The sequence below is a fragment of the Triticum urartu genome, chromosome 3A (assembly GCF_056163025.1).
Source record: "Triticum urartu cultivar PI428250 chromosome 3A, HENAU_Tu73, whole genome shotgun sequence".
Classification (NCBI taxonomy): domain Eukaryota; kingdom Viridiplantae; phylum Streptophyta; class Magnoliopsida; order Poales; family Poaceae; genus Triticum; species Triticum urartu.
In genome coordinates this window covers 12,896,255-12,957,202 of record NC_141875.1, presented here as the reverse complement: position 1 = coordinate 12,957,202, position 60,948 = coordinate 12,896,255, and the positions used below count along the sequence as shown (strand labels likewise).

Below are 60,948 nucleotides of genomic sequence, written 5' to 3'. Positions count from 1 at the left end.
GTGCTTCAACCTCTACCATTGCTATCGTGTCATCAAGGACGAAGAGAAGTTCAAGGCACAATATGCCGCGCTCAAGGCACGTGGGGGGAAGGGCGCCGTGAAGGATGTTGGGGAGGGCGAGCCGACACGGCCGCGGGGGAAGACCAACTCCAAGAAGGAGGACAAGCGAGATGCGGCCACCAACGTCTTGATCGCAAGCGTGGACGGCATGATGAATAAGAAGGACTCAAGGGAGGAGGAGCGCCGGCGTTTCAAAGAAGAGCAAATGAGCACTTTCATGGAGATCCAAAGAAGGAGGCTTGACCTTGACGCTGAGAAGCAAGCCAAGATGTTCGAGCTCGAGGCCGACATGCAAGCGAAGATGCTAGAGATTGAGGCCGCCAACGCCAAGACAAAGGCGAAAGAAGTGGCTCTTGCAAGCATGATGGCCGGGGTGAAGATCATGAAGGTGGATCTCAATGCCTTGTCGTCAAGGAAAAGGTCGTGGTTCGAGAAGATGCAGGCCGACATGCTCAAGTTCCAGGACGACTGATCTATGGCATCGAGGGCCATTTTTTTGTATGCCGGCAGGTGTGCGGGCATGACCACGGGAGCGGCGGTGGCGTGGTCGAACTCCAAGTCCCACCATTTTTTGCGTGCTGGCATGTGTGCCGGCCGGCTGGCGAGCGAGTGCGCCAGCAGGAACTGTGGTATTTTCTGATGCCGGCATTGTATGCCGGTGCTGGCATGGTGCCGACATGAGACATGGCCGCTGGCATGATCGGCCGCGGGTCTTTTTTAATTCAAAAGTTGAATGCGGACATGAAATGGATCGGCACGTTGGGCGCATTGCCGACCCAAATGCAAAACTGGGCGGACGCCGGGCGCGCGGCCGACCCAAACGGACAAATGCGTCGTCTGTTTGGGTCGTTCCATTGGAGTTGCTCTCAAAAGTGTTGACTTCTAGTACGTATTTGAGTCTGCTCATCAGCTTGACCTCCAGGAAGATGGTAGCTATTGCATATCACATTATGTATCCACGGGTCAGTCATCCATTTTTACCCTACGAGTAAGCTAAACGTCAGGGAGAAGGCGACGTCTGAAGCTCAAGTCGCCCAGAAGGTATCCAAGATTAAGCATATCTCCAATGAGTTCTCCAGTTCTCAGTCAGGCTGTCAAGTGGCAATCTGGCAACTTACAAAACTACCCTGTGTAAACAGCACCTACCAAATACTCATTGCCCATGATTTTTTTTTATTCTTTTGCAATGAAAATAGGGTGTTTTATTCCAAGTTCACGGAATTACAATCCTCAGCAACAAGTCCACAAATAAAAAGAGGGGATTGGTACTTTAGTTGATGTATTGCTTGCCCATGATTGGTCAATTTTGACTAGCAAAATGAAATAATGTTTTGCAACCATCCAAATAAGTTAGACTGAAAAATTATTACTGCTATAAGTGACACAACTGCCACATCGGACTAGCAGGCTCCCCTCCCGCGCCGCTCCCGCGCGGCGACCGGGAGGGCAAACCCCAGCGCCGCCAAGCGAGCTCTCCCTTCCCTTGCCCTCTCCTCGCCGCCGCCGGGCTGCGCCGCCGGGCAAAGCCCGGTCGGCGGCGGCGGCGGGGCATCTCCTCCCCACGTGCGGTGTCGGCAGGCGCGGGCGTCTGCATCGAGCGGTGGCGGCGCGCTGGCGGCGGGGCGTGACGGCGCGATGGTGGGCGGCGCGGGGGCGAGCGGCGCGGCCTGCTGCTCCCGCTGGCGCCTGGCCGAGGCGTGGAGGCTGCGCGCGGCCGCCGGGCTGGCTCGGTCTGGCTCGGCCAGATCTGGCCACCTAGGCTACGCGGGCACCGCCGGGGCTGCCGTCGGCGGGTGGTCCAGTGCTGGTACGCTGGGGCGGCGGCCCCAGGCTGAGGCGGATTCGCTCTCTTCTCCCCGGAGCAGAGGCGCGTCGTGGTGGCTGGTCGGGAGTTGCGGCGGATGTGCGGCGGCGTCCCGGCGGAGGCGCTGATGTCCCTGGCCGTGAGGGCGGCGGGGATGTGGCGGGTGGAGGCAGGCGCTGGTCTCCCTCGACCAGGGGCTGCGGTGGACGCGCCTACTAGGCGGCGTGGTGGTCTGCGGATGGTGGCACGGCGGCATTCGGTTCCCCTCTCCACGGTGATGGCCCAAGGTGGCAGCTTTGCCTCCCACTTCCAGTCTGCTGAGCTCCGGAGATGATGGGCGTGGCCAAGGAGAAATCCGGCGCGGCTACGACTGCGGGCAACGGCAACGCTCGTGGGCGCCGTCTCCTCCCTGGAGGCGTTGTCATGGCCATGCCCATCCGCTCTACTGACACCGGAGGAAACTCTAGGCTCGATTCACCGGGCCAGGCAGCGGCGGCGTATCGGCGCCGTCCCCTTCTTGGAGACGCTGCCTAGGTGCTTGGGGTGTCGTCCGGGGACGCGGCTGGTGGGTTGCCTCGCTCGCCTCGGCGGTGTGGCTTGGGGTGCAGGGCTGTCATGTGCGGGATGTTGCTGTGGACATGAGCATCCGAGGCGCTATGTACTCCATCATCGACGCCTTATCGGCGACGTCTTCTTCGAGTCAGACTAGCTCCTGCTGTCCACTGGCCGATCTTCTAGGCACCATCGATGGAGAGTGCGTTGATCTAGTTTGGTTAGGTGTTTTGTCGTGCTATGAGGTGTTTGATACCGGGGGACGCGACCTGTGTGCTCTGTGTCCGTACTTTTCGCCATTGTTTGGCTTGAGTTTGGGCAAGGGTGTTAGTTGCTGATGTTGTCATGGTGGTCGTGGGGGTTAACCTCTCGGGGTGGCACATTGCCGAAAGGCGTTGTATCAGCCGTCTAGGCTCTTCTTTTATGAATATATGATACGCATGCTTGTGCGCATTCGAGAAAAAAAAACTTTTCTGGTTTTGAATTTTTAAAAATTGACATGATTGGTTTTGGACACAGGCCAAACATGCCCTAGCGGCCTACACAAACGCATACGTACTGCTAACATGCCATTTAAATCCAAAACATACACAACATCATCAAGAAGAGGAGCAGAGTGGTCATTGGAGCCTCCTGGTTGTTGTCCTAGCATGGGCTGGTGCTGCTGGTGCTGGTGCCCTGCCCGCGACAGCAGTGGAGGCAGGAGGAGGAGGCTGGAGCTGATCAATGCGGACGCTGATGGCAAGCACGTCGCCGGACATCAACAAGTGCGGCACCGCCAAGAACATCCCCTGGCCGGGCACCGGCAGGCCGGCGGACAGGGGGCTGCTGCTCACGGCCGAAGCCATCATGATCATCTCGTCCTTGTCGCCGCGCGGGTGCTCCACCGAGAGCTTGCACCAGAAGTGGGGCGCCGCGGGCAGCGCGACGGCGCCGTCGGGCCTGACGCAGAGCAGCGACACCGCGGTGGCCGCCACGCCCAGGTCGGCCAGGGAGACGAGGAAGACGCTCCGGTCCTCCTGCCCGACCACCACGTGCCAGCGCTGCGCCAGCGGCAGGCTGAGCGCCCAGGGCCGGCCGTAGCGCACCTGGATGATGGGCCGGGAGTGCTCGGCGGAGCAGTGGTCGAGGAGCGCCGCCGGGGGGCCGAGGAAGGCGCAGCCGGGCTGCGGGCAGGAGCAGGGCATCCACGGGCACGCGCGCTTGTGCTCCGCGGCGCCGTGGTACACGAGGAACCGGTCGCAGCCGAAGTCCCGGTACGCGCACGGCACCTTGGTGCCGCCCACCACGGCGTCCAGCTCGGGGCAGTGCGTGTCGGCGCGGCCGCAGGCCTCGCCGTGCGCGCCGCGGCAGTAGCCGCACACCACGTGCCCGGCCTCGCACTGCGATCGGCAACGGCAAGATTGTTCATGTCTTGTAGTAATAATCTGGAAACAAATCTATATATGCATGCCATGGCGTACCTTGAACACGCTGGGCTTGAGGGGGAGGAAGCAGGCCTGGCAGTGGAGCAGCGCCATGTCCATCCTCACGTCGATCTGCGGCGGCGCGGGCGCGGGCGCCGCCCCCACCAGGGCCTCCGCCGCAGCCGCCGCTCCCGGGCTGCCGCCATGGGACGTCAGCTCCCCCTCCTCCCACTCCTCCTCCTCCGCCTCCTGCCGCGGCTCCTGCTTCACCACGGGCACCAGGGCCTGGTGCCGCGCCTTCTTGCCGCCGTGCTCGCCGTTGCACGCCGGCATCAAGGGCAAACACCTCTTGTCCTGCCCGGCCATGTCTCCCTCGATCCAACTAACTACCCCCTGCGACCGAGCTCACGCCCCCAACAAGATCCCACCGGTTTGCACGGACGGGCACGCAGTGGAGTACAGTGGAACGGCTTCCGCTACGAGAGACTGCACCGTGCCTCTGCTGCCCGTCTTGGTAGTACTATACTTATACAGTACTCCCTCCTTCCCAAAATATACGAAGCTGCTCGACGTGTGCACGATATGTAAATCCAGCGTCATGTGTTCTTTCACTCATACGCATGTACGGCCTGATTTAACCATCGTCCGTGAATCGTCCTGATTTTATCGTGTGCATAGCATGACTCCAAAATATAAGGCGCCGATTAAGATATGACCGTCGAGCATACGACGTCCGATCAAACGGCAATAAACGGGTTCTATAACGGAAGGGGAGCTGTGATAACCCCTAAGTTTAGCTAGTCATCAATCGCTTAGCTGGACGAAACGCGGCACAACCCACGTGTTGCTACTCCCTCCGTCCGGGTTTGTAAGACGAACGCGGAGCGAATTCGTGTACAATTTGAAAATCGAATGTCGTAGTCGATTTTATTACCTACCCCCATCCGCCACATTTCTAGTTTTGACGCCCGTTCCCATCTCTGGAGGGAAGTAAATGATTCTTTGCGCGTGAGCCAGCCATTACACGGGGTTCGTCGGCAAGAAATCACTTGTTGTGGGGCAGACTTGTGTATACTTTTGAAATGTAATGCCACGGTCGATTCGACGCACCATTTTTTTCTTTGATTTCCACCCCCTTCCTAACTTTAGGGGGGAGTTAATGACTCTTTGGCACGTGAGCCGTTACTCTTGATTCAATTGGCAAGAAATGGCTCGTCGCAGAGCAAACTCATGTATAGTTTGAAAATCAAATGCCGTGGTCGATAGATTGACCTAGCACGAAGCACCACGTTTTTTTCTTCTGGTTTCAGCCCCCTTCCTATGTTTAGAGGAAAGTTAATCACTCTTTGGCGCGTGAGCCGTTACTCTTGATTCAATTGGCAAGAAATTACTCGTCGTTGAGCGAACTCGTGTATAATTCAAAATTCTATTGTCGACGTCGATTTTTGTCCTACCACGACACTTCATGTTTTTTCTCAATTTCAATCTCCTTCCCAACTTTAGTGGAAAGTCAATGACTCTTTGCGAGTGAGTCATTACTTGTGATTCAGTCGGTCTGAAATTACACATTGTGTCGTATATAGATTCTAGATAAAAACGTGTTGATATGCACAACGCGCTAATCCTATCAACACCACAGGTATAAAACCCAACGGTGAAATGGTAGAAAATGGATCATGTGGTGGCAAGGCACGCTTCAGAACATTCAACTAGTAATTTTTCGTTGATGATGTGCCCAACATGACAATTTGCCCATTTTAATTACTTCAATGTATTTTAAGTTTCCAAGCAGAATATTGTCAGCAAAACGAAACTCCTATTGCGTTTTTTTTCCGCAATTTTTGAAACTTTCTCTTTCGTACTAACCAGATCAAATTACAATTTTGAAATATAGATAATTTAAAGTTTGTATTTGCAAGGTGATCGCTAAGGTAGGCTAATTTATAGCGTACCACGTGCCCCCCGTTCCCTCTGCACATATTCACGATGCTCGATGTTGTGTAGCACGTCCCGAAATAGGCAAGGGTGGGCTTGGTTCTTGGTTTTCTCTTTGCTTTAAAATGTTGGCTAGTGACCCTTGAAATTGGTGGAAAGCTTGTATTCTTGGAGTTGAAATCGTCTCAACAATTTGAACCTGTTTTTTTTCGTGATCTCCCTTTTTACTATGAGGGAGTAGTTGAGAAACCTGTAACATCCAACCTTTTGTTGGGGGGGGGGGGGGGGGGGGGCGATGGTAAACCTGAAATAATAAAACTTTCGCATTGCACATCAACGATCGCCAAATTAAATTTTAAGTGTGTGCTAACCGGCGGTCACCCGCCAGTTAAGAAGCTGGCGGGCACTTCCCAACAAAGGTGAACTTTCAATGCGTTGATTTGATTTCCCCCCTCTTTTAGCAACTTTTGAAATTTGAAGAGTGAACTTTCTGAAAACTTATTGAAGGTTTCAACCTGAAACTTGTACAATCTCAAACTCAGGAGATGCGCCCAGAGACGGCGTCACCAGAGTTGACCTCGCGACAAGAGATAAAGGCCGAAAGAGAGAAGGGAGGGTGCATGCAGCGTGAGCCACTGAGCCCCTTGTCCGGGTCCGGTGCTGCGTGCAGCAGCGGCTACGTAGGCGTACAGCCCGTGTAGCAAAATTAAGATGGGCGCATGCACGTACCGCATGCTCGGCCAGAAGATCGTCGAAACACACGTAAGTGAATTAGTGGCTGTAGACGAATGAAGATCGTGGGAACATCAATTTGGAGGGTCACCTTTAAGCATTGTTTTCGTGCGGCAAATACCGCACCTCATGAGCTAGCTAAGTTTAGTTTTTGTAATAAAGTGTCAGATAGTTGGACTGACGAACCACCTGCATGTATCGTCAACAGCCTTGTGAATTCCCCTCAAAAAAAAAACAGCCTTGTGAACGATGTAATTTTGATCTGAGTAAATGAAGCTAGCCATGATGGTTTTTCCTAAAAAAAAAGATCGTGGGAACATCAAATATCCGCTCATGCATGCCTCCGGCTCCGGTGTATATCTGGTACGGAACTACGATTTTCATGGCACCACCCTCCGATCGATGGCTCCAGCCCACACAACACATGTGCTCGAGGGATGCCATTTTGTGTCCTACTTAAATCGTACAAAAATCATCGTATGTGTAGCAGCCCTCGGTGAAAAAAAATCCAATGCTCTGGGCGGAAAAATAAGAAAACCAGTGCTTCAAAATGCCTTAAAAGTAGGTTTTTATCATTGACTTTGCTTTTCTCGCCAAGAACATTACAACTGTTTTTTATTCATGAAATCCGCACGTACACAGAACATCAAACAATGTTTGTTACCAATAAAAGAATCTAATTTTTTTTATTACTCCATCTGATCCATTGTACTAAAATCAACAACAATTAACATGGTTCTATCCTCAATGCAAAAAAAAAACATGGTTCGATCCAGATTAATTGTCTTGTACTCCCTCCGTCCCAAAATTCTTGTCTTAGATTTGTCTTGATACGGATGTATCTAATACTAAAACATGACTTGATACATCCGTATTTAGACAAATCTAAGACAAGAATTTTGGGACGGAGGGAGTAGTACTAAATCAAGAACAATTAATATGGATTGAAGAGAGTACTTTTCTTTTCTTTCGATTTTACAATTCACTGAGGCTCATTTGAGCTCGAGCGACTCCCATGTCCACAACACTCGAGTCGTATCCCTGACTTGGATATAGTAATATAGGCTATTGTCATATGCATAACACTAATCTAAGCTAATCCCTAGTAGTCTCGAGAGTCGTATCATCAGTTGAATAAATAACGGACCTGTCCCGCGATAAAAGAGTTTAGTGTAAGGGCCGTTTTTGACTGTGTGGTGCATATGCTTCTGGATGAACAATGAATATTATAAAAATACTAAATAAATTTTTTAAAAATCAGATTTTTTTTGGATGTTCATGTTAGTCTAACGAGGGTGCTGGAGAATTTTCATGCGAAACAGAATAGCAGTGCTTTGTCGGTGAAAAAACAAAAATAAGTGTAACATTTGATTTGATTTTTTCACGGATCAAAATGCTTAAGTTTTTCCACTAAAAAATTGCAGGTATCATCTGGTGTGACAATGAACAAATCTACCCCCTCCGTAAAGGAATATAAGAGCGTTCAGATCACGCTCTTATATTTCTTTACAGAGAAAGTAGTTTTTTTTATGACTACTCTTGCATTGTCACAACCGAAGCGACCAGCCACCGCCCACTAGTGTTGCCATTCCCATGGAGATGGAGCAGCAGAGCGACACGCGTGGAACAGGAGTCGCCAAAGCCAAAAAGCTTTGCAGCTACCGCTAGAAAGAAATCAAGAAAGAGGGATGCAAAGTTTGAAAAGACAGAGAAGAGAAGAGAGATTATGCAGACTACAGTGCCTCATCCGGACCCCATCCTTCACGTGCATACTACACGGCTACACCCCACCCGTGCCTTGCTCATTTCATTTCAGGGGAAAAGAGTTGGAGGTAGTTTAATACTACCTCTGTTCCATAATGCTGTTTATATATTTTTTTAAAAATAAATTGTATAAATGTTCATTAAGGTTAAAGAGGAAACTATTTATATCTAGAGTAGGAATGCCGTCGCAGATATGAAAAATGTATACCGTGCTGCAGAGTCCCGCTCACATGAAGGCCTCCGCCTCCTCTGTGACGCAGGTCTCCCCGAGCTCACACATGGAGGCACGCCACGGCGTCGTGGCCGTGATCTCATGCCCTTCCGCAGGGGACGCGTGCTCTGTTGCTTGCAACCACCCTCCGCGCACGCATTCACCGGCACCGTCGGGCGCTCTTGCCCCAGACCCTCTCGTCCAGGCAGCGCCATTGGTGGCCGCAGGCAAAGGCATGGTGGGTAGGGTCGATGGAGGACGTTAGATCGCCGATCAGGAGGCTCCTTTTTTTTACATCGTGTGCTTGGTGGCATGAAACTTTATTTATCATTGTAAATATATATTTTTGCGAGGGTACACAATGTGTTTTATTCATCTATTTTTTTTATTAAATTAGTTTGGATTGCTTACCAGTTACCACATCTGTCACGTCACATTCTGGTGGTTCACGCAACCACCAAGCGGTGTATCTCTTTGCTCTACCATAATCCTCGTAAATATTTGAGTATCAGTTTTGCGCAACTAATGAAGCGGTTTATGTACTAGCAAACCATAGTTTTTTGCAATATAAGAACTCTTCTACTTTTTTTTGAGGGAATAAGAATTCTTCTACTTGGTTAGACGAGCCCCCCTGATTTTGTTATCAGTGTGCTCACGAACGACGATGTAACCCTATTTGAATTTCAATAAATCTAGCTATGATGGCCTTTCCTAAAAATAAAAATAAAAAATACCAAAGACCCCGTATACACCTCTCTCGCACAAACTTTGCTTGTCACTATTGACCAGGCAAAGGTTGTGGGGATTTGGACAAGACAAAACTGTCGCTAGGTTCATGTTGCTGGATAAAAACAATTTAAAATTCTTTGGAAAAACTTGAAAGAATCAAATTTTCATGTGTACATGTACGAATAATGCGAACAATTTACCGACCGTGAATGTTTGATGAACAAATAACTGATTTGTGGTTTTGTAATGAAAAACCTGACTTGATTTTGTATCACCAACCACATGTTGGATGACTAACGGCCCAATTTGTAAGATCAAATCCCACATTGTCAATTTGCTAAAGCAACAACAAATAAAAGGGAGATCATTAAAATGTATAGGCCTCGGCTCTTTGAACAACAGTCAAAAGTAAAAAACAAGAAAGAAAAGCATCCAAGGGGATGCACGGCCTCAAATTATTGTCCTGCTTCTTTCCGTTTTCGGGTGCTCTGCTGACTCGCAGTGGCAGCCATGGCCCCTCCAGTTTCTCTCCCTTTTTCCTTCCATTTTTACTGCATCATCACCTAACACACACACACGCTGCAACCAGAAATAATAACAATGGAGGGTGCGGAGAGCTGCGGCAAGAGCGTGACGAGTGAGGAGGAGGCGAAGCCGGAGTGCGAGGAGGGAGAGGTGATGATGATGCAGGAGCAGGACGGAAGTGCTGTGGCATCGGCGCCGGCGGCGGCGGAAGCCATGGCGCCGGCGCAGATCGACGTGAGGATGGACGTGGCGCTGCTCCACTGCCAGGCCTGCCTCCTCCCCCTCAAGCCCCCCGTCTTCAAGGTAATTTCTCCTCTCCTCTCCTCTTCTCTTCTCTTCTCTCACCAGAGAGATCCATGACTCTGTTTGTCTGCCAAGATCACGAATTTGTTTGGAAGAACCAAAAAACCCCCGTTCCATCTCACTTTTTGATTTGACGCGGCCGGGCCGTGAGTATAAATCTAGTGTGTTTATCTGGAGGAAATTCGTCATCTATCTTCTTGTCTCGCAAGCAGAATTTATGCAAGTTGAAATTCTTCCTGGAAGAACCAAGAAAACCCTCTTTGCATCTCACATTTTGAGAGCAAGGATTTCTTTGCAAGCACAAGAAAGAAAATTCGAGAGGAAGCTGATGGATGATTCGGGTTTCCTGTCGCAGTGCGAGGCCGCCGGGCACGTGGTGTGCTGCTTCTGCCGCGCCGGCCACGCGGGGCTCTGCAGCCGCGCCACCGCCCACTGCGGCGAGCTGGACGTCGTGGTCGGCGCCGTCAAGGTGCCCTGCCCCTACAAGGTGTTCGGCTGCGAGCGCTACGTGGTGTACCACGACGCCGCGGACCACCAGCGCGCGTGCCAGTGCGCGCCCTGCTCCTGCCCGGAGCCCGGGTGCGCCTTCGTGGGCTCCCGCGCGGCGCTGTTCGGCCACTTCGCCGCCGGCCACCAGCGCCCCGCCGTGACGGTCCGCTACGGCCGGGCCTGGAACCTGAGCTTCTCCCTGGCGCACCGCTGGCACGCGCTCGTCGGGGACGAGGACCGCAGCCTGTTCCTCCTGTCCCTGGGCCCGCTCGGCGCGGCCACCTCCGTGTCGCTGCTCTGCGTCAGGCCGGACGGCGAGGCCGCGGCGGCGCCCCGGTTCCGCTGCAAGCTCTCCGTGGAGCGCCAGGCGGGGGACGACAAGGACAACCTGGTCCTCATGGCCTCCGCGGTGGGCAGCAGCGCGCTGTCCACCGGCGCGCCCGCGCCGGGGCAGGGGATGTTCCTGGCGGTGCCCCAGGAGCTGATCTCCGGCGACACGCTCACGCTCAGCCTCCGGGTCGATCTGATCCGACCTGCTGCCGGTGCCGGCGGCGCTCCCAAAGTCCCAAGTCAACTGCTACACCGCAGGCCAGGACGCCGAGGCGGATGCAGTGACTGAAGTATCTGATGGTAAACTTGTTTGATGCAATATCAGTTAGTAGTATGATGAACAGTTTGGTTCAGTGGTAGATTAGTAGTATGAGTGTATGAGACTATGAACTGTGTGGGCTTGTTAAGCTACACGCCTTCTCATCAGTAGCAATGCAGCTGAACAAGGGCAGCAGTAATTAGTGTAGCTAAGCAAGGGTAGGAATGTTCTGATCGAACACATGGCCTAAGCACTAGTAATGCAGCTATGCGCAGATTCTTCTGTGACATTTTTATTTTCTTTGGCATGAAGGAAAATGTTGTGAATCCCCCCCCCCCCCCCCCCCCCTTTTTTTGTCTGACTGGAGTGAATGAGGGGATCGTAAATGCAGCCCTTACAAAAACCAACATCCATTTTTCATTTCTTGTCTGAGCAAGCTGGGCCGGATGCTCAAAGGACCTTCAGCTTCAAACTGACAGGGTCACATTTCAAAGTGTTCAGTTTTTTCTTCTTATCAGACTGGCGTCAAGTTGTGTGTTACTGTGTATTAGAAGAGCAACTGAAAGGTGAGAAATAGTACAAACCGGGGACAGAAGATGATGCATCTAAAGTTCGTATCCATGGTTCACATAAATCCTGCTGTGTTACCATCTTTTCTGAACCATAGTAACAACAAGTGTGTCCGGCATAACATCAGATATAGTAAATACAGAATATGAGATGTTCATAATTATGTATCTACACATTTTGTTGCCCAAGTGAGGATATGTTGTGTGAAAGTGTCAGATTATGTTCATGGTTAGAGCTCCATGGAAGTAGCACTGACTGCTGTTGTCTGTAAAGAAAATGTTATTCACCTTGGTGTTGTTGTAAATCCATCCGTGAACACGAGTAAAACCGTAGCTTTCACGTACCAAACCATCCAATTTTCTCACGTTTTACAATGCCGCTGGGCTCATAAATTTCAGCCTATTACTTTTGCTTTAAACCTTCAACACCTGTATCAGAACATAGCCTGATAATTCGAAGCACAAAACCTTTTTGTGGCACTTAACTGGGAGCAGCAGCTTGGGGAAATGCAGAAGCAAATCGACACTAGTTTAACGGACATTCACCTGCATAGTATGCAACAGAACAAAAAATACGGAAAGATGACCGTCATCTGTCGACAAAGATAACGGACATCATCTGTCGAGAATCCTAGAAGCTTACGGTTCTTATCACGGAAATATGCTGATGGACCAACATTTCATAAGTGTGAGAGCTGGCGGGCACCACAGACCTAGGTTTCTTTTTAACGATGGAAAACCATTTTATCTCCTTAGTTCTTATTTGGAGTGGCGTCAGTGAGGTTAAATTATCATAAATGACCCAGGAAAATTAAGTATGTACTCCCTCCGGTCCTTTTTACTTTGCATATTAGATTTCTGTCAAGTCAAACTTTGCAAAGTTTGACCAAATTTATATTAAAAAATACCAACATTTACAATACCAAATATATATACTATGAAACTGCATTTCATAATGAATCTAACAATATTGATTTGGTATTATTAAATGTTGGTACTTTTTCCTATAAATTTGGTCAAAGTAGAAATAGTTTGACTTGGGACAAAATTTATATGCGAGCTAAAAAGGACCGGAGGGAGTACAAGCTCTACTACCCATACATATTAAACTGAACTCCATAACCTTAAGAGATAGAGATACCCAAGTGATGCAGCCCAACATACATAGTAAAACCTAAATTCCTTAAATTCGTGAGGTACCCAAGTGGTCCAAGACAATACAGCGTGAATCAACTATTCGGTCAATCTTCCCCCTCCACAAACTTCTAAGAGTGCTCAACTATTTACCAATCTTTTTTTGTGAATGCGCAAAGCTTGTGTATCTCCATTAATTAATAAAAGGAAAGAGAATGAGTGCAAGTGAGGGTACAACACATGCATGATCACAAGGAGGCGTGGACACGGTGCCCAGAGCAGGGAGACAAGAGAGACGGGATGTGCTCAGCCCGAACAAGCAAACACCATAGCTACACCCTTGTAGCTTGAGGGGCAGTCTGAACCTACATGACGCCCTACATCCACAAGTATTACACATGGGACGTCGTGAGCACACAAGACGACATTGAGCGACCGCTGTCGTCCGATCTGAAGAATCAAACCTAGGGTTTCCGTAGTGCTCAAAGAGGGGCTCATAGAGAGGCGATGACAATGTCTCCAAGAAGGGGACGACACTCACGAGTGTCGCCACTGTCAACACCGGTAAGTTGAGGAGGGATTTCTCCTTGACCTAGGTCTGAGCAATCCCATAGCCAACGGATTAGAAATCGGGAGTTGGTTGACAAACGTAGGTCGAAAACCACCACCAAGAAGGGGAGCCACGCCAAACACAAGGGCCTTGAACATGACGGGGGCGGTGCAACAAGGTGGCCGGGTTTGGGGAGGCGCGGGGCGAGGGCGCCAATGCAGGGGACGCGATGACCGACGACGCCGACAAGCCAGGAACTAGAGGGAGCGCAGATCCGGGCAGACGGGGGCAAGGTCGTCAGGAACTATAGGAGAAGCAGCCTCTAGAGCGTTGGGGCCGACACCGTGTCGGGAGAGACATCGGCAACCGGAGGTCCAACATCACTAGGTCCGGAGCCGCATCCGCAAGAAGCCCACCGCAATAACACGGCGCCCACCGAACACCAGGCCGGCGCATCGCAAGAGGCAGCCACCGCTGAGAGGCACCACCAAAAACGTACCAAATTGTCCCCGCCTTGGAGCATGGCCATAGACCGGGGGAAGAAATAGCGTCGCCGCCGCGCCACCAAGGGGCTGGGACTTGGGAGGGGAGGCGGTGGTTGCGAGCTAGGTTTTTCCCGCCGCCACCAGGGAGGGTGGCGCGGGGGTCGCGGGAGGGTTCGCTGCAGCAGAGAGACCACTATTTAGATATAATCGAAATTCCAAAAAGAATCTGCAAAACAAAAATTGTGTAATTAAAGAACAAAATGCTCATGAGGTTCTTTGGGACAAGATACAAATAAGAAACAAATGTTGTGCATTTTGTTTCTGGAAAACATTTATGCAGCAGCCAAGGGGATGCATCACATTTTTGGGGGGCAAAAGCTAGAGGGTCAGGAGCTCTCGCAATTCATAGGAAAGAGTGGATGCAGTTCACAAGGAGAACCGGATCAAAAACCTCACAGCGGAGATGTTTTTTATTGCAAAATTAGGCTAAAAGCGGGTGTGTCACAGCTCAATTATGTTCGCTACATCGCACGCGCATCTACGGCGGATGTAGCTGCGTAAAGGATCTCACCAAGCAAACGCTCGAGGGCGAGAGCGTCCGAGACAACACCAAGGTGAGACATATTGGCGATCCTCATGGACCTGTAGTGCTCCTGCCTCGGGTCTCCACCCATCACCGTGTCCAGCGCAAGTATGCTCGCCAAGTTCACGACGCCGTCGCCGTCTCCGTACACCACCTCCGGGGCCGCGCCGAGGCCGCCAGGACACGGGTAGACGAGCTTCTCCACGGTCGGCACGCCGCCGCCGTTGACGCACGTCATGGGCACTAGCGGCGGCCCGAGGCTCAGCGCCACGGGAAGCGCACGCGTCTCGTAGAGCCATACCGCCTGTGGCGGCAGCCCCGCCGCCGCGAGGAACGCCGGCATGTCACGCGCGGCGTAGCTCCGGTTCGTAGTGACCACTAGCGGCGTGTCGTCGCCGAAAGCGACGGGGGACGGCAGTGCCGAGAGAGTGCCGGGGAAGATCATCCTCACTTGCAGCGAGGGAAGGAGGGTCTGCATTAGCAGCACGAACCCGCCGGCGCCCGTGGAGGCCATGACGAAGTGCTTCACGAACCTCCTGCGCCACGGCAGCGGGCTCCGGTTGAGGAAGTCGAGTGCGAAGTAGCCGCCCTGGCTGTGCGAGACGAGGATGACCGGCTTGTCACCGTTCGTCCTGCTCGCGCGCTCCACCAGCTCCCGGAGCCGCCGCCGGAACCGGGACACCTCCCTGTTGGCCGTCCCCGGCGGGGCGGGCGCGTGCCGGAAGTCGTAGGGCGCGCCGAAGAGGGTCTCGCCGTCGCGGTACCCCGCTCGCTCCAACGCCTCCACCAGCTTCCCCATGCAGAGCTCCCTGCCAGTGTCAGGCAACACCAAAATTACCAAATCAATCGCTGATGATGGTGCTGCAGCAGTTGCGTAATTACTTTACTTGTCGGCAGGGTCGTCGGCGAGGAAGCCGCGGGTGGAGCCGAAGGAGACGGCGCGGGTCTCGACGCCGGGCGCGTTGCGGTAATCGCCGGCGGCATCGTCGTAGACCAATCTAAACTGATCGGCGAAGCACGGGGCGTCGGCGTCAGGAGCAGCCGCGGTCTTCCATAGCCGGTGCCACTGGCCGTCGCCCTTATGCGCGGCGCAGAGCGGCGACGGCGGCTCGTAGGCGTCCGTGAGGCGGGCCTCGATCTGGCTGCACGTGCTGCCGGGCAGCAGCACCACAGGGTGGAGGCCGGAGACGTTGTCGAGTGTCCATGGCAAGGAGGCCGCGTGGCTGAGCAGGAAGAAGGCAGAGTGGGTGAGCAGGAGGAGCCGTGGCCACCATTGGAGCTTGGTGGCCATGGCCATGGCGAGAGATACGTGGCCTGCCTTGCTCAGGAAGAGCAAGGACGGATGGATAGAATCCCTATGCTTTTATCTCTTTTTTTAGGGGTAATCCCTATGCTTTATCGGCACCTCACACGTCTCCCTCCTATCAATCTCCTGCGGTGCAGCCCGGTCCAACACGTTCGAGCTCAACCTTATATGGTGCTCCAACACGCTGGGCTGCTGCGCTCCACCGTATTTGTTGAAAATGACACTTTAAAAAAAAAGAAAATCAACTCTAGAATTGCTAAAAGTGAGAATGACTCGGAATTTTGTTTAAATTGACACCAAAATTTTGTTTCAAACCGACTGAAATTTGGTGGAAGTGACCAAAAGTTGTTGAAAGTGGAATTCTGGATGGCGACACAGAGGGTCTGGCGATCAAACAGATCCCAGCCAGATGAATCCAAGGCGACCATCCTCACGGGCTCCCCGGCTAACATGAAGCTAGTCGAATGTCGCGGAATGGACCCAAACATGGAAGAAACTCATCATACAAAAGGAAAACACCAAGTGTGGGAGCAAACATAAGTCAAATGGAGGTGTCTCAAGGCCAACATATGAGAAGACGACACACAGTGTTGTAATGTCCCGTGGTTCAGAGAGTGAGCGGGGGTTATTTTTTCTTTCAAATGTGCATTGCATTCATGCATCTAAACATTGGGGTATAATTAAAAGCTCCATTGAACTTAGTTGAATTTAGATGAAATTGACCCAGGTCTGAAATTTGACATGCCCTTTTCTCATTTTTGAGTATTTGCGTCACAATTGAAATAGGATATAAGTTAAGGACCTAAGTGCATGAGTACAACTCCATATTACAATAGAAGCAGAATTAAACAAATAAAGAATAGGATGAGAATTAATAATGATATAAGTTAAACATTTTTTTTGAAAACTTCAAACAGCTTTTGCAAAACACAATTTTTTTAAACTTTGAACATTTTTTTAAAATCCAAACATTTCTGGAAATGCACACAAATTTTGAGTATTTTTTTAAAATTTGTAGAAAATTTAAAAAACTTTAAAAGAAAAAATAAGAAAAGGAAAAAGGAAAAAATAAGTAAACCAGAAAAAACGGTTTAGGAACCTTCTGAAAGCTTCCCAAAACCGGTAAAAAAAAAGACAAAGTGAGCCGGCCCATGTACCATTGAAGGTGTGCGATATGTCGACAACTTATCACAAAATGTGGTAATTATGGTTTTTGGTGACCGATGACTACCAGTGGACACGTCCAGACGCACCTGTGGGTGTTTAAGAGGCTGGATTAGCTAGGTCCGACTCCGACATGTAAATTCTGGGTTTATAGCCCATCATTATGCTTGTGCGCAACCTGAATTAATGTGCTCTAGTATCCACAGTTTAGTTCTGCTCCCTTCGTTCCATAATGTAAGACGTTTTTACAAGCTATAATGTAAGACGTTTTTACATTATAGCTTGTAAAAAAAAACGTCTTACATTATAGCTTGTAAAAACGTCTTACATTATAGCTTGTAAAAACGTCTTACATTATGGGACGAAGGGAGTAGCAAATACTGCGAGTGGAGGAGGACCACGTAGGAGCTGAGATCCAACGGCTGTAATTGGCGTGTTGGCCTGATCGTGCAGTGCGGAAGCTGGCCGATCTGAGCTCGCGCCGGTCGGCCGAGGCAGAGCGTCGTCCAAATTAATTTTTTCGAGACAAGGCAATTTCTCCCTTCGCCACGAACCCTCTCGCTATTCTTCCCCAGCCGCGCCGCTCCACTCCACTCCAGCCGCCGGCGACCGGCGCCGCAGCTCGCCGCTGCCTGCTAGACGGCGGATCCATTAACTGGCAGCGAGAATCCGCTCCTTTTCTGCTCGATTCCGCCCCCGGTTGGCCGCCCACAATCCCGACCTCGAACCCTAGCTACGCAGGCAGCAATGCGCTCCAATCCCGCCACGCCTGCGAATCCCAGCGGGAGCAGAAAGCGGGGGCACTACAATTCCGCCAACAAGTCCCGCCGGAAGGTAAATCCCTCCCCTTTTCCTCTTCCCGCATCCAAATGTGCTGGACCGGATTCAGTTCAGCAAATCCCTCTGCTTTATTCAGTTCAGCTCAGTTCAGTTCAGCTCACATCTAGAGTAAATCCCTTCAGTCAGTTGCTTGTTTAATCCACTCACTCATACTACCTTGTGTGTAGGGCGACACGGCGTATAGGTGCTCGCCGCACCTCATCCCACCGATTATGAAGCTTCTCAGCGATAGGCAGAGAGGCTTTGTCAGAAAGATTGGGTTTGGAAGCCTGCTGTCCATGGAAGATTTTGAGATGGACAGGGCCCTTACCCTGTGGCTGATTGACAGGTTCAGCTGTGACACCGAGGCGCTCGAGTTCCAAGGCGGCGTGTCGGTTCCGGTGAGGCCGCTCGTGGAGTCCGTCCTCGGGATCCCTGCGGGCCCCATCCAGGTCGTGGCGGGCCTCCACGTCGGCGACGCTCTCCGCACTCGGTACCGCTGTCTTAAAGGGAAGAACGCCGAGAAACTGGCCGAGGAAATGCGCGGCATGACCGAGGAGGAACCCTTCTGTATGGCCTTCATGATGGTGATCCTTGCGATTTATCTAGCACCCAACACAACCAAGCTTGTCAACAGGTACTTGTTTGGGGCCGCTCAGCAGGTCAGCAGCCTCAGACAGATGGACTGGTGCGGTTTCGTTGCTGACTATCTCTTCAGAGGGATCAGGAAGTTCAAGGAATCGGAAGCACCCTTTGTTTTTGTAAAGGGCTGTGTGCACATCCTGAACGTAAGAAACATTCCGACCGCACTTGTGGAAATTACAAGCTGTTTGAATGTGCTGATGTCGCTTGTTTATTTATAAATTTTGTTTCTATTCATTGTCCTTGAAATGCAGGTCATTTACGTTGATCTTGTGAAACACGCTGCATTCGAAGTACCAAACGGCTTTCCACGCTTGGGCGTTGTCACTACAGAGCATAACAAATGGGTAGCTTCACATCCCTTTGGTAGCTTGCTGGTAATTACTCATGCACTACATTCTGCAATCAAACTGACTGTGATACACTGCTTTTTATTATGTGACATATGACTTGTTCGAAATAATGGCATGCTCTATGCTACTACAGGCATTACCAGTCTTGTAACCCACATTCATCCAGCAAGTAGCATTTATTTACCAAATCTTGACCGATCAAGTTTATTACTTATACGGAATTACATTTGAGTGACCTCTTTCAGAAGTATTTTTCTTTTTATGAAGTGGCATATAATGTTTGCTCAATCAGTAACTTTATGCTCATTCTGATGCAAATAGGTGCGTCGTCTAGAAGAGTCTGTCTATGCTCCCGTGCTCAATAACATGGGAAATGGTAGCATTGTTAAAGGCGGAACATGTGCTGATTCTGATACAAATACTGATGCTCTGGCCAATCAGTTTGCTATCACTGTCACCCATCAAAATAACCCGCAACCGATTGCAGCCTACCCTGGCACTGCCAGAACAACCCCTGATATAACGAGCTTGGCCAGTGTTGAACATGTAGCGTTAGAGACATCAGCTCGATCTGCAGGTACAAACCAGATACTTACTCCTATTACATTATCTATAGCCAGGTTATAACAGATATTACACAAGCATTTTCAACCATTAATTGGCAAGGCTTGTCCCAAACAACATGTATGTAACATGCTGTAAACTCTGTATTCTTCAACTTTGTTACCCTTGTACAAGATCTCTACATATTCATGAAATGGAAACGACTGTTTTCTTTATCATTATGTTTGTATATCTCAGACAAAATTGTAACATGTATTCTTTTTTCTTTTGCACATAATTCTACAGTGTATTCATTTAACACTCACAGAGTTGAGGGGTCCGTTTTCTTGGAAGAATGCGTAGTTTTTCCAAGAAGCCGCGAGCAATTGCAGTCTGCTGGGCCTTCTTCACCGTATTCTGCACAAGTTTGTTGACACTTCACTTCTGTGACATTATTTTTTGAATTACACTATGTTATGGTTTCCAATTCGACACTTCTGTGTTTCCCTCTGGTTCCTTTGCAGATTGCGGAGAAGATGCAGCTTGCGCCAGAAGCCACTTTGGGAAGGAACAGGGGTTCGCCGAAGGACGATCGGACACCCGAGAGGGCGAGGGTGGAGCTGCCCAACAGTGGGCAAGTAAAGCGAGCCGGAGAAGGCACCATAAGGATGGACATGAGTTTGCTTAGTTGTCGCGTCTGCTACCACCCCGTCAAGCCCCCTGTCTTCCAGGTTAATTTCTTTCTCAAAGAATGCTCGAATAATTTTCTGTTCCATTCAGCTGAGGTCTGAGGATGGCAGTATCTGATACAATTTTGTGCAGTGCAATGTCGGGCATTTAGCTTGCGGCACATGCCTCGCGGAGCTCCCCGGCGAACAGTGCCCGATCTGCGAGCACGGCAGTGGCTTTAGCCGCTGTCCAGTGATGGACGACGTCGTCTTGTCGAGCGAGATGAAGTGCTCCTACGACGGCTGCCAGAGCTACGTCCCCTATCACGAGCTCGACGGCCACCAGAGAGTGTGCCCGCACGCGCCCTGCTTCTGCACGGAGCCCGGTTGCGGCTTCTGCGGCCCTCCAGTGGCGCTCCTTGGCCACCTCACTGCGGTGCACTCAGTGCCAGTGCAGAAGGTCCAGTACGGCAATGTTCACCGGCTCCGGTTGTCGGAGGCACGGTGCCTGCTCCATGCGGAAGAGGACGACAGTGTGTTCCTCCTGGCTGTGGGGGCCGTGGGCGCGCTCGACATGGCCACCGTCGTGTCTGCGGTGTGCATCTGTGCGGGAGCATCACTAGAGCCGCGACACGCGGTCAAGCTCCGGGCGAATGGTCCGCCGCCACCGAGCAGCGCAGCGGGCAGCATTTTGTTGGACTTGAAGGCGGTGGCGACCAGCAACAGGCCCGGCGAGGTGGCCGTGGAGGAGCTGCCGTCTTTCTTGATGGTGCCGCCTACATATCTGGTTGGATCTGAGGCGTCCGAGTTGTCCCTCGACGTTCGCATTGACAGGGTGTGATCTGGGGCATAATTTCTTCATGGAAAATACACTGGTGTAATGTAATTGCTGCTAGATGCCACTCCTGATGGAAGATATGCACTGAACTTGCCGAGTGGAGGTGTTATCTTTTCACCGTCGGTGCAAGGGAAATTCACCATGAAATATCTTGGTTTTAGAGAACCATGGGGCCAACAAGCTTCCACCAAAATGGGGCTGCGCGCGCCACCCAAAACTAAGCCCCCACACGAAAAAGGGAACCTTCTCCCCCTTTTAGGAACAATTGTGTTTTGGCGCGAGTGTCCCCTCCAGGAATATTTCGGGAGGTTCCAGAACTTTTTTGGCACCCCTCTGAAAATTCCGGACGCATTTCAAAACTTTTCTGGCTTGATGGTTTACTCTGGAGCAATTTTTGGTTTTCCCTCTGAAACATTTTCGGTGTCTTCAAAACTTTTCCGTTGACTTTCTGGACTTTCTCTCAAGACTCCTTTTCTAATACTCAGCAGATATATGACACTTGAGGCTGTGTTCGGATCAAAGGGCTTGAAAACACAGGTTTGGAACAAAAATAGGGGAAATGGAAAGGAAGTGAGATGCAAAACAGGGGAAAATAAAACTTTGTAGGACAAGAAACCCACGAAATCAACAGATGTCGGTCCCCTGCATAGATTTTTAAATGTTTGATGTATGCTGCCTGTGTGGCCTCGATGTGTACATATCAACAATTTTTATAGCCGATGTGATGCATGGTTCGGTGCCCTTTTCCTTCCACTGTCTCGGGCCTGCGCGAAAAAATTGGCTGGCCCAGAAAACTTTCTTGCGGATCGGTAACAAAAGATTCCTTTGTTCTGAACGGTAGAAAAGGGAGCAGTTCCTTAGGAATGGCTTTCCTTTGGTTTTCCTACGTTTTTTTCTCTGTCCCGAACAGGCCTTAAGCGTGTGATTCTATAGGTACGGTAAAATATAGATACGAGCGAAACTTTTTGATCGATGATCAATGGTGGAACTGTGGACATCTATATTGACCTCTATACTCACACAAATATATATTCGAATGAACCTTTAGTTATCGTGTGCTATTCCTAATGCTTAGCAATATGCTACAAAAACGTGAGGTGAGATTTATCAGCATCCCTGTGAATCGACAATTTGTTCACTATGCGAGTTTTCTCATTATTGGTTTTGTTCTCTTTTCTCATTCCATGTTCTAGCATCCACGTGATCAAATCACGATGTGTCTGGCTAGCCGATGATGTATACCGTGACACCGAGAGGACCCCAAGAATATATCATCATCGTCGGAGGAGCAAATCAAAATTTTAACCTATCTAGTCCCTTGTCATACTTTTTCGTGAACTTGTAAGCTGCCATAATAGCAACCCAATTACAAATGACATATAATAAACCTCAAAGTTCACGAAGCAAGTATGAAGAAACTCGGTGGTTTAAGGAATATGCAAACGTCTAACTTTCTATGTCTTATAAACCATTGACGAAAGGATCTCATAGTATGACAATAATTTAGTCGGCCAGGAAAACGTAATCATCATGTAACACTTGAGCTAGTCTTAAAGGCATGACTAGAAATCTATATTACCGTTTATTATTTCACACATGCACATAGGGTTTTCTATGAGCCTCTTCAATATACAGACTTAAGGACAATCGCAATTATAACACGAACATAAACATACCTATGAACATGGAAATGAATAATAAAATTTATTATTTGCCACTAGGTCATATTTCCAACACAGGCTACCTGAAAGAGAAGGAGAACAGCGATGTGTCGGACAGCTTCGGCAATGAGCAGATCCAGCTTGATCCATTTTACGTTTTTGAGCGCTGCTTCCGCGAGAAAGAAAGCAAGAGCAGACGTCTATAATCTTTGTCCATAGCTAGTACGTAGGTAATCCAATTCCAAAGGCACGTGCTGATGTAGTAGCCAAACGATTGTTGTTGCATCATAGAGATAGTTCATGTCGCAGGTGTTTATATGGACTTGAGATTTACTAATTAGCAAAATTTGAAATGTGAACGTTTGAGGGGCCACACATTAGGGCATCTCCAACAGTTGTGAAATAGGTGTTGGTAAATTTGCCACTTAGAACATAGTGATGATGTGGCATGTATTAAATATGGAGAAAGGGCAAAGTTGTATGTAGATTAACCAACAACCTTTGCACAAGCTTCAAGATGAAATAGAGATCAATCACATTTATTGTCTCACCATTTATTGGATAGCTTAGCATTAGACAAAAGATTCTTGTTCCAAGAGAGAAGGGACAAAGGCGTGCGCTTAAGCTGGTGGAAGAGGCACTATTCTATTTGACATTGGGTGGCACTAACAATAGTCAGAACAATTCAGGCCTCTCACTTTCCAGCACAAGGCATCAACATTTTGTTGATGCATTGGGAAACCAGACAAGTCACCTACTACAGGCTGGAAGTTTAATTAGTGTCACCTACTTCCATCAGCAGTCGCATCTAAGCAGCGATTACATCCCATGAAGAAATGATGAAAAATACTACTACTTGCATCAGCACTGGGCCATATCACATCCTGTCAATGCGAACGTCGAGGGACACCTCCTTGTACGCCCCACAGTCAACCAGGTATGCCGGCGGCACCATCAGGAACGACGGCAGCTCCTCCACCGCCACCTCGCCGGGCCTGGCGATGCTCGTCACCGCCTGCATGTCCAGCAGAATGCTGCCCGCCGCGCTGCTCGGTAGCGGCGGACCGTTCGCCCAGAGCTTGACCGCGTATCGCGGCTCTGGGTATGCTCCCGCTCTGAGGCACACCACGGACGCGACGGTGGCCATGCCGAGCACGCCCACGGCCAGGAGGAACGCGCTGTCGTCCTCTTCCGCGTGGAGCAGGAACCGTGGCTCCGACACCCGGAGCTGATGGACACTGCCGTAGTGGACCTTGTGCACTGGCACTGAGTGCAGGGCGGCGAGATGGCCGAGGAGCGCCGCCGGTGCGCCGGCGAAGCTGCAGCCGGTCTCCGTGCAGAAGCAGGGCCCGTGTGGGCACGTGCTCTGGTGGTCGTCGAGCTCATGGTAGGGGACGTAAATGTGGCAGCCTTCGTGGGAGCACTTCATCGTGCTCGACAGGACGACGTCGTCCATCACTGGACAGCGGCTAAAGTCACCGCCGTGCTCACACATCTGGCACTGTTCGTCGGGGAGCTCCGCAAGGCATCTGCCGCAAGCTAAATGCCCGACATTGCACTGCACAAAATTGTATCAGATACTGCCATCCTCAGACCTCAGCTGAATGGAACAGAAAATTATTCGAGCATTCTTTGAGAAAGAAATTAACCTGGAAGACAGGGGGCTTGACGGGGTGGGAGCAGACGCGGCAACTAAACAAACTCATGTCCATCCTTATGGTGGCTTCTCCAGCTCGCACCATTTGCCCACTATTGGGCGGCTCCACCCTTGCCCTTTTGGCGCTCCGATCATGCTTCTCCATCATCGACGGTGAATCCCTGTTCCTGCTCTCGGCAGCAGCCGCAAGAACCTCCAGCCCGTTTGGAATCTGCAAAGGAAAAACATCACATCATGAATTGGTACCCACAATCTACAGATGTTTCTTCTGCGCAATTCAAAGAATATGGCGTCGACAAACTTGTGCAGAATACGGTTCAGAAGAAGGCCCAGCAGACTGCAATTGCTCGCCACTTCTTGGAAAAATAATGTGTTCTGCAAAAGTTACATCAATACATGGAAGAATTTTGTCTCAGATACATATAACCAATGTTGAAGAAAAAGAATTGTTTTCGATTAATGGCTATGTGTTTTACATCTTTTAGGCAAGCTTCTGAATGTAGAGATTTGTACAAGGATAACAGAGTCAGGAGAATACAATACATAATTTATAGCATGTTACATACATGACATGTCAATTAATGGTTGAAAATGCTCGTGTAATATCTTTTATAACCTGGCTATAGACAATGTAATAGGAGTCAGTTATAATGGTTTGTACCTGCAGATCGAGCTGATGTCTCTAACCCTGTAACAATGAGCAAGCTGCCAGGACCTGGTGAAACCGGATGCTGGTTATTTTGATCATTGTCGGTAGCAGACTGATTGGACAGAGCATCAGTATCTGTATCAGAATCAGCACATTCTCCGCCTTCAACAATGTTACCATTTCCATTATTAAGCACAGGAGCATAGACAGACTCTTCTAGACGACGTACCTAGAATGAGAATACGCGTAAAGTTACTGATTGTAGCAATCATTATATGCAACTTAAGAAAAAGAAAATTACTTCTGAAAGAGGTCACTCAAATGTAATTCCGTGTAAGTAATAAACTTGATTGGTCAAGATTTGGTAAATAAATGCTACTCATTGGATGGGTGTGGGTTATAAGACTGGTAATGCTTGTAGCAGCATAGAGCATGCCATTATTTTGAACAAGGCATGTCACATAATAACAAATAGTGTACAACAACAACAACAAAGCCTTTCAGTCCCAAACAAGTTAGGGTGGGCTAGAGTTCAAACCCACAAGATCTCGAAACCCATAATAATGAATGGTGTGTTTCAAATAAATAGCGTATCACAGTTTGATTGCAGAATTCAGTGCATGAGTAATTACCAGCAAGCTACCAAAGGGATGTGAAGCTACCCATTTGTTATGCTCTGTAGTGACAAAGCCCAAGCGTGGAAAGCCGTTTGGTACTTCGAATGCAGCATGTTTCACAAGATCAATGAAAATGACCTGCATTTCAAGGACAGTGAATGGAAATAAATTTCTAAATAAACAAGCAACATCAGCACATTCAAACAGTTTGTAATTTCCGTAAGTGCAGTTGGAATGTTTCTTACGCTCAGAATGTGCACACAGCCCTTTAGACAACCAAAGGGTGCATCTGATTCCTTGAACTCCCTGATTCCTTTGAAAAGATAGTCAGCAACGAAACCACACCAATCCATCTGTTTGAGGCTACTGACCTGTTGAGCAGCTCCAAGAAAGGACCTGTTGACAAGCACGGTTGTATTTGGTGCTAGATAAATCGCGAGTATCGTCATCATGAAGGCTATACAGAAGGGTTCCTCCTCGGTTATGCTGCACATTTCCTCGGCCAATTTCCTGGCGTTCTTGAATTTAACAGAGCAGTACTGACTGAAGAGACCATAGTCAACATGGAGACCCTGCACGACTTGGATGGGGCCCGAAGGGATCCCAAGGACAGACTTGACGAGTGGCCTCACCGGAATCGATAAGCCGCCTCCAAACTCAAGCGCATTGGTGTCACAACTGAACTTACCAACCAACCAGAGGGTAAGGGCCTTGTTCATCTCGAAATCCGCCATGGACAGCAGGCTCCCAAACCCGATTTTTCTGACGAAGCCCTTCTGCTCCTCACTGAGAAGCTCCACAATCTGCGGAATGAGGCGAGGGGAACATCTGTACACCGCGCTCCCGCTCTACAAGGTATGAGTGGATCAACTAAGGAGATTCAGGCGTAATGTAAACTGAAAAACGCAGAGCAGAGGAGTGGAGGGATTCCGGGATCGTACCTTCCGGGGCCTCTTGGCAGATCTACTTGGTGGACTACCACCATCCATGGCACTCCCCTGCTTTCCGTTACTGCTGGGATTAGCATGCGCAGCAGGATTGGAACCCATGGCCCCGTGAAGATGGTTTGTACCTGCAGATTGAGCTGATGTCTCTAACGCTACAACAATGGACAAGCTGGCAGGACCTGCTGAAACCGGATGCTGGTTATTTTGATCATTGTCGGTAGCAGGCAGATTGGCTAGAGCATCAGTATTTGTATCAGAATCAGCACATTCTCTGCCTTCAACAATGTTACCATTTCCATTATTAAGCACAGGAGCATAGACAGACTCTTCTAGACGACATACCTATATGAATGAGAATACGCGTAAAGTTACTGACTGTAGCAATCATTATATGCAACTTAAAAAAAGAAAAATACTTCTGAAAGAGGTCACTCAAATGTAATTGCGTGTAAGTAATAAACTTGACCAGTCAAAATTTGGTGAATAAATGCTACTCATTGGATGGATGTGGGTTACAAGACTGGTAATGCTTGTAGCAGCATAGAGCATGCCGTTATTTTGAACAAGGCATATGTCACATAATAACAAATAGTGCACAACAACAACAAAGCCTTTCAGTCCCAAACAAGTTGGGGTAGGCTAGAGTTAAAACCCATCAGATCTTGAAACCCAAAATAATGAATGGTGTGTTTCAAATAAATAGCGTATCACAATTTGATTGCAGAATTTAGTGCATGGGTAATTACCAGCAAGCTACCAAAGGGATGCGAAGCTGCCCATTTGTTATGCGCTGTACTGACAACGCGCAAGCGTGGAAAGCCGTTTGGTACTTGGAATTCAGCATGTTTCACATGATCAATGAAAATGACCTGCATTTCAAGGAAATAAATTTATAAATAAACAAGCAACATCAGCACATTCAAACAGTTTGTAATTTCCTTAAGTGCGGTCGGAATGTTTCTTACGCTCAGAATGTGCACACAGCCCTTGAGAAGAACAAAGGGTGCATCGGATTCCTTGAACTCCATGAGTCCTTTGAGGAGATAGTCAGCAACGAAACCGCACCAGTCCATCTGTTTGAGGTTACCAACCTTCTGAGCAGCTCCGAGCAAGGACCGGTTGACAAGCATGGTTGTATTTGGCGCTAGATAAATCGCGAGTATCACCATCATGAAGGCTGTACAGAAGGGTTCCTCCTCGGTTATGCCACACATTTCTTCGGCCAGTTCCTTTGCCTTCCTCACTTTAGTAGAAGAGAAGTGACTGTAGGGAGACTGCACGACTGGGATGGGGCCTGAAGGGATCCCAAGGATAGACTTGACGAGCGGCCTGACCGGAATCGACACGCCGCCTTCAAACTCGAGCGCCTCGGTCTCACAACTGAACCTGCCAACCAGCCACAAGGTAAGGGCCTTGTTAATCTCGAAGTCTGCCATGGACAGCAGGCTCCCAAAACCGATTTTTCTGACGAAGCCCTTCTGCTCCTCGCTGAGAAGCCCCACAATCTGCGGGATGAGGTGCGGGGAACATCTGTACGACGCCGTCCCGCTCTGCAAGGCATGGGCGGATTCAGCTGAGGAGACGCGGATGTAATATGAATGAACTGAATGAGTAAAGCAGAGCAGAGGAGTTCGTACCCAGCCCTTCGGGAGAAGAGCAGAGGACTTCTTGGCAGATCTGCTTGGTGGATTGCCACCGCCCACGGCATCCCCCCGCTTTCCGGTCCTGCTGGGATTGGAACGCGCAGCAGGACTGGAACCCATGGCCGTGTGGCTAGGGTTTCAGAGGGAGACGGTGACCAGCCCAATAGGCGGGGAAATCGATCAGAAAAGGAGCAGATTCTTGCTACCAGTTAGTGGATCCGCCGTCTGGCGGGCATGCGCGAGCTGCGGTGCCGGTCGCCGGCGGGGTGCGCCGGCTGGAGTGGAGTGGAGCGGCGGCGGCGGCGGCGGCGGGGTGCGCCGGCTGGAGTGGAGTGGAGCGGCGGCGGCGGGGTTGTGGGGAAAGAGGAGAAAGGGGGGAAGAAGAGCGAAGCCAAAAAAATGCCAATGCCTCGAAATATTTGGGCGACGCTCTCTGGCGCGAGCCACCAATCGGTCAGCTTCGGCAAAGTAGGATTAGGCCAACCACAGCCGTTGGATCTCGGCGCTGGCTCCTAGGTGGTCCTGGTTGCCCTAGCATATCCTGGTTCCACTCCACCCGCTAGCACGGAAAAACGCGCCGTGTCTCGCGCGCCGCAGCGTTATCCATGCTTGCAATGTCTGCGTCCCCGCTTCCCGTCGTGCTCATGGCTGTGTCGCTCGACGTTCACCAGATAAGCCGTCATCGGTTGCAGCATGACCTGCCACCGGTCGCAACCTCGCCATCGTCGGTTTTAGCGTGGCGCCCCACCGATCACAACCCACGGCCGACGACCCATGATCTGTCGTGTTGCCGCCAACCCTAGGTGCTTGCAACATTGTCCTCATCGTTAGTCACATCGGCGATGCTCGTAGCATCTGGTGGCCAGAGTTGTAGCACGCGCTCCCCCGTCTTGTCGTCATATATCGTCTTGCAGCGTTGTCACTTTTGGCTGCTCGCAGCATCATCATGTCCCCTGGCAGTATCGATCGTCATCATGTCTCGTGGTAACACTGTCACAGCCGACCGCATAGCACCCGCCAGTCATGTTTGCAACATCATCGACTCAGAGTTCAAGCATTGTAGCTCACTAGTTCCAGCAATCCACCCATATGCTATCGTTGGCTCGCCGTGAGCAATTACAACATTGTCCGCATGCCATAGAAGCACGTTTGTGCACCTTCCAAGTTCCAAGTGATGAGTGGTATTTTTGCGCTTATTATACCATTGTTTAAACCGAATAATCCCAAAATTTTCGAGAAAAGCACTCCGACATGACTAATGAATGTGAGAGATCATGAAATCCTTGTTTTTAATATGCTTCCGCAAAAAAGAAGGGCCTAAGTATGGAAAGGAATCATCACTTAGGAGAAAACAAGAAGAATAGAGGAAGAAATGAAGGAATTGAAGGCGCGGGAAATGCACCAGAGTGCAAGACGACCTTTGGTACGAGCGCACGCGCTCATACCAGTCATCGTCGACTTCAGGAGGTCCAACCACCCAACCTTTATAAAAGGGCCTACACCAGAATCGCAATAGAGAGAGAACACCATTCATGAAACAGGGCACCATAACCATCTTCCAACCCTAGATGCCACCATTTTCCCATCTTATTTCCATAGTTGTAGCCACCATCATCACCACAACAATCCTCTCTCCATGTTAGTCATACTTGTACTCATGTATCACACTTGGCAACTACTGTAAGACACATCATCAGTAAAGCATTCATCTTTGTGTCTTCTTCAATGAGTTCATCTTGCGATCCGATCGCCATGTGTGAGTAATTCAATAAGGCAATGGGTTAAGGCACTACCTTGCAAACCGAATGGTCGGGACCGGCTACCCAACAGGTACCCCTAAGCTACCTAGTGCCTAAGCTGGGGGTATATTCTCGTGATGATGACCCCGACTTCCATGAGGATGAGGATCTATCCATTATTTTCATGGAGGGGATCTTCTATCAAGAGAGCCTTGATGGCTCCAAAGTATCCATCATTCCTGACTTGCCAGGGGTTCTAACGTTCTCTATGGTAAGGTCCCCTCAAGCCTTCTTCGAAAGAGATCTTCTGCCCGAAAGACCCCGAGAACCCTGACTTCTCCTCCAAAGGGTCGCCACTCAAAGCATCCGCTGACTGATTCAGCCTCTCAAGGGTGCCAACCACCAGGCGACCAAGGTGCCGCTCAGGAACCAGCCACTATGGCAGTAGAGAAAGTTGCACCTCCCGAGACAGGTAAGTTTTATTAATAGCAAGCTCAAAAAATTGCCATGGCATTATATGTCTTATCGCTCGAGCTTTTATGTAGGAAACTCATCCATGAATCGACAACTGAGGAGGCAGGCGCTATGGATGCTTCAATGCCAAAGACTGGTGTCGAGCCAATACCCGCCCCACGGGATATTCCCGAAGTGGCTCAATCAGAAACCTCATAGACTTGTTCTACCACCAACTCTGAGGTTGACAGTGCCATAAATCATCGGCAGAGAAAGGCTTCTTTAAGGAATTCTATCTTCTCCAGCCAATAATTCAATGCCCTCAGTTCGGTGGATGCCTATCTTGGCGTGGTTCGCTCCGGCTTTGAGAAGACGGTGGATGTTTTATCCAAGGGTTTGCATGTAAAAACCTTTCTCCCTTGTTTACTTTAACAATATATGGCCTCAATAGTCCCTAGATGGACCGACGCTAGTCCCTTTTAAATAGAAACAGTCCATCCGAGCTCAAGGCTACTTTTTAGCTTTTCCGATAGGACTTTGAAAGGTGTGAAGGTCTGTCATATATGGCAGTAGCCCCTAAGACACTTGTTGGATGAGTTATCAGACTAGTGTATTAGTGGTGGTAATCTTGACTGAGCGCGAAACCTAGTAGCCACCGAGGCTTAATTCAGACACAAGTGGCCATGTTAAGGATCGAATATATGTAACCATGTCTTAATTTGACAGGTTGCTCAAGATAAAAATGAGGGCCTCTCCGAAGAGCTAACCTAGACCAAGGCGAAGCAGGATGTCGCACAGGCCGAGGTGGAGCATATTAAGAAATTCACCAGAGAAGCACACGGTAAGTGTGTCTGATCATATGGTTTTTATTTTCGAGAATTTGAGGCCATCCTTAATGGGGCTTTATATCTGTAGCGGTAGAAACCATTGGTCAACTAGAGAGGGACCTGAAGCAGGCCCGAGAGGACCGACGATATGCAGAATCTCAAGAATAGGCCGACCATTGTGTGTTGTCCCAAAGTAGGGATGACAACAATAAGCTCAAGGCCGAAAACGGGTGGCGGGCTCAAGAGATTGAGAGGCTGAAAACTCAACTGGTCGTGATTACTTGTACTCTGCGTTGGTATTCCCCCGAAGAGGAGAGGATGATGCAGCACAACAAAGGTAAGTATTTCCCTCAGTTATGAAACCAAAGTTATCAATCCAGTAGGAGAACCAAGCAACACTATGTAAACAACACCTGCACACAAACAATAAATACTTGCAATCCAACACGTGAAGGGGTTGTCAATCCCTCAACAGTATTGAGATAGATTAAATTGTATGAGATTTGATAGACAGATCTAACTAAAACACAAAATAAAATAAGTAAAAGAAAATTGTAGCGAGATATTTTTGGTTTTAATATGATAGGAAATAGACCCGGGGGCCATAGTTTTCACTAGAGGCTTCTCCCAAGAAAATAGCATACGATGGGTAAACAAATTACTGTTGGGAAATTGATAGAAAAACGAATAATTATGACGATATCTAAGGCAATGATCATGTATATAGGCATCACATCCAAAATTAGTAGAACGAAACGATTCTGCATCTACTACTATTGATCCACACATCGACCACTATCCAGCATGCATCTAGTGTATTAAGTTCATGGAAAACGGAGTAATGCAATAAGAATGATGTCATGATGTAGACAAGATGAACTCATGTATGAAACCCCATCTTGTTACCCTTAATAGCAACGATTACATGCGTGTCATGTCTCTTTCTGTCACTGAGATTGAGCACCACAAGATCGAACCCATCACAAAGCACCTCTTCCTATGGAAAGATAAATCAATCTAGTTGGCCAAACCAAACCAATAAATCGGAGAAGAAATACGAGGCTATAACAATCATGCATAAAAGAGTTCAGAAAAGTGATTGCTTATATCTGCGTTGGTAATTCCCCGGAGAGGAGAGGATGATGCAGCACATCAAAGGTAAGTATTTTCCTCAGTTATGAAATCAAGGTTATCAATCCAGCAGGAGAACCAAGCAACACTATGTAAACAACACCTGCACACAAACAACAAATACTTGCAAGCCAACGCGTACGAGGGGCTGTCAATCCCTCCTCGGTTTTGAGGTAGATTAAATTGTATAGGTTTTCATAAATAGATCTAACTAAAACACAAAATAAAATAAAGAAAAGGTGCAGCAAGGTATCTTTAGATTTAATATGATAGGACACTACTAGGGAAAAGGCTAGCAACAGAGCGGGTTCTAGGTATATCAGTAGCGCGGGGACCGGCGCTACTAATAAGGCGCTACAGCTAACCCGTAGCAGTAGCGCGTGCACACCCGCGCTACTGCTATACAAGTGTAGCAGCAGCGCGCTTCGTGGAAGCTCACTACTGCTAATAGCTCTAGCGCGCTTTGCCTGGACGCGCTACTGCTACTGTGACGCTTCTGCTAACTTTTCTCCACTCGCTACTGCTAATTTTAGTAGTTTTTTCTGCATATTTGTTTTGTATTTGAATAGGCTTTATACAATAATCTTTAGCATATGATACACATAGAAATGTAATCATAGCATATACATACAAATAGTCTCATCAAATCATGTCATCATCATAATCATCATCCAACACAAAGTGGTCTCTCGTCATCATCTCGAAAATAGCGATACAAATCTCGATTACTTGCAACTACATCGTCATCCATCTAAATAATGATATACGCGAGAAAAGCTATCACTTTGCATGAACCTAAACTAACTACTGGCTGTCGCTCAAAAACCGGAAACCGGTACACCTGGGCCTGACATTCCGGCCACTCGTCGTATACTCCTGGCGTAGCACTTCTTCGCCATCGATAATCTATACACCTGCATCGTCACATGAGTCGATAATATGCAACATATATAGTTGAGCAACAGAAAGAGACAGACTTGGCAAAAAATAGAAGCAACATATCATAAGCATAAATAACAAATTAAAGTTCATCGTACCCAAAATGCCCTAACTAGAGTGATCTTTGCTAGTCGAGGAGGACGGTTTAACTACATCACAAATAAAGTTTCGTCGTGCATAATTCAAAGTTTCGTCATACTGATAGTATGTACTAAACGGACACATTGTCATATATCGACAATCACTCCATGTCGTGCCATCCATCCAAGCCAGGGAGATAGTCCCCGAGCTTAGTGAAAGGCTTCAGGTCGAGACGCTGAGCGGCTACGCGTGTTCGGACGTCTTCCCGCGACATTTGTCCTTCTTCGTAGAACATCCCTGTTTTTTCGACGACCTCCTTCATGATGATTTGGGCAAGTTCGCGCTGGATGTGATAGAACTCAGCTCGAAGTCAATGATCCTCGATATTTCCTAAGTTCTTTGCCCATCGCAGAATATGGGCATCGCCAGATGTAGGTGACATGCGAAGGTTCTGGTGATCCCGTCTGTACTCCAGCATCTGGTGTAGGACATTGATACGTCTCCAACGTATCTATAATTTTTGATTGTTCCATGCTATTATATTATCAACCTTGGATGTTTTATATGCATTTATTATGCACTTTTATATCATTTTTGGGACTAACCTATTAACCCAGAGCCCAGTGCCAGTTTCTGTTTTTTCCTTGTTTTAGAATATCGCAGAAAAGAAAATTCAAACGGAGTCCAATTGACCTGAAACTTCACGGAACTTATTTTTGGATCAGAAGAAGCCCAAAAGACTAGGAGTGCACGTCAGGGGATCAACGAGGAAGCCACGAGGCAGGGGGGCGCGCCCTCCACCCTCGTGGGCCCCCTGACGCACTTCTTCCTCCTATATATCTCCATATACCCTAAAACGACCGGGGAGCACAATAGATCGGGAATTTCGCCGCCAGAAGCCTCCGTAGCCACCGAAAACCAATCTAGACCCGTTCCGGCACCTTGTCAGAGGGGGCAATCCCTCTCCGGTGGCCATCTTCATCATCCTGGTGCTCTCCATGACGAGGAGGGAGTAGTTCTCCCTCGGGGCTGAGGGTATGTACCAGTAGCTATGTGTTTGATCTCTCTCTCTCTCTCTCTCCCTTTCTCGTGTTCTTGAGGTGATACGATCTTGATGTATCGCGAGCTTTGCTATTATAGTTGGATCTTATGTTTCTCCTCCCCCTCTACTCTCTTGTAATGGATTGAGTTTCCCCTTTGAAGTTATCTTATCGGATTGAGTCTTTAAAGATTTGAGAACACTTGATGTATGTCTTGCCGTGTGTATCTATGGTGACAATGGGATACCACGTGATTCACTTGATGTATGTTTTCGTGATCAACTTGCGGGTTCCGCCCATGAACCTATGCATAGGGGTTGGCACACGTTTTCGTCGTGATTCTCCAGTAGAAACTTTGGGGCACTCTTTGAGGTTCTATGTGTTGGTTGAATAGATGAATCTGAGATTGTGTGATGCATATCGTATAATCATACCCACGGATACTTGAGGTGACATTGGAGTATCTAGGTGACATTAGGGTTTTGGTTGATTTGTCTTAAGGTGTTATTCTAGTACGAACTCTAGGGTTGTTTGTGACACTTATAGGAATAGCCCAACGGATTGATTGGAAAGAATAACTTTGAGGTGGTTTCGTACCCTACCATAATCTCTTCGTTCGTTCTCCGCTATTAGTGACTTTGGAGTGACTCTTTGTTGCATGTTGAGGGATAGTTATATGATCCAATTATGTTATTATTGTTGAGGGAACTTGCACTAGCGAAAGTATGAACCCTAGGCCTTGTTTCAACGCATTGCAATACCGTTTACGCTCACTTTTATCATTAGTTACCTTGCTGTTTTTATAATTTCAGATTACAAAAACCTTTATCTACCATCCATATACCACTTGTATCACCATCTCTTCGCCGAACTAGTGCACCTATACAATTTACCATTGTATTGGGTGTGTTGGGGACACAAGAGACTCTTTGTTATTTGGTTGCAGGGTTGCTTGAGAGAGACCATCTTCATCCTACGCCTCCTACGGATTGATAAACCTTATGTCATCCACTTGAGGGAAATTTGCTACTGTCCTACAAACCTCTGCATTTGGAGGCCCAACAACGTCTACAAGAAGAAGGTTGTGTAGTAGACATCAAGCTCTTTTCTGGCGCCGTTGCCGGGGAGGTTAGTGTTTGAAGGTATATCTTTAGATCTTGCAATCGAGTCTTTTAGTTTCTTGTTTTATCACTAGTTTAGTTTATAAAAGAAAATTACAAAAAAATGGAATTAAGTTTGCCTCATACGCTTCATCTTTTTAATATCTTTCGTGAGTATGATGGAAAGGCAAATTGTGTTGAAGTGTTAGAAGAAGAATGCATTAAAATGTTTGGCACTAAATATTTTAATGATGAGCATGATTGCAATGTTGTTAGTATGAATTCCTTGAATATCCATGATGCTAATGATATGCAAAGCCACAAGCTTGGGGAAGCTATGTTTGATGAAGATGATATTTTTTGTCCCCCAAGTTTTGATGAGAAAATTTATTATGATGAAAGCATGCCTCCTATTTATGATGATTATATTGATGAAAGTGGATTTGGAGAGGTCATGACTTTATTTTGTGATGAATCCACTATTCCGGAAGAGGTTCCAATTGATTATGAGAACAAAGTTGCTATCTATGATGATTATTGTGATGACTTGTATCCTATAAAGAATAATGATATCCATGAAACTTGTCATCATGATTTTAGTTTTCAATTGGATTATGCCTCACATGATAATTATTTTGTTGAGTTTGCTCCCACTACTATTGATGAGAAGAAATTTGCTTATGTAGAGAGTAATAAAATTTATATGCTTGTAGATCATGAAAAGAATGCTTTAGGTGCTGGTTATATTATTGAATTCACTCATGATGCTACTGAAAATTATTATGATGTAGGAACATATGCTTGTAGGAATTGCAATAATATCAAGTTTCCTCTCTATGTGCTTAAAGTTTTGAAGTTATGCTTGTTTTGCCTTCCTATGCTAGTTGATTATTGTTCCCATAAGTTGTTTGCTCACAAAATCCCTATGCATAGGAAGTATGTTAGACTTAAATTTGCTAGTCATATTCTTTATGATGCTCTCTTTATGTTTCAATTCTTATCTTTTATGTGAGCATCATTGAAATCATCATGCCTAGCTAGGGGCGTTAAACGATAGCGCTTGTTGGGAGGCAACCCAATTTTATTTTTGTTCCTCGCTTTTTGTTCCTGTTTAGCAATAAATAATTTATCTAGCCTCTGTTACGATTGAGTTGTTTGTGTTTTAATTAGTGTTTGTGCCAAGTAGAACCTTTGGGAAGACTTGGGTGAAGTCTTTATGATCATGCTGTAAAAAACAGAAACTTTAGCGCTCACAAGAATTGTTGCCATTTTTATTTGGAGAGTGCTATTTAGTTAATTATTTTTGCAGATGATTAATAGATAAATTCCTCAGGTCCAGCAATTTATTTTAGAATTTTGGGGTTCCAGAAGTATACGTTTGATCCAGATTACTACAGACTGTTCTGTTTTTGACAGATTCTGTTTTTCGTGTGTTGTTTGCTTATTTTGATGAATCTATGGCTAGTAAAATAGTTTATAAACCATAGATAAGTTGGAATACAGTAGGTGTAACACCAATATATATAAAGAATGACTTCATTACAGTACCTTGAAGTGGTGTTTTGTTTTCTTTCGTTAACGGAGCTTACGAGTTTTCTTTTAAGTTTTGTGTTGTGAAGTTTTCAAGTTTTGGGTAAGGATTTGATGGACTATGGAATAAGGAGTGGCAAGAGCCTAAGCTTGGGGATGCCCCGGAAGGCATCCCCTCTTTCGTCTTCGTTCATCGGTAACTTTACTTGGAGCTATAGTTTTATTCGCCACATGATATGTGTTTTGCTTGGAGCGTCAATTTATTTTATTTTGTTTTGCTTGCTGTTTGAATAAAGTACCAAGATCTTAAATTCTTAAATGTTAGAGAGTCTTCACATAGTTGCATAATTATTCAACTACTCATTGATCTTCACTTATATCTTTTGGAGTAGTTTGTCATTTGCTGTAGTGCTTCACTTATATCTTTTTAGAGCACGGTGGTGGATTTATTTTGTAGAAATAGATGAACTCTCATGCTTCACTTATATCATTTTGAGAGTCTTTAGAACAGCATGGTAGTTTGCTTTGGTTATGAAACTAGTCCTAATATGATGGGCATCCAAGAGGGATATAATAAAAACTTTCATATAAAGTGCATTGAATACTAAGAGAAGTTTGATACTTGATGATTGTTTTGAGATATGGAGATGGTAATATTAGAGTCATGCTAGTTGATTAGTTGTGAATTTGAGAAATACTTGTGTTAAAGTTTGTGATTCCCGTAGCATGCACGTATGGTGAACCGTTATGTGATGAAGTCGGAGCATGATTTATTTATTGATTGTCTTCCTTATGAGTGGCGGTCGGGGACGAGCGATGGTCTTTTCCTACCAATCTATCCCCCTAGGAGCATGCGCGTAGTACTTTGTTTCGATAACTAATAGATTTTTGCAATAAGTATGTGAGTTCTTTATGACTAATGTTGTGTCCATGGATTATACGCACTCTCACCCTTCCACCATTGCTAGCCTCTCTAGTACCGTGCAACTTTCGCCGGTACCATAAACCCACCATATACCTTCCTCAAAACAGCCACCATACCTACCTATTATGGCATTTCCATATCCATTCTGAGATATATTGCCATGCAACTTTCCATCGTTCTGTTATTATGACACGCTTCATCATTGTCATATTTCTTTGCATGATCATGTAGTTGACATCGTATTTGTGGCAAAGCCACCATTCATAATTCTTTCATACATGTCACTCATGAGTCATTGCACATCCCGGTACACCGCCGGAGGCATTCATATAGAGTCATATTTTGTTCTAAGTATCGATTTGTAATTGTTGAGTTGTAAGTAAACAAAAGCGTGATGATCATTATTAGAGCATTGTCCCAGTGAGGAAAGGATGATGGAGACTATGATTCCCCCACAAGTCAGGATGAGACTCCGGACGAAAATAAATAAATAAAAGAGGCCAAAGAAGCCCAAATAAAAAAAGGGAAAGAGAAAAGAGGCCATAAAAAAGAGAAGGCCCAAACAAAAATAAAATAAAAAATAAATGAGAGAAAAGGAGAGAAGGGGCAATGCTACTATCCTTTTACCACACTTGTGCTTCAAAGTAGCACCATGATCTTCATGATGGAGAGTCTCCTATGTTGTCACTTTCATATACTAGTGGGAATATTTCATTATAGAACTTGGCTTGTACATTCCAGTGATGGGCTTCCTCAAAATGCCCTAGGTCTTCGTGAGCAAGCGAGTTGGATGCGCACCCACTAGTTTCTTTTGTTGAGCTTTCATACATTTATTGCTCTAGTGCATCCGTTGCATGGCAATCCCTACTCACTCACATTGATATCTATTGATGGGCATCTCCATAGCCTGTTGATACACCTAGTTGATGTGAGACTATCTTCTCCTTTTTGTCTTCTCCACAACCACCATTTTATTCCACCTAAAGTGCTATGTCCATGGCTCACGCTCATGTATTGCGTGAAGATTGAAAAAGTTTGAGAACATCAAAAGTATGAAACAATTGCTTGGCTTGTCATGGGGGTTGTGCATGATTTAAATATTTTGTGTGGTGAAGATGGAGCATAGCTAGACTATATGATTTTGTAGGGATAACTTTCTTTGGCCATGTTATTTTGAAGAGACATAATTGCTTAGTTAGTATGCTTGAAGTATTATTATTTTTATGTTAATATTAAACTTTTGTCTTGAATCTTATGGATCTGAATATTCTTGCTACAATAAAGAGAACTACATGGATAAATATGTTAGGTAGCATTCCACATCAAAAATTCTATTTTTATCATTTACCTACTCGAGGACGAGCAGGAATTAAGCTTGGGGATGCTGATACATCTCCAACGTATCTATAATTTTTGATTGTTCCATGCTATTATATTATCAACCTTGGATGTTTTATATGCATTTATTATGCACTTTTATATTATTTTTGGGACTAACCTATTAACCCAGAGCCAAGTGCCAGTTTCTGTTTTTTCCTTGTTTTAGAATATCACAAAAAAGGAAAATCAAACGGAGTCCAATTGACCTGAAACTTCACGGAACTTATTTTTGGATCAGAAGAAGCCCGGAAAACTTGGAGTGCATGTCAGGGGATCAACGAGGAAGCCACGAGGCAGGGGGGCGCGCCCACCCCCTGGGCGCGCCCTCCACCCTCGTGGGCCCCTCGTGGCCCCCCTAACGCACTTCTTCCTCCTATATATCTCCATATACCCTAAAACAATTGGGTAGCACAATAGATCGGGAGTTCCGCCGCCAGAAGCCTCTGTAGCCACCAAAAACCAATCTAGACCCGTTCTGGCACCCTACCGGAGGGGGCAATCCCTGTCCGGTGGCCATCTTCATCATCCCGGTGCTCTCCATGATGAGGAGGGAGTAGTTCTCCCTCGGGGCTGAGGGTATGTACCAGTAGCTATGTGTTTGATCTCTCTCTCTCTCTCTCTCTCTCTCTCTCTCTCTCTCTTTCTCTCTCTCTCTCTCTCTCTCTCGTGTTCTTGAGGTGATACGATCTTGATGTATCGCGAGCTTTGCTATTATAGTTGGATCTTATGTTTCTCCTCCCCCTCTACTCTCTTGTAATGGATTGAGTTTCCCCTTTGAAGTTATCTTATGAGATTGAGTCTTTAAATATTTGAGAACACTTGATGTATGTCTTGCCGTGCGTATCTGTGGTGACAATGGATACCACGTGATTCACTTGATGTATGTTTTGGTGATCAACTTGCGGGTTCCTCCCATGAACCTATGCATAGGGGTTGGCACACGTTTTCGTCATGATTCTCCGGTAGAAACTTTGGGGCACTCTTTGAGGTGTGATGCATATCGTATAATCATACCCACGGATACTTGAGGTGACATTGGAGTATCTAGGTGACATTAGGGCTTTGGTTGATTTGTGTCTTAAGGTGTTATTCTAGTACGAACTCTAGGGCTGTTTGTGACACTTATAGGAATAGCCCAACGGATTGATTGGAAAGAATAACTTTGAGGTGGTTTCGTACCCTACCATAATCTCTTCATTCATTCTCCGCTATTAGTGACTTTGGAGTGACCCTTTGTTGCATGTTGAGGGATAGTTATATGATCCAATTATGTTATTATTGTTGAGGGAACTTGCACTAGCAAAAGTATGAACCCTAGGCCTTGTTTCAACGCATTGCAATATCGTTTACGCTCACTTTTATCATTAGTTACCTTGCTGTTTTTATAATTTCAGATTACAAAAACCTTTATCTACCATCCATATACCACTTGTATCACCATCTCTTCGCCGAACTAGTGCACCTATACAATTTACCATTGTATTGGGTGTGTTGGGGACACAAGAGACTCTTTGTTATTTGGTTGCAGGGTTGCTTGAGAGAGACCATCTTCATCCTACGCATCCTACGGATTGATAAACCTTAGGTCATCCACTTGAGGGAAATTTGCTACTGTCCTACAAACCTCTGCACTTGGAGGCCCACCAACATCTACAAGAAGAAGGTTATGTAGTAGACATCAGACATAGAATCCATCATTAAGAGAATTACTCGGTTGCTGGATGCAGGAGAAGTCGGTCTTATGGCCGAAGGCGGGCCTGCCGTCCTTTTTCTTCTTGTCCTTGACCTCTCCACCCCGTGCGCCGTAGTAAAACATAGCACCGTCGAGAACAGACTTGATGTGGGTGTAATCCTTTTTGTTAATGTTCTTCGACGAGTCCAAGTAAAGAGCGTGGGAGTATCGGGGGGAGAGGATGATGAGGACGGTGCGCCCGCCGCTGCGCAAAATAAGTACACCTCAAATTAATTAGCCTCCACCGTGCAAATGAATGATTGAAATCAAAGGAAGGATATCCGCGCAGATGACTTACATGGGATGATAAGGCACGAGAATCGCCTCCTTGTCCTTATTGGCGAGCATGAAATTGACGATGTATTTCCTCGCGTATTCACAGTGCTTTGCGCAGACTCCCAAGAAGGCCTCATGCATGAAGTACAGGTCAGCGACACAGATATAAGGTATCTGCTCAACCCCGATGAGGTAGTTCATGTGCAAAGCATAAAGGTGGACAAACGCAAAATCCAGCTTCTTCAAGTGAAACATGTCGAAGATGTAATCAAATATAAGGAAGAACTTCTCTGCGGGGAATGTGTTGACGTACGACAATCCCCGCGGCACGTTAACCACGTAGAGTGGGTATCCTAGATTTTTTGAGGCGATGAGGCCTTTCTCTATCCGCAGCACATCGTCATGAAGTCTCCTTAAATCGCTGAATCTGGCCCGCAGCGCTGCTTCAGGTAGGATTGGTTGACCGGGGATATGCCATTTTGCCGCACCGGGGATATCTATACGGTCTTGAACCCGAGGCTGCTGAGGCGGCTGGATCATAGGAGCAGCTTTTTTGCCTTTCCTCGGTCTCTTCCTAGACTTCTTTACTACCGGAAGGTTGTCCATAATACGTTCAGACTCCGGAGGCGGCAATTCAGGCACCGACTCATGACACTCAAACCCTAAGTAGGCGCCAGTATTGACATACTGTTGAGTGTCATCCTCATCCTCATCTATGGCGACGTCACCAGCGACTAATGGAGTAGGCGAGGTGTTGATGTTCATACCTAACTGCGTGCTCGTGGGTGTGCTCTCGGCCGCCTCCAGACGAAGCAGACTCTTTGGCCACAACAGGACCCACCCATTGCAACAATCACCAAGCCGTCGCGGGGTCTCATCGTCATCCCCCACTAGTACCGGAGGAGCCAAATTCTCGTGGCCCGGTTTGACACTGGCCACGGAAACCTTGAAGACTTCTGAGGGGATCAGACGGTTGTGGAACAATGATTCCTTCGGCTCCATTACCGTCGCCTTCCCCACGTACACCTTCTGGTCGCCGATGGTGTACAATATGGTGCACGGGGTTTCATCGGCCTGCAAAGAAAAGTCTGCGACATGAGACATCCGAAAGGCAATGAAAACGGGAGATTATACATTTATTGAAGGGGGCCGGTGTGACAGATACCGTGAGGGCATCGAGCTCAGCCAAAGACGAAGCACCGCCGAGCACGTCCGGTGCCGGGGCCAGTGCCGGAGCAGGTGCGGAAGCCGGTGCGGGAGCAGGTGCAGTGATACGTCTCCAACGTATCTATAATTTTTGATTGTTCCATGCTATATTATATTCTGTTTTGGACATTATTGGGCTTTATTATACACTTTTATATTATTTTTGGGACTAACATATTAACTGGAGGCCCAACCCAGAATTGCTGTTTTTTTGCCTATTTCAGAGTTTCGCAGAAAAAGAATATCAAACGGAGTCCAAACGGAATGAAACCTTCGGGAACATGATTTTCGGAACGAACATGATCCAGAGGACTTGGACCTTACGTCAAGACATCAACCAGGAGGCCACGAGGTAGGGGGGCGCGCCTACCCCCCTGGGCGCGCCCTCCACCCTCGTGGGGCCCATGTTGCTCCACCGACGTACTCCTTCCTCCTATATATACCTACGTGCCCCCAAACTACCAGATACGGAGCCAAAACCCTAATTCCACCGCCGTAACTTTCTGTATCCACGAGATCCCATCTTGGGGCCTTTTTTGGAGCTCCGCCGGAGGGGGCATCGAGCGCGGAGGGCTTCTACGTCAACACCATAGCCCCTCCGATGAAGTGTGAGTAGTTTACCTCAAACCTTCGGGTCCATATTTACTAGCTAGATGGCTTCTTCTCTCTTTTTGGATCTCAATACAAAGTTCTCCCCTCTCTTGTGGAGATCTATTCGATGTAATCTTCTTTTGCGGTGTGTTTGTTGAGACCGATGAATTGTGGGTTCATGATCAAGTTTATCTATGAACAATATTTGAATCTTCTCTGAATTCTTTTATGTATGATTGGTTATCTTTGCAAGTCTCTTCAAATTATCAGTTTGGTCTGGCCTACTAGATTGATCTTTCTTGCAATGGGAGAAGTGCTTAGCTTTGGGTTCAATCTTGCGGTGTCCTTTCCCAGTGACAGTAGGGGCAGCAAGGCACATATTGTATTGTTGCCATCGAGGATAACAAGATGGGGTTTATATCATATTGCATGAGTTTATCCCTCTACATCATGTCATCTTGCTTAAAGCATTACTCTGTTCTTATGAACTTAATACTCTAGATGCATGCTGGATAGCGGTCGATGTCTGGAGTAATAGTAGTAGATGCAGGCAGGAGTCGGTCTACTTGTCTCAGACGTGATGCCTATATACATGATCATACCTAGATATTCTCATAACTATGCTCAATTCTGTCAATTGCTCAACAGTAATTTGTTTACCCACGGTGAATACTTATGCTCTTGAGAGAAGCCACTAGTGAAACCTATGGCCCCCGGGTCTATTTTCCATCATATTAATCTTCCAACACTTAGTTATTTTTATTGCCTTTTATTTTACTTTGCATATTTATCATAAAAAATACCAAAAATATTATCTTATCATATCTATCAGATCTCACTCTCGTAAGTGATCGTGTAGGGATTGACAACCCCTTATCGCGTTGGTTGCGAGGATTTATTTGTTTGTGTATGTGCGAGGGACTCGTGCGTGGCCTCCTACTGGATTGATACCTTGGTTCTCAAAAACCGAGGGAAATACTTACGCTACTTTGCTGCATCACCCTTTCCTCTTCAAGGGAAGACCAACGCAGTGCTCAAGAGGTAGCAAGAAGGATTTCTGGCGCCGTTGCCGGGGAGGTTACGCAAAAGTCAACACACCAAGTACCCATCACAAACCCTTATCTCCCGCATTACATTATTTGCCATTTGCCTCTCATTTTCCTCTCCCCCACTTCACCCTTGCCGCTTTATTCGTCTCCCTATTTCTTCTTACTCCTCGCACTTTCTGCCGTTATGTCTGAAATTGGGGAAACTATTGTCGATATGGACAATAGTAATAACATGGAAAATTCTGATGCTCCTGCTGAAGAACCCCCTACCTTACATATAATTTTTTTTTGAATTGGTAGTGGTAATATTATTGGAAAAGGGGTTATTCAAGATTTCTTTACTTGTGCCGGTGCTTTGCCTTCTATGGGTAGTTCTATTCTTCATAAAACTAGTAATCTTGCGGACGCTATTGCCATGCTTGTAGTTGAACTTGAAAGGCAATTTATGCACATGCACCCTTGCATACAAAGGATTTTCCTAGAATTTTCTAATATTGAGCATTCTTCTATTAAGCGTGCCGCTACTATCTTTTTGGCTCATGAATTCAGATTTATAATAAAAGAGGCCAAAGAAATCTTTGCGCATTATAGGGTGGACACTGGTCGTCCTCCCATAGAAACTATCCTATTTGATCAAGAGGAAATAATGTGTTTTCAATCTCTAGATTATGTTGCTTCTAATGAAAACCTTAGAAAAAAAGGTTCCCACCAATGTTCTAGTTGATAGACTTTCTGAACTTAATAATGATTTTGCTATTCGAAATAATGAGCTAGGATATTCTCTTGAGTATAGGCTCACAAAGTTCTGTCAAAAGAATGCTTATAATGATGAATTGGTTGTGCAATACGAAGGGCCGAAGGAGGAACCTATACCTCCTAAAGTTGATCTTGGGGACTTTTGTCCCATTAAATTTAGCACTTTTGATTACCTGTGCTTGCCTCAAAGAAAACTTGCTGCTGAACGTAGAGAATACGAAATGAGTTTTAATGATCTATCCTATTATTATGGCAATACCTAGATCTATCCTTGCTTTTTATGCCTAGCTAGGGGCGTTAAACGATAGTGCTTGTTGGGAGGCAACCCAATTTTATTTTTATTCCTTGCTTTTTGCTCCTGTTTAGTAATAAATAATTTATCTAGCCTCTGTTTTGGTTGTGTTTTTTGTGTTTAATTAGTGTTTGTGCCAAGTAAAACCGTTGGGAAGACTTGGGGAAAGTCTTTTTAATCTTGCTGTAAAAAATAGAAACTTTAGCACTCACGAGAATTGCTGCCATTTTTATTTGGAAAGTGATATTTAGTTAATTCTTTTTGAAGATGATTAATAGATAAATTCCTCACGTCCAGCAATTTATTTTAGAATTTTTGGGGTTCCAGATCTTGTGTTATCTACAGATTACTACAGACTATTCTGTTTTTGACAGATTCTGTTTTTCGTGTGTTGTTTGCTTATTTTAATGAATCTATGGCTAGTAAAATAGTTTATAAACCATCGAGAAGTTGGAATACAGTAGGTTTAACACCAATATAAATAAATAATGAGTTAATTACAGTACCTTGAAGTGGTGTTTTGTTTTCTTTCGCTAACGGAGCTCACGAGATTTTCTACTTTAAGTTTTGTGTTGTGAAGTTTTCAAGTTTTGGGTGAAAGATTTGATGGATTATGGAACAAGGAGTGGCAAGAGCCTAAGCTTGGGGATGCCCATGGCACACCAAGATAATCTAAGGACACCTAAAATCCAAAGCTTGGGGATGCCCCGGAAGGCATCCCCTCTTTCGTCTACTTCCATCGGTAACTTTACTTGGAGCTATATTTTTATTCACCACATGATCTGTGTTTTGCTTGGAGCGTCTTGTATGATTTGATTCTTTGCTTTTTAGTTTACCACAATCATCCTTTCTGTACACACCTTTTGAGAGAGACACACATGATTCGGAAATTATTAGAATACTCTATGTGCTTCACTTATATCTTTTGAGATATATAGTTTTTGCTCTAGTACTTCACTTATATATTTTAGAGCACGGTGGTGGTTTTGTTTTATAGAAGCTATTATTCTTTCGTGCTTCACTTAGATTATTTTGAGAGTCTTAAATAGCATGGTAATTTACTTAAATAATCCTAATATGCTAGGTATTCAAGACTAGTAAAAACTTTCTTATGAGTGTGTTGAATACTAAGAGAAGTTTGATGCTTGATGATTGTTTTGAGACATGGAGGTAGTGATTCAAAGTTGTACTAGTTGAGTAGTTGTGAATTTGAAAAATACTCGTGTTGAAGTTTGCAAGTCCCGTAGCATGCACGTATGGTAAATGTTATGTAACAAATTTGAAACATGAGGTGTTCTTTGATTGTCCTCCTTATGAGTGGCGGTCGAGGACGAGCGATGGTCTTTTCCTACCAATCTACCCCCCTAGGAGCATGCGCGTAGTGCTTGGTTGTTGATGACTTGTAGATTTATGCATTAAGTATGTGAGTTCTTTATGACTAATGTTGAGTCCATGGATTATACGCACTCTCACCTTTCCATCATTTCTAGCCTCTTCGGTACCGTGCATTGCCCTTTCTCACATTGAGAGTTGGCGCAAACTTCGCCGGTGCATCCAAACCCCGTGATATGATACACTATTTCACACATAAACCTCCTTATATCTTCCTCAAAACAGCCACCATACCTACCTATTATGGCATTCCCATAGCCATTCCGAGATATGTTGCCATGCAACTTTCCACCGTTTCGTTTATCATGACACGTTCATCATTGTCATATTGCTTTGCATGATCATGTAGTTGACATAGTATTTGTGGAAAAGCCACCATTCATAATCCTTTCATACATGTCACTCTTGGTTCATTGCATATCCCGGTACACCGCTGGAGGCATTCATATATAGTCATACTTTGTTCTAGTATCGAGTTGTAATCACTGAGTTGTAAATAAATAGAAGTGTGATGATCATCATTTTCTAGAGCATTGTCCCAAGTGAGGAAAAAAAGAGGAGAAAGGCCATAAAAAAAGAGAAGGCCCCAAAAATGAGAGAAAAAGAGAGAAGGGACAATGTTACTATCCTTTTTACCATACTTGTGCTTCAAAGTAGCACCATAATCTTCATGATAGAGAGTCTTTTGTTTTGTCACTTTCATATACTACTAGGAACGTTTCATTATAGAACTTGCCTTGTATATTCCAACAATGGGCTTCCTCAAATGCCCTAGGTCTTCGTGAGCAAGCAAGTTGGATGCACACCCACTTAGTTTCTTTTGTTGAGCTTTCATATATTTATAGCTCTAGTGCATCCGTTGCATGGCAATCCCTACTCCTTGCATTACCATCAATTGATGGGAATCTCCATAGCTCATTGATTAGCCTCGTTGATGTGAGACTTTCTCCCTTTTTTGTCTTCTCCACATAACCCCCATCATTATATTCTATTACACCCATAGTGCTATATCCATGGCTCACGCTCATGTATTGCGTGAAGGTTGAAAAAGTTTGAGATTTCTAAAGTATGAAACAATTTCTTGGCTTGTCATCGGGGTTGTGCATGATGAGAGCATTCTTGTGTGATGAAAATGGAGCATGACTAAACTATATGATTTTGTAGGGGTGAACTTTCTTTGGCCATGTTATTTTGAGAGGACATAATTGCTTAGTTAGTATGCTTGAAGTATTATTATTTTTATGTCAATATTGAACTTTTATCTTGAATCTTTCGGATCTGAATATTCATACCACAATTAAGAAGAATTACATTGAAATTATGCCAAGTAGCATTCCACATCAAAAATTCTGTTTTTATCATTTACCTACTCAAGGACGAGCAGAAATTAAGCTTGGGGATGCTTGATACGTCTCCAACGTATCTATAATTTTTGATTGTTCCATGCTATATTATATTATGTTTTGGACATTATTGGGCTTTATTATTGTAACGCCCTCGATGCGGCTATATCTCCCACGTGTCGAAGCACGACTTAGAGGCATAACCGCATTGAAAGCAATGTCGCAAGTGAGGTAATATTCACACAACCCATGTAATACATAAGGGGCAGAGATACATAGTTGGCTTACAATCGCCACTTCACACAATTAAATGAATAAAGCATTACAACATCCAAATACAATCAAGGTCTGACTATGGAACCAAAATAAAAGAACCCCAGATGCGACACGGTCCCCGATCGACCCCAACTGGCCTCCACTACTGATCAACTAGAACGAAGCAACACAAAGGACAAGATCTTCATCGAGATCCTCCTGAGCTTGGTTGCGTCATCTGCACGGTCTCATCGGCACCTGCAAGCTGGTTTTGGAAGTATCTGTGAGCCACGGGGACTCAGCAATCTCACACCCTCGCGATCAAGACTATTTAAGCTTATGGGTAAGGTAAAGGTATGAGGTGGAGCTGCAGCAAGCGACTAGCGTATATGGTGGCTAGCATACGCAAATGAGAGCAAGAAGAGAAGGAAAAGCACGTTCGAGAAAGTATGATCAAGAAGTGATCCTAAACAACCTACGTCAAGCATAACTCCAACACCGTGTTCACTTCCCGGACTCCGCCGGAAAGAGACCATCACGGTAACACACGTTGTTGATTCATTTTAATTAAGGTCAAGTTCAGGTTTTCTACAACCGGACATTAACAAATTCCCATCTGCCCATAACCGCGGGCACGGCTTTAGAAAGTTCAAAACCCTGCAGGGGTGTCCCAACTTAGCCCATGACAAGCTCTCACGGTCAACGAAGGAATAGACCTCCTCCCGAGACATTCCGATCAGACTCGGTATCTCGGTTCTTCAAGACACTTCGACAAGTTAAAACAAATCCAGCAACACCGCCCGAATGTGCCGACAAATCCCGATAGGAGCTGCACATATCTCTTTCTCAGGGCACGCCGGATTGTCTAAACTTCCGGTAGGCCAGCCCAGAGTTGCCCCTGGTGGCCACCGGCGGCTGACAAGTTGGACCAACACTCAGAGGAGCACTGGCCCGGGGGTTTAAAATAATGATGACCCTTGGGCGCGCGACCCCCAAGGGAAAATAAAAAGGCTGGGTGGCGAATGGTAAAACCAATGTTGGGCATTGCTGGAAGAGTTTTACTCAAGGCGAACTGTCAAGGGGTTCCCATTATTACCCAACCGCGTAAGGAACGCAAAATCCGGGAACATAACACCGATATGACGGAAACTAGGGCGGCAAGAGTGGAATAAAACACCAGGCATAAGGCCGAGCCTTCCACCCTTTACCAAGTATATAGATGCATCAATTAAATAAGATATATTGTGATATCCCAAACAAGTAAACATGTTCCAACAAGGAACAACATCTCCATGTTCCAACAAGGAACAAACTTCAATCTTCACCTGCAACTAACAATGCTATAAGAGGGGCTGAGCGAAGCGGTAACATAGCCAATCAACGGTTTGCTAGGACAAGGTGGGTTAGAGGCTTGGTTCAACAATATAGGAGGCATGATAAGCAAGTGGTAGGTATCGCAGCATAGGCATAGCAAAAGAGCAAGCAACTAGGCAAGCAAAGATAGAAGTGATTTCGAGGGTATGGTCATCTTGCCTGAAATCCCGCAAGGAAGAAGAACGAGTCCATGAAGAAGAAAAACGGATGTAGACGAACGGATCCTCACAAACGCGACGTTATTGGAACCAACCCGAAGAAGCAACACCGGAAAGAAGCACACAACATAGTAAACAACCAACACAAAGACATGGCATGATGCGCAAACAAGTATGATGCATGTCCGGTTTAAAGAGGGCATGGCATGGAAAAGTGCAACAACCAACACTACAAGTTAAGTGGAGCTCAATATGCAACAGGTTGCATATTGACGGAACACCACATCAATTATTTAGTTCTCTCTCGTTTATGTACCCCAACAATATTAAATGCTAATTAACATGGCAAGGGGTGAAGCACAACAAAACTACCTATCTAGGCAAGTTTAAAAGAGGTCGGAAGCAACAAACAACATTTTCGAAAACTCCTCATGAGCATATATTAGGTTTGGTCCTGTTCTGCCCTAAACCATATTTTATAGTTATTAAACATGCAAGATGATGCCACCATGTTAAACTAGGCAAAATTCTACCCCATTCACATATAAAGTTTGTTAAAAACGGAGCTACGGTTATATAGTTATGAATTAAACCATTTTAGCATGGCACAGGAGCAAATTTAAACAAACATCATTTAGACATTTTAAACATGGATGAAAGTGACATATTATTGAACTAGACAAAATTCTGAGCAAGTTTCATATATAAAACATTTTAGTCCGATGCACGAATTGTGAGTTATTATATGCATGAACATGAGGGTCTTTTCTGTAAAACTGCAGTCTCAGGATAAATGGCTAAAACGCAGATCTGAAAAAAAACCAGGAACTGGGCCGAATCTGGCCCGAACTAGGCTGCACAGGAGCAAACAGGAGGTGGGCTTCCTCACGTTGGGCTTTAGGGAACCGGGCCTTGGCGTCTTGGTGCTGGGCCGGCCTTGGCGCTGGACGGACGTGGGCCGGCTGGGTCAACGGGCACCATCGAGCGCCTCCCAGCCCGAAGCTAGGGACGAGGCGCAGCTATACCCGACCGCCGGCGACGTTGGGCAAGGCGGCACAAGGCTTGACGTCGGGGAGGAGCAGAGGAGGCCCCTGAGGTGCGGATCCGGACGGGATCCATCCGTTTCCGGCCGCGGTGGTGAAGATCCGGTGACGGCGAGCTCGGCTCGCGTTCATCCATGGCGGCGGTGGCTCCTGTAGAACGGGAGAGAGGGAGACATGAGAGGAGGGAGGAGAAGGAGATAGACAGGGAAGTAAGAGCGGGGCGGCGGGGTCCGGCCTGGTACTCGTCGGCAGGAGCAAGTCCGGCGAGGTCCGCGGGGTGACGGGGCAGAGCGGCGGAGGAGCTCGGATCAGGATCTCCCTCTCCCGATCTGGAGCTCGGGGAGCAGGGGCGGCGCCGGTGCGGGCCTTAGAGCCCAGATCGGGGCCCGGGCGGGCCTGGAGCGCGCCTGGCGGCGCGGGGCGATAGGAGCGGGGCAGGGGGGCCACGTGGCACGCCCTGGATGGCCAGATGCGGTGGTTGCAGCGGCGCAGGCCAATGGGGGCTCGCCAAGTGGCGCTGGTGAGGTGGCTGGCGCCGGATTTGGAGGGGAAAGTCGGCTGGTGGCACGGAATTTGAGGAGGGAGGCGGCAGGGAGGTAGGGGAAGGGCTAGGCTGCCCAAATTTGGAAGGTGGCTTGTCCATATATAGGCAGGGATGGCTAGGGTTAGGGGTTTTCATCCGTTTTCGGACCCTCGGATCACGACTGGACGGCTCCAGGCACGAGGAGGAGTAGTCTGGGCCTAGGTGGGCTGTGTAGATGGGCTAGAGAGGAAAGAGAGGGAAAACCCGGCAACAGTTTTCGGAGACCGAAAACGTCCGACGTTAGACCGACTATATTGTCGCTATAGTTTAACGGCTGGGCTATCAAACGAACTCTGAATACGATGAAACTTGACAGGCGGTCTATCTACACTATAATAAGACCGCACGCCAACTTTCAACCCATTCCAAGAACATTTTTCCGGCCACTTATAAAATGCTATTTCGGACATGCCGCGGGCGCGTGCAAGTGTGTCTGGGCTCAGAACGGACAACAGAGAGAACGAGGAGGCCGGGACGGATGCAAGTTTTGAAAACATGATGATGCAATGCACATGATGACATGATAAGATGCAACACGCAAGCAAATGACATGGCAACGACAGCGAATAACTGGAAGACACCTGGCACATCGGTCTCGGGGCGTCACAATTATACACTTTTATATTATTTTTGGGACTAACCTATTAACCGGAGGCCCAGCCCAGAATTGCTGTTTTTTGCCTATTTCAAAGTTTCGCGGAAAAAGAATATCAAACGGAATGAAACCTTTGGGAACGTGATTTTCGGAACGAACGTGATCCAGAGGACTTGGACCCTACGTCAAGATATCAACCAGGAGGCCACGAGGTAGGGGGGCACGCCTACCCCCCTGGGCGCGCCCTCCACCCTCGTGGCCCCCCTGTTGCTCCACTAACGTACTCCTTCCTCCTATATATACCTACGTACCCCCATACTACTAGATACGGAGCCAAAACCCTAATTCCACCGCCGTAACTTTCTGTATCCACGAGATCCCATCTTGGGGCCTTTTCGGGAGCTCCGCCGGAGGGGGCATCGATCACGGAGGGCTTCTACATCAAAACCATAGCCCCTTCGATGAAGTGTGAGTAGTTTACCTCAGACCTTCGGGTCCATAGTTACTAGCTAGATGGCTTCTTCTCTCCTTTTGGATCTCAATACAAAGTTCTCCCCCTCTCTTGTGAATATCTATTCGATGTAATCTTCTTTTGCGGTGTGTTTGTTGAGACCGATGAATTGTGGGTTTATGATCAAGTTTATCTATGAACAATATTTGAATCTTCTCTGAATTTTTTTATGTATGATTGGTTATCTTTGCAAGTCTCTTCGAATTATCAGTTTGGTTTGTGATACGTCTCCAACCTATCTATAATTTTTGATTGCTCCATGCTATATTATTTACTGTTTTGAATGTTTATGGGCTTTATTATAAACTTTTATATCATTTTTGGGACTAACCTATTAACCCAGGGCCCAGTGCCAGTTTCTGTTTTTACCCTGTTTTAGGGTTTCGAAGAAAAGGAAAACCAAATGGAGTCCAATTGACCTAAAACTTCACGGAACTCATTTTTGGAAGGAAAGAAGCCCAGAAGACTTGGAGTGCACATCGGGGGATCTGCGAGGAGGTCACGAGGCAGGGGGGCGCGCCCTCCACCCTCATGAGCCCCTCGTGGCCCCCCTGACGTACTTCTTCCACCTATATATCTCCATATACCCTAAAAACATCCATGAGCACAATAGATCAGGAGTTCCGCCGCCAGAAGCCTCCGTAGCCACCGAAAACCAATCTAGACCCGTTCCGGCACCCTGCCGGAGGGGGGAATCCTTCTCCGGTGGCCATCTTCATCATCCCGGTGCTCTCCATGACGAGGAGGGAGTAGTTCTCCCTCGGGGCTGAGGGTATGTACCAGTAGCTATGTGTTTGATCTCTCTCTCTCTCTCATGTTCTTGAGGTAATACGATATTGATGTATCGCGAGCTTTGCTATTATAGTTGGATCCTATGATGTTTTATCCCCCCTCTACTCTCTTGTAATGAATTGAGTTTCCCCTTTGAAGTAACTTATCAGATTGAGTCTTTAAAGATTTGAGAACACTTGATGTATGTCTTGCCGTGCGTATCTGTGGTGACAATGGGATACCACGTGATTCACTTGATGTATGTTTTGGTGATCAACTTGCGGGTTCCGCCCATGAACCTATGCATAGGGGTTGGCACACGTTTTCATCGTGATTCTCCGGTAGAACTTTGGGGCACTCTTTGAGGTTCTATGTGTTGGTTGAATAGATGAATCTGAGATTGTGTGATGCATATCGTATAATCATACCCACGGATACTTGAGGTGACATTGGAGTATCTAGGTGACATTAGGGTTTTGGTTGATTTGTGTCTTAAGGTGTTATTCTAGTACGAATTCTAGGGCTATTTGTGACACTTATAGGAATAGCCCAACGGATTGATTGGAAAGAATAACTTTGAGGTGGTTTCGTACCCTATCATAATCTCTTCGTTCGTTCTCCGCTATTAGTGACTTTGGAGTGACTCTTTGTTGCATGTTGAGGGATAGTTATGTGATCCAATTATGTTAGTACTGTTGAGAGGACTTGCACTAGTGAAAGTATGAACCCTAGGCCTTACTCACTTTTATCATTTGTTACCTTGCTGTTTTTATATTTTCAGATTACAAAAACTATTATCTATTATCCATATTGCACTTGTATCACCATCTCTTCGCCGAACTAGTGCACCTATACAATTTACCATTGTATTGGGTGTGTTGGGGACACAAGAGACTCTTTGTTATTTGGTTGCAGGGTTGCTTGAGAGAGACCATCTTCATCCTACGCCTCCCACGGATTGATAAACCTTAGGTCATCCACTTGAGGGAAATTTGCTACTGTCCTACAAACCTCTGCACTTGGAGGCCCAACAAAGTCTACAAGAAGAAGGTTGTGTAGTAGACATCAAGCTCTTTTCTAGCGCTGTTGCCGGGGAGGTTAGCGCTTGAAGGTATATCTTTAGATCTTGCAATCGAGTCTTTTAGTTTCTTGTTTTATCACTAGTTTAGTTTATAAAAGAAAATTACAAAAAAATGGAATTAAGTTTGCCTCATATGCTTCATCTTTTTAATATCTTTCGTGAGTATGATGGAAAGGAAAATTGTGCTCAAGTACTAGAAGAAGAATGCATTAGAATGTTTGGAACTAAATATTTGAAAGATGAGCATGATTGCAATGTTGTTAGTACGAATTCTTTGAATATCCATGACACTAATGATGATTGCACTAGTTATGATGAAAATGTCTCCTATAAACATGTCAATTTTTGTGGAGTGCATTGGGTTTGTAAGTACACACCAAATAGAGAAGATAGATATTGCAAGAAGCATAAGTACTTAGAAACTAAATTGTTGCAAGAAGAGCTAGATGATTGTGCTGAAAAATTAAATTTTCTTGGCCATACTTGTGAGCTTTGTAATGAACGTGGTCATTTAATTATCCGATGCAAATTGTTTCATGATCTAATCGTGTCCAAAAATTGTGATGACTTGATTTCCCTTGCACATTATAATGAACTTAGTTTTCTTATGGGCTACGAAAAAATGAAACGTATAACTAAGGATATTCCAAAATTTGCCCTTGATAAAGTTCTTCATTTTGATCTAGAGAAAATTTATATGTATTGTGCGGTGAATTGCATTGAAAATCCTTACATTGCCAACTACATAAAGAAAAGAAAACAAATAGAAGATGAAGAGAATACTAATGAAAGGGAAGAGGCTTCCCAATATCCTCCTATTATTTCTTATGATGAATCAGGTAACGAGGAGGAGCCTCCTATTCAACCAATCTCATTAATAAGGAGCTCCAAAAAGAGGATTGAACCCACACATCATGTGGTGAAGAAGAAGAAAAGAAAAAGGAAGAGAGGTAAGAAGATATCTCTCCCAAATAATGCTGCTCCTATTACTATTGTGCCTCATGAAAATATAATTGTGGAAGATAATGATACTTCTTATGATCTTGAAAATCTTTTTGGCACTTGCTTGGAAGAATATGATAATTGCTATACTATTGGTGCTATCCATACTATTAATTATGAGAGTGATTATGCTTATGATATGAAAAGGCCCAAGCTTGGGGATGCTATGTCTGGTGAAGATGATGTTTATGAGAATATATTTGCTGCAATTAATGTTGTCCCAAGCTTGGGGAAGCTATGATTAATGAAGATGGTAATTTTAGTCTCCCAAGTTTTGATATGCAAATTTATAATGATGATAGCATGCCTCCTACTTATGATGATTATTGTGATGATACTTATGCTATAAAAAGTAGTGATTATATTTATAAAACTTGTCATGATTATGATTACCCCTTCTCTGAACATTACTCTTTTAATGTGGAAACAATTTATAGTATTCGAGTCTCTTATGATACTCCAACTATTCCGAATAAGAAGAATTTTGCTTATGTGGAGAGCAATAAAATTTCTATGCTTGTAGATCATGAAAAGAATGCTTTAGGTGCTGTTTTTATTGTTGAATTCATTCATGATGCTACTGAAAATTATTATGAGGGAGGAATATATGCTTGTAGGAATTGCAATAATATCAAGTTTCCTCTCTATGTGCTTAAAGTTTTAAAGTTATGTTTGTTTTACCCTCCTATGCTAGTTGATTATTGTTCCCACAAGTTTTTTGCTCACAAAATCCCTATGCATAGGAAGTGGGTTAGACTTAAATGTGCTAGTCATATTCTTCATGATGCTCTCTTTATGTTTCAATTCTTATCTTTTATGTGAGCATCGTTGAAATCATCATGCCTAGCTAGGGGCGTTAAACGATAGCGCTTGTTGGGAGGCAACCCAATTTTATTTTTGTTCCTGTTTATTAATAAATAATTCATCTATCCTCTGTTTAGATGTGGTTTTATGTCTTTAATTAGTGTTTGTGCCAAGTAGAACCTTTGGGAAGACTTGGGGAAAGTCTTGTTGATCATGCTGTAAAAAACAGAAACTTTAGCGCTCACGAGAATTGCTTCCATTTTTATTTGGAAAGTGCTATTTACTTAATTATTTTTGCAGATGATTAATAGACAAATTTCTCAGGTCCAGCAATTTATTTTAGAATTTTATGAGTTCCAGAAGTATACGTTTGATCCAGATTACTACAGACTGTTCTGTTTTTGACAGATTCTGTTTTTCATGTGTTGTTTACTTATTTTGATGAATCTATGGCTAGTAAAAGAGTTTATAAACCATAGAGAAGTTGGAATACATTAGGTTTAACAACAATATAAATAAATAATGATTTCATTACAGTACCTTGAAGTGGTGATTTATTTTCTTGTACTAACGGAGCTTACGAGTTTTCTGTTAAGTTTTGTGTTGTGAAGTTTTCAAGTTTTGGGTAAGGATTCGATGGACTATGGAATAAGGAGTGGCAAGAGCCTAAGCTTGGGGATGCCCATGGCACCCCAAGGAAAAATTCAAGGACAACCAAGAGCCTAAGCTTGGGGATGCCCCGGAAGGCATCCCCTCTTTCGTCTTCGTTCATCGGTAACTTTACTTGGAGCTATATTTTTATTCACCACATGATATGTGTTTTGCTTGGAACGTCAATTTATTTTGTTAGAATTTTCTTTCTGTCATTTAGAACAGTGTTTTGCATCTTTTATTTCAATAAAAGTGGCATTGATAGCCTTTACTATGCCTATTTTAGAAGTCCACATGTTGCTGTTTGAAAACAGAAAGTTTACCGCTGTTGCAATAATTCCCTAGAAAAGTCAGAATGTGATAAAATGTTGAAACCTTTTGCATATTAAGCTCTGATAAATTTACTACAGTGGTAATTTTCTTTCATAATTTTTGGAGCTAGGGAAGTATGGATGTTGCTGCATTCTTTACAGACTGTCCTGTTTAGGCAGATTGCTGTTATGTTTGCATTGTTTGCATATGTTTGCTTCTTTAATGATTCTATTTGAGGATAGGACTATTAAATATGAAGAGGCATTTAGTATGAAATGTTGAATAATAATTTTAGTGATTTTCTATAGTAGAGTATGATAAGGTTTTGGCAATGGTTTATACTAACTTATCTCACGAGTCCTTGTTGAGTTTTCTGTGGATGAAGCTTTTGAGATTTAGGGAGACCGTGATATGAGAGGAATTAAGGAGACACGAAAGCTCAAGCTTGGGGATGCCCAAGGCACCCCAATATAATATTTCAAGAAGTCTCAAGCATCTAAGCTTGGGGATGCCCCGGTTGGCATCCCACCTTTCTTCTTCAACAACTATCGGTTAGTTTCGGTTGATCCTAAGTTTTTGCTTCTTCACATGATGTTTGCTATTCTTAGAATGTCATTTTATTTTGATTTTCTTGTTGTTTGAATAAAATACCAAGATCTGAAATTATTTAATGTTAGAGAGTCTTCACATAGTTGCATAATTATTCAACTACTCATTGATCTTCACTTACATCTTTCGGAGTAGTTTGTTATTTGCTCTAGTGCTTCACTTATATATTTTTAGAGCACGGTGGTGGTTTTATTTTATAAGAAATAGATGGACTCTCATGCTTCACTTAGGTCATCTTGAGAGTCTTAAATAGCATGGTAATTTGCTTAAATCCTAATATGCTAGGTATTCAAGATTAGTAAAAACTTTCATAGAGAGTATTGAATACTAAGAGAAGTTTGATGCTTGATGATTGTTTTGAGATATGGAGGTAATAATATCAAAGTCGTGCTAGTTGAGTAGTTGTGAATTTGAGGAATACTTGTGTTGAAGTTTGCAAGTCCCGTAGCATGCATGTATGGTAAACGTTGTGTAACAAATTTGAAACATGAGGTGTTATTTGATTGTCCTCCTTATGAGTGGTGGTCGGGGACGAGCGATGGTCTTTTCCTACCAATCTATCCCCCTAGGAGCATGCGCGTAGTGCCGAGGTTTTTGATGACTTGTAGATTTTTGCAATAAGTATGTGAGTTCTTTATGACTAATGTTGAGTCCATGGATTATACACACTCTCACCCTTCCATCCTTGCTAGCCCCTTTGGTACCGTGCATTGCCCTTTCTCACATTGAGAGTTGGCGCAAACTTCGCCGGTGCATCCAAACCCCGTGATATGATACGCTATTTCACACATAAACCTCCTTATATCTTCCTAAAAACAGCCACCATACCTACCTATTATGGCATTTCCATAGCCATTCCGAGATATATTGCCATGCAACTTTCCACCGTTCCGTTTATCATGACACATTCATCATTGTCATATTGCTTAGCATGATCATGTAGTTGACATAGTATTTGTGGCAAAGCCACCATTCATAATTCTTTCATACATGTCACTCTTGGTTCATTGCATATCCCGGTACACCGCCGGAGGCATTCATATAGAGTCATCTTTGTTCTAGTATCGAGTTGTAATCATTGAGTTGTAAATAAATATAAGTGTGATGATCATCATTATTAGAGAATTGTCCCAAGTGAGGAATAAAAAAAGAAGGGAAAGGCCATAAAAAAGAGAAGGCCCAAAAAAATGAGAGAAAAAGAGAGAAGGGACAATGTTACTATCCTTTTACCACACTTATGCTTCAAAGTAGCACCATGATCTTCATAGTAGAGAGTATCTCATGTTATCACTTTCATATACTAGTGGGAATTTTTCATTATAGAACTTGGCTTGTATATTCCAACAATGGGCCTCCTCAAGTGCCCTAGGTCTTCGTGATCAAGCAAGTTGGATGCACACCCACTAGTTTCTTTTGTTGAGCTTTCATACATTTATAGCTCTAGTGCATCCGTTGCATGGCAATCCCTACTCCTTGCATTAACATCAATCGGTGGGCATCTCCATAGCCCATTGGTTAGCCTCGTTGATGTGAGACTTTCTCCTTTTTGTCTTCTCCACATAACCCCCTCATTATATTCTATTACACCCATAATGCTATATCCATGGATCGCGCTCATGTATTGCATGAAAGTTTATAGGTTTGAGATTACTAAAGTATGAAACAATTGCTTGGCTTTGTTGGGGAACGTAGCAGAAATTCAAAATTTTCTACGCATCACCAAGATCAATCTATGGAGTAATCTAGCAACGAGGGAAGGAGAGTGCATCTACATACCCTTGTAGATCACTAAGCGGAAGCGTTCAAGTGAATGGGGTTGATGGAGTCGTACTCGTCGTGATCCAAATCACCGATGATCCTAGTGCCGAACGGTGATGTCTCCTATGCCTTGATCCAGCAAGGGGAGAAGGAGAGGTTGGTGAAGACTCCATCCAGCAGCAGCACGACGGCGTGGTGGTGGTGGAGGAGAGCGGGACTCCAGCAGGGCTTCGCCAAGCACTACGAGAGACGAGGAGGAAGAGAGGTAGGGCTGCGCCAAGAGGGAGAGGATCTCGTGTGTCTTGCAGCCTCCAATACCTCAAGTATATATAGGGGAAGGAGAGGGGCTGCGCCCCCACCTAGGGTTCCCTCCCTAGGGGTGGCGGCAGCCCCCAGATCCCATCTGGGTGGCGGCCACAAGGGGGAGAGGGGGAGGCGCACCTGGGGTGGGCCTTAGGGCCCATCTGCCCTAGGGTTTGCCCCCTCCCCTCTTGGAGGCGCCTTGGGCCTTGGTGGGAGGCCCCCAGCCCACCTAGGGGCTGGTCCCTTCCCACTATTGGCCCATGTAGGCCTCCGGGGCTGGTGGCCCCACCTGGTGGACCCCCGGACCCCTCCGGTGGTCCCGGTACACTACCGGTGATGCCTGGAACACTTCCGGTGGCCAAAACCATACTTCCTATATATCAATCTTTACCTCCGGACCATTCCGGAACTCCTCTTGACGTCCGGGATCTCATCTGGAACTCCAAATAACATTCGGTAACCGCGTACATACTTTCCCTATAACCCTAGTGTCATCGAACCTTAAGTGTGTAGACCCTACGGGTTCGGGAAACATGTAGACATGACCGAGACACCTCTCCGGTCAATGACCAATAGCGGGATCTGGATACCCATGTTGGCTCCCACATGCTCCACGATGATCTCATCGGATGAACCACGATGTCAAGGACTTAATCAATCCCGTATACAATTCCCTTTGTCTAGCGGTATGATACTTGCCCGAGATTCGATCGTCGGTATCCCGATACCTTGTTCAATCTTGTTACCGGCAAGTCTCTTTACTCGTTCCGTAACACATCATCCCGTGATCAACTCCTTGATCACATTGTGCACATTATGATGATGTCCTACCGAGTGGGCCCAGAGATACCTCTCCGTTTTCACGGAGTGACAAATCCCAGTCTCGATTCGTGCCAACCCAACAGACACTTTCGGAGATACCTGTAGTGTACCTTTATAGCCACCCAGTTACGTTGTGACGTTTGGCACACCCAAAGCACTCCTACAGTATCCGGGAGTTGCACAATCTCATGGTCTAAGGAAATGATACTTGACATTAGAAAAGCTTTAGCATACGAACTACATGATCTTGTGCTAGGCTTAGGATTGGGTCTTGTCCATCACATCATTCTCCTAATGATGTGATCCCGTTATCAACGACATCCAATGTCCATGGTCAGGAAACCGTAACCATCTATTGATCAACGAGCTAGTCAACTAGAGGCTTACTAGGGACATGGTGTTGTCTATGTATCCACACATGTATCTGAGTTTCCTATCAATAAAATTCTAGCATGGATAATAAACGATTATCATGAACAAGGAAATATAATAATAACCAATTTATTATTACCTCTAGGGAATATTTCCAACAGTCTCCCACTTGCACTAGAGTCAATAATCCAGTTCACATCGATATGTGATTAACACCCAAGGTCACATCCCCATG

At 45.9% G+C, this 60,948-nt stretch overlaps 3 protein-coding genes and 2 pseudogenes across 5 annotated transcripts; 2 read left to right on the top strand and 3 right to left on the bottom strand.

Moving 5' to 3' along the window:
* Nucleotides 1–2,980: 2,980 nt before the first annotated feature.
* Nucleotides 2,981–4,191, bottom strand: LOC125546468 (E3 ubiquitin-protein ligase SINA-like 4; annotated as a pseudogene).
* A 5,475-nt stretch (nucleotides 4,192–9,666) lies between these two features.
* LOC125542384 (putative E3 ubiquitin-protein ligase SINA-like 6) lies at nucleotides 9,667–11,404 on the top strand (annotated as a pseudogene). The gene is made up of 2 exons (XR_015617966.1): nucleotides 9,667–10,021; nucleotides 10,377–11,404. The product of XR_015617966.1 is annotated as a putative E3 ubiquitin-protein ligase SINA-like 6 (transcript).
* A 2,873-nt stretch (nucleotides 11,405–14,277) lies between these two features.
* LOC125542383 (lecithin-cholesterol acyltransferase-like 1) lies at nucleotides 14,278–15,863 on the bottom strand. Its single transcript, XM_048705408.2, has 2 exons — nucleotides 15,308–15,863; nucleotides 14,278–15,229 (listed from the first exon to the last, which is right to left on the bottom strand). The coding sequence occupies exons 1-2, from the start codon at nucleotides 15,715–15,717 to the stop codon at nucleotides 14,359–14,361; spliced, it is 1,281 nt and encodes a 426-aa protein (XP_048561365.2). The 5' UTR covers nucleotides 15,718–15,863; the 3' UTR covers nucleotides 14,278–14,358.
* A 1,561-nt stretch (nucleotides 15,864–17,424) lies between these two features.
* Nucleotides 17,425–20,918, top strand: LOC125542382 (uncharacterized). The gene is made up of 7 exons (XM_048705406.2): nucleotides 17,425–17,724; nucleotides 17,898–18,497; nucleotides 18,606–18,728; nucleotides 19,026–19,281; nucleotides 19,554–19,672; nucleotides 19,772–19,978; nucleotides 20,070–20,918. Exons 1-7 carry the CDS (start codon nucleotides 17,638–17,640, stop codon nucleotides 20,754–20,756), a joined length of 2,079 nt encoding a protein of 692 aa, XP_048561363.2. The 5' UTR covers nucleotides 17,425–17,637; the 3' UTR covers nucleotides 20,757–20,918.
* A 2,007-nt stretch (nucleotides 20,919–22,925) lies between these two features.
* LOC125542381 (uncharacterized) lies at nucleotides 22,926–28,361 on the bottom strand. Of its 2 annotated transcripts, XM_087545958.1 has the most exons (10): nucleotides 27,922–28,361; nucleotides 27,250–27,834; nucleotides 27,031–27,153; nucleotides 26,279–26,626; nucleotides 25,583–26,185; nucleotides 25,353–25,475; nucleotides 24,733–24,949; nucleotides 24,373–24,446; nucleotides 24,064–24,282; nucleotides 22,926–23,972 (listed from the first exon to the last, which is right to left on the bottom strand). In XM_087545958.1, exons 1-10 carry the CDS (start codon nucleotides 28,045–28,047, stop codon nucleotides 23,292–23,294), a joined length of 3,099 nt encoding a protein of 1,032 aa, XP_087402084.1. In that variant the 5' UTR covers nucleotides 28,048–28,361; the 3' UTR covers nucleotides 22,926–23,291. The 2 variants fall into 2 exon arrangements, with proteins under 2 accessions (XP_087402084.1, XP_087402083.1); XM_087545957.1 differs by having other exon boundaries at nucleotides 27,250–28,361.
* Nucleotides 28,362–60,948: the final 32,587 nt, after the last annotated feature.

Coding starts and splice junctions, on each gene's coding strand:
- LOC125542383 (XM_048705408.2), bottom strand. CDS start 15,717: ATGGCCATGGCCACCAAGCTCCAATGGTGGCCACGGCTCCTCCTGCTC. Junction 15,230..15,307: donor GCCGACGACCCTGCCGACAA/GTAAAGTAATTA, acceptor TGACACTGGCAG/GGAGCTCTGCATGGGGAAGC.
- LOC125542382 (XM_048705406.2), top strand. CDS start 17,638: ATGCGCTCCAATCCCGCCACGCCTGCGAATCCCAGCGGGAGCAGAAAG. Junction 18,498..18,605: donor GCTGTGTGCACATCCTGAAC/GTAAGAAACATT, acceptor CTTGAAATGCAG/GTCATTTACGTTGATCTTGT. Junction 19,979..20,069: donor TCAAGCCCCCTGTCTTCCAG/GTTAATTTCTTT, acceptor AATTTTGTGCAG/TGCAATGTCGGGCATTTAGC.
- LOC125542381 (XM_087545957.1), bottom strand. CDS start 28,047: ATGGGTTCCAGTCCTGCTGCGCGTTCCAATCCCAGCAGGACCGGAAAG. Junction 26,627..27,030: donor ATCCCTTTGGTAGCTTGCTG/GTAATTACCCAT, acceptor TCATTCATATAG/GTATGTCGTCTAGAAGAGTC. Junction 24,283..24,372: donor CTGAACCGTATTCTGCACAA/GTTTGTCGACGC, acceptor TTTCCTTTGCAG/ATTCCAAACGGGCTGGAGGT.